A 72,089-nucleotide genomic window follows, 5' to 3' on the forward strand; every position below is an offset into this window, starting at 1 on the left:
GAATGGGAGAGGTTATATCATTAATGGCTACATATTGGTGTCTGTCACTAAGATAGGATCGGATATAGTTCAGGGCAAGGCCTCGGATTCCATAATGATGGAGTTTACGTAAAAGGTAGTTATGGTTAACAGTGTCAAAGGCTTTTCTCAGGTCAATGAAGAGTCCAATTGGAATCTCATTTTTGTCAAGGGCTGAGTAGATCATATCAAGGAGACTAATAATTGCATCGTTGGTACTTTTTTGGGAGCGGAAGCCAAACTGACAGGGGCTGAGTATGTCGAATTTTACGAGGTAGGAGTAGAGCTGTTTGTAAATAATTTTTTCAAATATGTTTGATAATATGGGTAGATTTTATATGGGTCTGTAATTGGTTATGTCTGCCGTATTGCCTCCTTTATGAACTGGCGTTATTCGTACTTTTTTTAAGGATATCAGGGAAGGTATGACACTCTAGAGATTTGTTGAACAGCAGAGCTATGGGTGGCGCAAGAGCATGGGAGGCGCTCTTGTATACCATAGATGATATTTCACTAATGTTCCCAGCTTTGGTTTTTAGTGAGTGAATGATGGACACATCTGTCGCGCTGACTGGTAAAAGGAGAAGAGAACTTGGGTAGCTGTCTGAAAGATATGTAGTAACATGTGTCTGAGTCTGTGGGATTTTTCTGGCAAGGTTAGCACCAACCGATGAAAAGAAGCTATTAAATTCAGCTGATGTTTCTAAGTCAGTTGCAGGTGTATAACCATCCTTGGAGAGTTTTATCTGGTTATGTGAGTGTTGTTTAGTTCCTAGGATGTTAGAGAAAGCTTTCCATGTTGCCTTTAGCTTCTTTGACTCTACTCTCATAATAGGAAAGTTTTGCTTTTCTTATTATACTGGTAAGTATTGATGAGTACTTCTTAACTACTTCCTTTGTAACCAGACCAATCCTAAGTATTTTCATATTCATGTTTCTTGGTGCTTGCTTTGAATATGCCATTTGTGAGCAAGGATTGCTCAAGGATTTGACAATCGAGGATTGTTTATTCTTTTGTCAATTACTTGCTTGGAGACGAGGGGACAATGAGTGTTGTAGAGGCTTAGAGTTTGGGAAAGGAAGAGATTAACTAGCTAATGAATTTATATCCTGTGCATTATTAAATTTAGATTCCCAGTTGATATTGTGAAGTGTATTTGTGAGGTTGCCTATTGCTGCTTCACTGTGTAGCCTGGAAGTAAGTTTCTTGTTTACTGGAGACGTTATGTCCCTGTTTGCTGTAAGGAAGGTAGGATAGTGGTCAGTTGTTCTCTCAGTAATTATACCAGATGCAAGGAGGGAGCTGTCATGTTAGTCCATTAGTGATCCAAGGTGGTTGCAGATGTTTGAGTGATTCGAGTGGGCTTGGTGATTGTGGGGATTAGCATACAGGAGTTCATGCTGTTTAGGAAATAGTCGACTTGGGGGCTATTTTGCTGACCCAGGTCAATATTGAAGTCTCCTTCTAGAATGATGTGATTTTTTGTTGAGATTGTTGTTTATGATACGATTCTTTAGGTTATCTGAGAATGATGCTATATTAGTATTGGGAAATCTATTGATAGCTCCAATATCCAAGGAGAATTTAAGGGATTTAATCGAGAACTGAACAAAGGTATATTCACAGTAGTCGTCTCAATCACTAATGACACTATTGCAGATGAAAGTATCTTGGTAGTATATAGCTGTGCCACCTCTTTTTTTATTAGGCATACAGTTGTGAAGGGCTTTATAAGCAGCTAAGTTGTAGAGCTGGGTATAGTCTTTACTTAGCCAGGTTTCATTTAAAATAATGAACTATAGTTTAATACCAAGTGCTGTGAGTAGTGCATTTATATCATCAAAATGTTTACCAAGTGATCTGACATTTTGGTTAAAAACTGAATAAGTATAAAAACTGAATAAACTGACAGTATGGTATGATAAGCAAGTGTTATTTTGGAGTTTGTTTTGCAAGGTTTGCTGAGTAATACCTGCAATAGTGGTGATCAATATGCTGGTAATTGTAGATTTGTGACAGCAGATTTAGTTCAATAGATTTCGTTCTGATCTGAGCTGTAGCTGAACCTGTACCTGTGCGTTACCTGATCCGTACCTGAACTGTACTCGAGACCCTTAGCCTTTACATCTTCTCTCTCAATGCGCCCAGCTTCCTTTCCCTCTCCTCTCCTCTCCTCTCCTTCACTCACCTCATACCAGCCCAGAGAGGAAATATCTGAAGGAGTCCATGTCGTATAGGTGACGGAATCCTCTTGCGCTACACTACTTCTGCCATATAATGCAAAATGTGTTTGTGGGAGAGAATGAGGCATTGAGAACTGTGGTCTGTGCTACCCATCCTACAATAAATGAAAAGCAATCGAGTTGTGAATGGACAAAAGTTAAACTGTTGCGCGAATATGACAGTTTATCTTTCATCCAAATAAAAAACAAAGAAAACGGAGAGATCAGAAAAAAAAGAAAACGTTGAGACAACCTAAACTATTCTGGATCAAACACACAGAGCTCACACCTATTTTATTATAAATAATAAATAAATAAATAAATAAATAAATAAATAAATAAATGTTTATTCAGGTAAGGTACATACATACAAGAGATCTTTACAAAAATTGCTAGGTTTATAGATAGAGCTAGTACATACAATGCCTAAAGCCACTATTACGCAAAGCGTTTCGGGCAGAAAAACATTAAAGACTAAAACTTAATACTAATTGAGTTTAAAGTATAAAATGTGTTGAGAACAAATAAAAATAAAAATAAGAAAGGGGGGAACATGGCTGAAAAAGCAGCACAAATATAATTAGGTCGACAAACAGCGGTGTTTAAAAAAAACAGACATGGGTTGACAATACAGGGGTAAGGTAGGTTACAGGGAATTTATTAGGTAATGCTTCGTTTTTATCTTAAATAAAATAAATGAATAAAAATTAGGGTTATAGTTACTGGTATTAGTCCTTGAAAAAGATAGGTTAGACATGAAAAATGTTCAGAACTTCTGGTTCTGATACTTTAAAGCTCGTCGTGAGTGTGTCGGTAATATGAATGTGTGGGGAGGCCAGAGACGTGAGTTAGTTATATATATATTTATTTATTTACAAGAAGATACAATGGGTTTGTGAGATTACATAATATTGGTATTTTTACATTCTTGCAAAGTCACTAACACGCATAGCGTTTAGGGAAGTTAGTGCCAGTGTATTACTTCAACATTTTCTTGAAAAATCTAGTTTTCATGCACATTTTCAATATGGCATAATGGAACATTCGAAATTTCTTGCTGGGATTTTTTTTTGTTTCTGTCGGCAGTGTGATCCAGAGGACGAAGATGAGTAGGGAGAGAACCTTTTACTGCTCTATCCTGACCTACTCTGGTCAGATGGGGTCCGTAGCAGTACAAGTAGGAGCAATTTGTACACCCAGCAAGATAACTTCGGTATAGAACAATAGAATCTCTTCATATCTCTTTATTACGAACTCGCATTAACCTACATCATACATCACCGTCGCTTTATCCTCGGCCTACAACCCTGGCAAACGCACAAGCTCACTACAACATTGTGGTTATGTTGTTCCGTTGTTACAACGTGAAAATAATTTTGTGATAAAATATTTGGAGCCGGACGGCGGGATCGAACAAGCGTCCCGAGACACCCCAGACGCGTGCCAATATGTTTGACACAGTACCCCATAAGAAACTGTTGCACAAGTTGGAGAAACAACCTGATGTAAGTGGTAGGGTGCTCCAGTGGATAAGGGAGTACCTAAACAACAGGAAGCAGAGAGTTACTGTGAGGGGTGAGACCTCAGACTGGCGTGATGTTACCAGCAGAGTCCCGCAGGATTCTGTACTCAGACCTACCCTGTTTCTGAGATACATGAATGATCTTCCAGAAGGTATAGACTCATTCCTCTAAATGTTTGTTGATGATGCTAAAATTATGAGAAGGATTAAGGTAGAGGAGGACAGCAAGAGGCTACAGGATGAGTAAATTCACAAGGGCCGCAATGAGGGGTTCGAACCTGCGTCCGAGAGGATCCCAGTCGCACCTTATTCGACTGTGCCACAACACGGTAAAAAAAATTGCAACCGGGAGTTCATCTGCCCTCACACGGATCCTGCAGTCTCTCCGAGACACAAACCAGGGTTTTACACCCCCAGATCTTTCTCTCGTCCTGACTCGTGAAGGATTTCATCTTCCAGCTGGTACCTTGTGTTTGGCCTCCTGCTCCCTATGCCTATCTTCATCACTTTGCACTTGCTTGAGTTAAATTCTAGTAGCCAGAGTAGGTTTGTCTCTCGGAGAGACTGCAGGATCCGTGTGGGGGCAGATGAACTCCCGGTTGCAATTTTTTTTACCGTGTTGTGGCACAGTCGATTAAGGCGCATCTGGGATCCTCTCGGACGTACGTTCGAACCCTCATCACGGCCCTTGTGAATTTATACATTAGATGCATCACGCTATTGTGATTTCAGTGTGTAAGGCTACAGGATGACCTGAACAGACTGAAAAAATGGTCCAACAAATAGCTACTAGAGTTTAACTCGAGCAAGTGCAAAGTGATGAAGATAGATATAGGAAGCAGGAGGTCAAATACAAGGTACCAACTAGAAGAGAAAATCCTTCAAGAGTCAGGACGAGAGAAAGATCTGGGGGTTGATATTACACCATACTTGTTCCCTGAAGCTCACATCAAAAGGATGACATCAGCGGCGTATGCAGGACTGGCGAACATAAGAACTGCCTTCAGAAACTTGTGTAAGGAATCATTCAGAAACTTGTAGTCCTCATATGTTGGACCAATTCTGGAATATGCGGCTCCAGCGTGGAGTCCACATCTAGTCAAACCGAAGCTGGAAAAAGTTCAAAAGCATGCCACTAGACTAGTCCCAGAACTAAGAGGCATGAGTTACGAGGAAAGGCTGCGGGAAATGCACCTTATGACACAGGAAGACAGAAGAGTAAGGGGAGACATGATCACAACCTACAAAATCCTCAGGGGAATCGACCGGGTAAACAAGGATAAACTGTTCAACACTGGTGGTACGCGAGCAAGGGGACACAGGATCAAACTGAGTACCCACATGAGCCACAGGGACGTTAGAAGGAACTTTTTCAGTGTCAGAATAGTTAACGGATGGAATGCATTAGGCAGTGATGTGGTGGAGGCTGACTCCATACACAGTTTCAAATATAGGTATGATAGAGCCCAGTAGGCTCAGGAATCTGTACACCAGTTAATTGACAGTTGAGAGGCGAGACCAAAGAGCCAGAGCTCAACCCCCGCAAACACAACTAGGTGAGTACAACTAGGAGAGTACACACACACACACACACACACACACACACACACACACACACACACACACACACACACACACACACACACACACACACACACACACACACACACACACACACAGGCCTCCCGGGTGAGTGGATAGCGCTTGGGGGTCATAGTCCCAATGGCCCAGGTTCGATCCCCGGCGGAGGCGGAAACAAATGGTCAGAGTTTATTTCACCCTGATGCTCCTATTCACCTAGCAGTAAATAGGTACCTGGAAGTTAGACAGCTGCTACGGGATGCTTCCTGTGTGTGTCTGTGTGTGTGTGTATGTGTGTGTTAGAGAGAAATATATGTAGTAGATATAATTGAGGCAAAATAGATTGGCTAGAAAGGTGGGTCCAAGAGCTAATAGCTTGATTTTGGACACACACACACACACACACACACACACACACACACACACACACACACACACACACACACACACACACACACACACACACACACACACACACATACACACACACACACACACACACACACACACACACACACACACACACACACACACACACACACACACACACTCACACACACACACACACACACACACACACACACACACACACACTCACACACACACACACACACACACACACACACACACACACATACACACACACACACACACACACACACACACACACACACACACACACACACACACACACACACACACACACACACACACACACACACACATTGGGAGCTGCTCAGGCTGTTCATAACCAAGCCTGAGCAGCTTACAATAATAGAAGAGGAGATAACACAAGATGAGAGACTCTTATAGTCCACCACATGGCTACTAAATAAATGGTGACACCTCAGGTAAATTCAGGATACCTTTTAGTCTTATCCAATCATCCCCAGATCAACGACTGACTTTTCCAAGATGCAACCCACAAAAGTCACCTAACTCCAGGGTGCGTACATATCTAACGCTAGGTGATCAGCGGTATTAGGGGCAAGGAAACGCGTAACCGAACGTCTTGTCCTGCGCTGGGCATCGAACCCACAATTTTTCGGTTGTGAGGCGATTGTGATGACAATTGTGGTATTGTGTGGTACACTGAGGACCTGGGGTGAGGCGCGCTGGACCTGTCAGGGCGAGCAGCTTCTCACTTGTACTGAATCTTTGACAAATAAAGTTTCTAAATCTAAAACTTAATCTAGGTTATAGAATGCGTCATTATAATTGCGAAATGTTGCCTGAAGGACACTTATTTATCTAGTGGCTCGGATGGGGACAGGAAGCCGGCGGCATGTCAAATGTCCCTTACTGTTTTGAGGACTTTTTCGCCTTCTCTTATCTAAATATTGTAATGGATTTTGTTGCAAACTTACTCACTTGTTGGTATATAACCATTTATGATTTCTTTTTCGACTGACTTTTATTATTTTTTCGTCACGGCGAGGTCAACCCTGTCTATGGTAATCCCTATTGTAATCCTTATGGTAACCCCTATGGTAATCCTTTTGGTAATCCCTATGGTAACCCCTATGGTAACCTCTATGGTAACGGTGTCGTGTGCTGTGCGCACTTAGGTTCTTGGCCTTTCCTCATATGAACATTAACAGTTCTGGATTTTTCGTCTCTTATCGTTGATATTTTTTCTGTTTAATAATGTTTCCTTGAAGGTGTTGTGTCAATACTTGTCAGTCGCCCAGGCCGGGGCGCAGTAGGGATCCGTACACCTGGATGGCCACTTTCTGCTCCTGGAAGTAAAGGCTTACGGAGGCACAATTTGTGATAATTATAAAGTTTAAAGATATGTAAAGATGAGGCCCAATACCAGCTGAGAGGACAGCCTCATCTACTGCTTCTTACTGGGCCACAAATTTGAGGGGAACCTTTGACAAGCCGCCGGCTTCCTGGCCCTGTCGAGGCTCCTAGAAAGATATTGGCCCTCAGGCAGCCAATGAAATTAAGTTTGTTGTAATTTTTACAGTCCATCGTTCAACTCGTCACGAAAAGAGCTTTCATTTGAGGCTAATATGAAGACACTCCCACGATTTCGAAAAATTGCATGTTCCTAACTAAAAAAAAAATCGGCTGCTATTTTTGAGTTAAACGTCAAAATTTACTGAAATAATCAAATTGGCATCACAAATTAATTCCTACCCCCCCCCCCCCCTCTTCCCAAACTTGTACTGTGCAACATTATAGACCAAACCAATTAATATATAATTTCCAAAATGGGGGTCATTTTGAATTTGTGGCTGTGATGGAGTGACCCAACACTTTCGCGAGGGGCATAGGCAAAAATTATTATTTGCCCATCATACAACACAAATCTACTGAGAACCTTCGCGGTCAACACTCGCGGAAGGACTGAAAATGACCCAGCTAATTAGATAAGGTACTTTAAAAGAATAGCGATGACGTAAAGCGGTTCCAAAAGTTCAGGTTTTAGAGGCTACTCGCATCGTGACTGTGTGGGGTGTTTGAATGACTTCAGTTAATATCATAAGAACAGACTTACTGAACGAATGTGTTGCTCGTCTGTTGTTAGATCTTGTGTGTGTGTGACGTAGACTGTTTCTCAGGTCTGAGACGCTTGGGCATGCTTTCTTTCACCTCATGAATCTGTTCCCTTACCAGTAAATAGGTATCTGTGAGTTAGGAAACTGTTGTGGGTCGCATCCTGAGGACAATCAGTAGTTAGCCTGGGAGAATTTCATAAGCCTAACAATTGGAAACCATGAGGTTAACTGAATACCGTTTGGAATTCAAATTCCTTTGTTTATACTTCCTACATAAATATAACTTTAAACGTCATTGGATAGGCAAATACCTCTACAATAACACCATTTTATTGAACATAGAAAATATTCATAAATAATAAAATATGGTATAATATATTGCATCAGTTATTACAAAACTGTGTGTAGCCTGTTCACTCTACACTTAAATTAGCCAACTATCGCCAGTTTTCAAGAAAAACTGCCAAGTCATGTGATATCTCTAGGCTAAACTCTTAAGACTGTTGGAAGGCAGTTTATGAATACTGGAGATACAAACACGTAACGTTGATAACTGTAACCAATATTCTCATGTATAAACACACCAAATGGAAAAGTTGCCATTATTTTAGCCAATTTTTTCACTTTTGTTGAATAATTATGCACAATAATTTTATAAATAAATTTGCGCATCACTATATTTAAAAATTTTATGTAAAAGGCGTTCAGAACATAATAAAAAATTATCCTTTATAAGCAACAGTTCTTTAGGAAATGTATATACAGGTCACTAAGTTGGCAATGATAAGTGTCGTCATTGAAACATATATTCTGCCAAGCAAACAAATGAAGATAGGGTGTATACACTGAGAGGTGTACCTAACTTCTCTGTGTATATGCAGCTTATATTTTAGTGCTGCCTTATGTTCAGGGTTCAAGTATACTTGCTGGTGGTCAGTAAGCTATTATATGGCCTTACTAACTCTAAAGGTTGGTAGGCCTTAATCCCAACACCGAGCAAGCAAGATGTATACCGAAGCCACATTAGTGGAGGTGGTGGTGTGAAGATGGTGGGCCTGGAAGTGATGGGCCTTTAGGTGGGGGGCCTAGAGATGGTGGCGTGAAGGTGGTGGGTCTGGAGGTGGTGAGCATGAAGGGTGTGGGACTGAAGGTGTTGGGCGTGGGCGTTGCCGTGGGGGGTGGAGGTGAAGATGGCTTGTATAGGCGTGGACGTTTATGGCGGGAGCTGACGAGGTGGTGAAGATGGGAGTGGTCTAGTCGGCTCCTCCGGCGTTGGGGTGCGGCTCCTGGCAGCAGACGCCGCCAGTGATGGAGCCATCTGGCACGAAACAGTCCTGGGGAACACACCTTTGTGTTAATTCACGGCGGCCATAATAACATACGAATAAAGGAACTAGAAAAGGCCTATTGGCTCATGTGAGGCAGCTATTTATATCCAACCAGCTCATATCCAACTGAATATTATATTCACCAAATAACTTATTTCTTCTAATGCATATAGCCTTTATTTTATGTTATACAAAGAAAATGAAGTACGAACGACCCAGTAGATCAAAGGTAGAGTTTTACACTTATTGATCCCACACATTTTTGGTAACTGTAAGCATATAACTACATTGTCTGCACACAATGGCTTATGAGTTAACCTATACTAGGCCTATATATGCATAACTGTTCTAAAATTATATAATTTTTTTGAACATTAGGTTATTATGCAATGATATACAAAACAGAAGGGTAGAAATAGCCTAAGTTACTCTAGCCCTTTGAGATGTATTTTATTGTCTCAACAAACATACTTTAACCTGATGTATAAAACTGTAGTACAGTATAATGAAGTAGTTATAAAGTACAGAATCATTCCTAATGAGGCTACGACTACCTATGTCTACCTAGTCAACATCCGGGATAACTGCTTTGATAACTAACAGGAGCACTTGCATGTGTAGCTGCTCGAGAACTGAAAAAGTTGTTAGAGTTGTTATGGTACAGTGAACTTGTCTTGAAAAGCTAACTGTTTTGCTACAGCCTAGTGAAAATGTCCTGTGGAGCGAACCGTTATGATAGAGAATAGAGTGAGAGTAAAGTTCTGAAGCAAACTTACCAGTAAAGGCACGGTGGGCGAGTCTGGCCACACTGCCAGTACCGGGGTGTTATCCCTCAGAATGAAGCCTGTGTACGGGTTACACTGTGCGGCCGGCACGCAGTACGTCCCAGCGCTGCACGACCCAGACCGCATCGGCATCACCATACCCGGCATCATACCAGGCATCATACCCGGCATGGATGTAGATTGCGGGCTGGAAGGACCCACAGGGTTGATGGGGTTGCTAAAGGGACGTCCCTGTGATCCTGGATGTCCTGCTGAAGGGAAATGGGAAGGTGCGACAGCGCCGGCCTGGCTGATGCTGGAAGGCTGAGGGCTGAGCCCCGAGGGCTGGCCACCAGCCAGGGTGGTCTGAGGTACTGTGGATGAGAACTGGGAAAATGGTACATTCTGAGCCGGTGATCCAGAACTGCTCGGTGGATTTACTCCCAACTGACTGTGGGGGAATGGTTTGAGGGGTTTAGAAATAGTGGGCAAAGAGAAGGAAGAAGGTGGGGGGCTAGGGAGCCGAGCAGCACTTTGGGAGCCGGCAGATGGTGCTGGAGAGTCTGCAGAGGGAACAAGGTACTCGGTTGAGGGTACTGGAGGTCCGGCAGAAGGCACAGAAGAGCCAGAGGAAGGAACTGGCGAGCCGAAAGACGGCACTGATGACCCGAACGACGTCACTGGGGAACCGACGGAGGAGACCGGAGAGCCATCAGAGGGCACGGAGGAGCTGAAGGAGGGCACTATGGAGCTGCCGGAGGATACTTGGGAGCCTCCAGCGAGAGCCGAGGAGCTGCCGGAGTGAACTGAGGTGCCACCAAAGGGCGCTAGGGAACCTCCGGAAGTCACCGAGGATCCACTAGAGTGCACTGAGGAGCCGCTGAACGGCAGTAAAGAGCCTTTTGCAGGCACTGAGGAGCTGCCGGAGTGCACTGAGGAGCTACTGGTGTGCACCGAAGAGCCGCCGAAGGGCACTAGGGCGCCTTTTGAAGGCACTGAGGAGCTGCCGGAATGCACTGAGGAGCCGCCGGAATGCACTGAGGAGCCGCTGAAAGGCAATAAGGAGCCTTTTACAGGAGCTGAGGAGCTGCCGGAGTGCACCGAGGAACTGCCGGAGTGCACTGAGGAGCTACTTGTGTGCACAGAGGAGCCACCGAAGGGCACTAGGGAGCCTCCAGAGGGAACTGGGAAACCGCCTGAGAGCACTTGCGAGCCGCTAGAGGGCACTTGGGAGCCGCTAGAAGGCACTTGGGAGCCGCTAGAAGGCACTTGGAAGCCGCCAGATGGCACTTGGGAGCTGCCTGAGGACACTTGAGAGCCGCCAGAGGGCACTTGGAAGCCGCCTGAGGGCACTTGGAAGCCGCCAGATGGCACTTGGGAGCTGCCTGAGGGCACTTGGGAGCCGCCTGAGGGCACGCCGCAGCATACCATGTCTCCGCCGCAACTGGTGTACTTGAACTTCACCTGTAAGACAACAAAAGGAATATAAAGAATGGGAATCATCAACAAAAAGAGAGTCTTAAGAGGAACGCCAAGAGACGCGTTCACGGATCAGTTGTTACACGAGTAATACATCACAGATATGTGAACACCGGTAATTGCTTTTTGGAAGAATAACTTACAATTATTAGTCTTGCAAGAATATTGCATCAAGATTATACATTCCCCACATGTCTCCACCTGACAGACATTGGGCTCCTGCACCTACCATGGACATGCTATCATTGCCATTATTTATATTTTGTGCTCATTTCCTAAATACTAACACCTATACGTCATTCTACATATCCACGCAACTATCAATAGTGCAAATTATAGCGTTTACCTGTCTGTCAGGTATGCATTCGTACACTGTTGACCGTAATTTAACATAATTTGGCATGACGGCAGAAGGCCTCAAAGGGAAGATTTATAGGGAATAAGCTAACAGCACTGAGGATCCCATGGGTCACGATGGGGTCCTGAAGTCCCACGAAATTCTGGTGCTGGGGAGGTTATTCCGGCTTGCCAGAACCCTATTTGGTGCGTCCACCCAGACATTGCTCTCTGTGTAGTGTTTACTTAAAGTGATGCTGTACAAAAATGTACTGACAGTAAAATTTAGGCTCATCTACTACAGACTCACTCATATAATTATCCCGTTCACATATTCATTACACGTGTAAACTGTACAAGACCATAGCACAAGAGTTATACAGACATGTCCTTCACACTGTGCCTGTAGCTGCTCTCACCTGGAACGGGATCTCCTTGAGCTGCTTGTTGATTTCACCAGTGCCGTCGCTGATAACATAGCCGTCCCGACACAGCTGCCAGTGCACACAGACGAATGTGGGATCACAGATGCCCATGGGTGGGATCACCAGGTTGTGGAGCGTGGGTGACAGTGGTGATGGTTTGGATTTCGCGGGCTGCTGGAATGGGCTAGTCGGCGTGCGGGAGTCTTGCGCCCCTGGAGGAAGCTTAAAGGGAGAGTTGTCTCCCAGCCACCAGTATGGAGCAGAGTCGCCTGCTGGACACCCGGCACCAGAGCAGCCACTACTCCCACTGCTGCCACTGCTGCCACTGCTACCACTGACACCGCCACTACCGCTGACGCAGCCGCTTCCGCTGCAGGTTATCTGTGTGTTACCTGCTTGAGGGCAGCCACTAGTACCACACCCGCCACTGCTGCCAGAACTGCTTGAGCTGCCGCAGTTCCCACTACTGCAGCCGTTGTCATTGGAATGAGGTTTGGGGGGCCCGTATGCCGACACCACCGCCACTGTCACGACCGCAAGCACTAATGCACGCATCTGTATAGGAATAAACACACTTGTTAATCATGTTGCACTTAACATGTTTTGACGGGTGTTTGGACACAAAGTTCCCCGTGTGTCATGCTAGCATCTTGACCACTCGCTGGTATACCAATATCAGTGAATCACCCACTCACACAGCCTCATACGACGTCCAGCCATTAACGAGAGCAGGAGCCATTTGAAAGCATATCGATTAATTGTGAACCAGTGGAATATCACGTTGGGATGTGGGTGTACTACTTGTTCTTGTTATAGATTCAGCTACTGGGAACAAAAGTTCCAAGTAGCACGGGTTATGGTGAGCCCGTAGTGGACATAGGTGTACTACTGCTGCTTGTTTAAAGTACATAACAATTCAAACGCTCTTACCACTGGGAGATCAAAAGCTGAACCACACTGTATGGCTGAGATGTTCTACTACAGACACTGGGGAGAGGTACAGGTAAAGGAAAGGTTTAGAAATGTGTGATATAAGGTGATGTATGTGTAAAATCCTAAACTCAATTTTTCACGAGGAGGCTGATGAGTTATAAAAATATTGAAAACCCTTAATATTTCACAATTTGTGTGTGTGCATGCTGTGCTGTGCCGCTCTATAAGGGCGGTAATTTTTGGGTACAAAGGGTTTTGTGGACGTGGGTTTTCTGTTTTAGTTTTTTTTAATTGAAGCATTTGGATGGTTTCGAGTAGATCCAAGGTCTTGGACCATCTGTCTCTTCGTGGTGTAATCTTTTTAGCATCGTCTGATGTTCAGTGATTGTGATTTATGGAGCTTCTGGATAGTTTGTACATGTAGTGGGCGGTGTTTTGCAGATGCTCTTGGTGCCTTGCTTTGCAGTGGATGGCACTCATTGCATCACGCGGGACCATCGCCCACTGCGTCACGCAAGGTCAATCACCTGCGTCACACAAGGTCAGTCTCCTACACAGCATAATCACGCAAAGTCACTGATATCCATGTACAAATCAGATTGGGTCCGTCCATTTACAATCAGTGACATTGTAAATGACCTACATCGTAGGTTAAAAGAAAGACTTAAACCACTGAAAACACTTATTGGTATCAATGTTAAATGCTAGATTTTTCTACAAGATGTTTGTAAGATCTCTAGTTGATTATCATGCCTTGCACCTAATGAACTTCCCCGCCTCTGATTTGAACAAATTGGAAAACTGAATGAGACCATCAGGGTAATGATGCCCTGATGTTCTCTTGCAACTTGGTGCCCCAAGTTGCAAGAGAACCATCGACATAAATGAAGAACTGAATCTTCCAACTGAAGCTAGAGAGAATCATGCAAGTCAACACGACCTTTTCGTCTTTGTCATGAGAGACCCGCCATCTCCTGCATTGCTCAGAGACAAATTATTCTGTGCTGTTAACATCCTATTGACTGGTGTCAACGTACCGACTCACTCCTTGTATGATAAATGGCTGAGTAAAATGACCACAATCTCATCAAACTGAACATTCCTTTTAAATGTAATCTACCTGTCTCCGATATTCCTCTATCAGTACCCCACTATTCAAGTACCATACACACCCGTCACCAACAAAGGTAATGAGTATTGCTCTTCTCAAAGTTGTTTCTCTTTAAACAATTGCCTCCTCCTCCAATAATTTTAGACCCCACAACCACTGTGTCTACAACGACGGCTCAGTCCAATCGTCAATAGGACGGAGTGTAGCATGTAGGTTTTACAGAAACAATACTTGCACACTATCAGTGTCAGGTTAAACAACTGGCTGACCTCTACACAAACAGAACTAGCGGCACTGCAACTAGTTACCAATACACTAAAAACCACGGGAGGAGAAATAATATTTTGTGATTCAAAGTCTGCTCTTCAAGCACTTGACAACTTCTCCTGTAAGATCTACAGCAAGAACCTCGTACTAGCAGTTATAAATGAACTGATCGCTGCCCAGAATAAAGGGTTTCGAATCTCCTTTGTATGGATACCATCACACATAAATATAACCCATCATAATTACACATACATTGCAGTCAAATTAGCGTATAACAAAGACGAATTAGGCCTAGGCATTCCCAACTCTTATCAACACTATATTGTTACAAACACTCGGCTCTAATAGGAGAAATTACTGACCCCCAAGGGGCCTGATAGCACCAGTATAAAGATTTATGAAATGTTTAGATCTGAAACCTATGTTTATGAGCACCACAAAATGTCCACCAGACTGTGCGACACAGTGGTTGCCAGGATCAGGTTGGGTTACCGTTACCTGTGGCAGGTGGCTACAGGTGACAGATCTCCCAATCCTGAACACTCCAGGTGGAAGCTGTAGGCAGGAACTGGGTTTTGACCTCGCACACATTTATGAATGCCCAATTATCAATCCCTTCAGACCTGCCGGCTTCAGGTACCTGGAGCTTTGCAATTATTTCCTTAGCTCTCGTGTTCTTGAAGATATCCTCATAATGCACCTATGATTTGTCAGAGCAGACTACTAATTACATAGTCTGTATGACTAGCCTTCCTGTGTGATGGCGACTCGCAGCAGTCTTAACACACTGTACTTCCTCATAATATAATCCAGGGCAGTTAAATAAATGCACATGTACTTAAATCCGTTACTAAAAAATATAGTCCAAGACTTGAAAGGGACCAAGCGACCCCATCAGGACGACCGCGTAGCCTGTTTCTCCACTCCCACCCCTTCTACCCTCACCCTGCATTAGTTCCCCGCTACCATCACCCCTTCCTTGTGGTCCTTTCCCTCACCTCTTCCCTACTTCTACCCTCTCACCCATCACTACAACCAGCACACCTACCACCACCTACACATCGAACTTTAATCGAGCCACCATTAAGTATTGTCTTACAACAAGGAGGGTAGAAATAGCCTAAGCTACCAATCCTTTTAAGATTTATTTTATTGTCTCAATAAACGTACTTGAACTTGTCCTACAACACCCCACCCACCCGGACGTACCCCACCACCAGGATGTGTTACAAGGGTTGTGGGCTGGAGTGATGTCTCGGGTTGCAGAGAGGTAATTACGTTAAATTGTTGACCAGACCACACACTAGAAGTTGAAGGGACGACGACGTTTCGGTCCGTCCTGGACCATTCTCAAGTCGATTGTGATGAGGACAGGTAGGGACAGGCAATAAATAGGCAAGAGAGAGCTGAGGAGGAAAGAAAGGTGTAGGGGATAGTAGTAATAATGAGAACTGCAGCAGGCCTATTGGCCCATACGAGGCAGCTCCTATTATAACTACCGAAGGAGATGGTAATAGGAAAAAGAAGAGGATAGCAAGGGAGCGTAGGAGAAGACAATGCACAGAAAAAGGGAGAAGAGAGAAAGAAAAGGAAAGAGAAAAAGAAAGATAAATGGAAGGGGTAAGCTTATGTTAAGTCACGTTTGTTAGAAAGATTAGAGCATTTGAGTATATACTGTGAAAGGGAAGAGTCCACAGCAACAAAGCCAGGACTCAAGTTCATGTTGGGTACATTGTGTATAAGAGCCGATTCTACAAGACGGCGTCTGTGTAGAGTAGAGGCAGGATTTAATTACGTTAAAGGTGCAAATTGAATGTATTTTTATTGCTTTAAGGAAAGACTGATATAATATTCAGGCTGTGACCTGGCAGTCAGGATTTTTATTGTTTGGCAAGTTTATTGCGCACCCCATACTCATCCTGTGAGCGGTAGCGCAAAAAGCATTCAGGTGGTGACGGGTGCCCAGGTGTCCAGAGTGTCCTGTCCACGGGTATAGCTATGGCCTCTTCTTCTGTCTGTCCCAAGTGGTAGGCCTGTGCCTCTTCGTGAGATCCGATCTACACTTTCCTTCAATCTCATGTTCTTTGTATAAGCTACTCTTCCTCCCAGCATCATTATTTTACCCTTTACTCTACCTCTCCTTCCTCCCCCCCCCCCCCCACCACCACGTCCTCCATCCTCCGCTGGACCACCACCCTACACCCTACCTCCAGACCCTCACCTTAACCCAAGCACCCACCCAATCCCCAGATCCCCCACCCAAAGACAAGACCTCCGATCCCCCACCCAAAGACAAGACCCCCACCCTACCACCAGACCCCCATCCAACTCACTAATCCCTACCCAACCCCCAGACACCATCTTTCCCCTGGAGACCACCCTAAACCCAGAGAACCCCCTACACCCAGACACCACCCAACACCACTCCTACACCCAGAAACTGTTAAAACTAATTTTTTTTATCTGGGATGAAGCTGGACAAGATACTGTAGCCTAAGATAAAAATACCCAATTGATGGGCATCTCATGAAAGCACCAAATATATCGGCCGTTTATAACACTAGATAAGAAGTCACTGATATACATTCCATCAGTTACCACGTCAGGAGGGGAAATTGATAAAAATCTTTCTTTTAGAAGACATGTAAAAAACGTTACAGGATGTGCTAGGACACTATAGCCTGTCTGCGGATGTCAGCGCATCACCTAGATGCTAAGGGACCTATAACACACCAACTCCCAAATCAGCTCTATAATGGAGTACTCGCCACTAACTTAGGATGTGGTCTTGTCTAAAGTCTTGTCCAATCTTGTCTAAAGATGTTGGACAAAATTGAAGGCAAGGCCACACATCTAGTGAGAAGCAAATGTAATGTGTCTGACCCAATGTCGTACAGCCAGAATTTCCAACATGCCGTGAAAGCGGCTCTTGATCTTTATCTTGGGTGACTCCAGGTCTGACACTCATGCCGAGAAGGTAGGGTCCTGACTTGGTAACTCTGCGGGAAAGGTAGGTATAGAGCCCTGGTGTGGTAACAGTGTATGGAATGCAGATACCTCTCCTTATCATATCATGTTTACCTGTCTCAACTGCTCAAGACGCCAGCACCTGGAGGTGTGATTGAGAGCTGGAGCGGGTGGGTGCTGGGCTGACGTAGGCTGGGCTGGGATGACGCAATCTTGCGTATAATGCCTTTGGCGACATGTTCATGCGAGCGTGGGTATGATGGGCGTATGTGGGTAGATGTGTGTGTGTGGGTGGTGGTGAGCGTGGGGTATGATGGGCATATGTGGGTAGGTGTGTGTGTGTGTGTGTGTGTGGGTGGGTGGTGGTGAGCGTGGGGTATGATGGGCGTATATGGGTAGATGTATGTGTGTGTGTGTGTGTGTGTGTGGGTGGTGGTGAGCGTGGGGTATGATGGGCGTATGTGGGTAGATGTATGTGTGTGTGTGTGTGTGTGGGTGGGTGGTGGTGGTGAGCGGGAAGTGTTGGTGAACGTGAGTGGGTGGCGTCCGTGGGAGTTGCCTTTGTTGACTGTGTAGTGACATCATTCTCGAGCCTCTTTCCTTAGTCATTGTTGCCGCTCCCAGACCATGAGCTGTCGCGTCTTCATGGCCCCCTCCCACATGGAAGGCTTATACCGGAATCCTCTTGGTTGAAGCCTCGTGTCGGAAACCTCTCGGTTGATGCCTCCTATTGGAAACGTCTACTGTTTCAGTGAATGCTGGAGGCTTCATGCAAGGCGCCTCCTAGCCTGAAGCCTTTTGTTTGAAAACTCGGAATCTTCTGTTGGCAGTCTGCCGCATTAAATCCTCTGCTGGAAGACTTGCAGTTTATACTTCAAACTGGAATCCTCTCACTTAAATCTCTTATTTTGAATTTACATGAAGCTTGGCCCCGAACTTCCCGCCAACTTGGGTTAGCGCCGCCCGTGTTGTTGTGATTTAGCCTCATAGCAATTCCTGAGGGTTCAAGGATTATATAATCATCAGCTCTCCCTTCCCTTCCTCTCATATTTAATCGTGTCTCTCTTTCTCCCTCTCTCCTTCCCTCATTCGCCGCAAATGATGATGATAAATGGAATTCTGAATGAGAAAAAAATTTTACGCTGAGAGTAAAATATTTTTAGGTAATTAAAATATATTAGGAGAGCGTTCGAATACAGGTAAAGAGCAAAAACTAATGTCAGCGACCGTCAAGGAAAAATGAAGTGGAAAAAGGAGTGAGCATTGTAACGGAAGATGGTGGTTGGCCTTGGTAATGACCTCCACCCGCCCTAGACGGTCTCTCCGTGTCCGCTTCACAGCTGATGACGCAATATTCCAGGACTCTCGCCTTGCCCAAGTGATTTAAAACCTTGTACAGGAACTTGTATATAGCGGCGTCATTCTTCACTTAGTTTCTATATTTGCTTATCAGGGTTTTTATCCGTTATCAGTGGAGATGGTGGATGCTTTATATTTTGGGGTCGGGGAGGATTTATGCCTTGAGCCAAGTATTGGAGCCGGTGCGTCATTTAATGTCTTGTTTTGCACACAGGACGACCCGCCTCGCGGGGCGGACAGTAAGTGAACTGTGCTCAGTCGTCCCACCCAGTCCAGTCGTAGCAAAAGTTGTTCCCAAGGCTGCTTTATTTTATCAGTGTTGCTGACGTTCCGCAAGTCAGATTAACTGCTATTCCACGTTATAATACTTTACGAAGACGCCAGACAAATCTGTTCCTCATCTCAACCGCGACTGTCTCAGTGATATTCCGTTATAACCCCATACTGGAGCACCTTGCTCTACAACCCCACACTGGGGCACCTTGCTCTACAACCCCACACTGGGGTACCTTGCTCTACAACCCCACACTGGGGCACCTTGCTCTACAACCCCACACTGGGGCACCTTGCTCTACAACCCCACACTGGGGCACCTTGCTCTACAACCCCACACTGGGGCACCTTGCTCTACAACCCCACACTGGGGTACCTTGCTCTACAACCCCACACTGGGGCACCTTGCTCTACAACCCCACACTGGGGCACCTTGCTCTACAACCCCATACTGGGGCACCTTGCTCTACAACCCCACACTGGGGCACCTTGCTCTACAACCCCACACTGGGGTACCTTGCTCTACAACCCCACACTGGGGCACCTTGCTCTACAACCCCACACTGGGGCACCTTGCTCTACAACCCCACACTGGGGCACCTTGCTCTACAACCCCACACTGGGGCACCTTGCTCTACAACCCCACACTGGGGCACCTTGCTCTACAACCCCACACTGGGGCACCTTGCTCTACAACCCCACACTGGGGTACCTTGCTCTACAACCCCACACTGGGGCACCTTGCTCTACAACCCCACACTGGGGCACCTTGCTCTACAACCCCACACTGGGGCACCTTGCTCTACAACCCCACACTGGGGCACCTTGCTCTACAACCCCACACTGGGGCACCTTGCTCTACAACCCCACACTGGAGCACCTTGCTCTACAACCCCACACTGGGGCACCTTGCTCTACAACCCCACACTGGGGCACCTTGCTCTACAACCCCCACACTGGGGCACCTTGCTCTACAACCCCACACTGGGGCACCTTGCTCTACAACCCCACACTGGAGCACCTTGCTCTACAACCCCACACTGGGGCACCTTGCTCTACAACCCCACACTGGGGCACCTTGCTCTACAACCCCACACTGGGGCACCTTGCTCTACAACCCCCACACTGGGGCACCTTGCTCTACAACCCCACACTGGGGCACCTTGCTCTACAACCCCACACTGGGGCACCTTGCTCTACAACCCCACACTGGGGCACCTTGCTCTCTTAACACTCACTAAGTTATAATTCTTCGTATTTTGATATTTACGTTTCAGTTGTCAGGTATGGATAAATGTCAGTCCTCGTCTGAAAACCTCTCGTTAGTTATCGCTTGAATACCTTCATTTGCCAATTCTCCTCCCTCCTTGCCCTTGTATTGAACCTATGACCTTCCCCAAGACTCTACTGCACCCTCTCTCCCTTACCTCTTCCCTGAATATATCCCAACATCTTAGTTAACAGTTCTCCTCTTTGAATGTTTAAAGTCGTCCACATCCATACTTGCTGTCTATAAGATTTACATAAAAGTAGAGTGCCTTGTCACCCAAAGCCTTCACCTGCCTTAAATCACACTCCTTCCGAGGAACTCTTCCCTCACCCTCAGGCCTGGTGTTAGTCTTCTAATTCTTATATTATCTTTCACCTTCCCTCTGCCCTGGCAGTCCCAACACGGCCGTGGTCACCAGGAAGGCCGTCCTCTCCACCGTTCACAACACCACAAAATATTATGTACTAAATTTCCCAAACTTAACATGACCGAGGATCCACTAATAAAAAACGGAAAATCACGCTAATTTTGCCAGCTATGATAATTTTTAATGCATCTTATTTTGACGGTGGGGATTTTTACGTCAAGATACGATGTTATGCGAGAAGACAGGTTGTCCGGACTTAGGAGGATACAGGGATACAGAGGATACAGAGATACAGAGGATACAGGGATACAGATGATACAGGGAGACAGGGATACAGATGATACAGGGATACAGAGGATACAGAGGATACAGGGTCTACAATAAGTGTTGTTGGGCCTCCCGTAACACAAGGAACCTGTTCCTGCCAATTAATCTTTCTTAAACATATGCACTGATATCTAGCACGCTCTTTGAATTCGCCAGTGCCCAAGGAACTCTCCAATTACTGCTATGTCATTCACAAAAGTTTTCTTAATTTTAAACTTCGTGATGGGAGCTCCAGCCTCGAGGCAAATCAAACAAGCATTCCCCCATAAGGCAAAATGCAATTATTTCAATATTGCACATCAGGATATCTGTGGTGATGGTGCAGTTGTTCTGAAATGATGAGATCTTTGAAAGTCTTAGTATTTATGCATTGTCAGACTTGGGGTCACTCGACCCCCAACGATACTAACATATAGGTACGACGACATCATATATCTTTTGTTTCAAGGAACTGATAATGCATGAACAATATGACTTTTTCAAAGATCATGCCAATTCGACACACAAATAGACAAGCAATAGGTATATCTGGACCAGCATCACTAAAATATTCCGATGCAGCCGGACTACACTCAACCATCCACACGACCAGACAGAACTAAACGTCTACACTTCCTACTGCCCGAGCTGAACAAGGAGAATAGAGGCCAGGATTACACGGTCCTCTCACCAGGATGAGCCGCTCCTCATGCCTGCATGCCATACACACACTCTTGTCTGTCAGTTTACATTCACCGTCATTCTGCCTCCGAAGATGTTAAAGTGCTTTAGCAAAGCGCGTCTTTTAACGACACTGATAAGTCTCATTAAAAGTGAATAACAAATCTAGAGACGATTCGTGATTAGAATCATTAATCTAACCCTTATCGTCGTTTTCACTAATATACTGTTTACGTCGTATGTACCGCACGACATAGTACTGTGTACGTCGGGAGTCCTGGTCGGGTCTCAACGTTTCGAACCTCGTGAGGTTCGAAACGTGCAAATTGTATAAATAAGTGTAATACATTCTATAGCAATTCACTTTTTTCTTCACCTTGAAATTACGAAAATGAGTTTTGGAGAACTCCTCTTTCAGCTAAGCCTTGATGCTAAGAAAATAGTTAGAGGGATAGAAGCCCTAAATCAGAAGATAGTAAATACTGAATATGCGGTCATATTCAGTGAGACATGTTTAAAAGAAAACCTGCTGCCAGTATACACCAATAATATATATATATATATATATATATATATATATATATATATATATATATATATATATATATATATATATATATATATATATATATATATATATATATATATATATATATATATATATATATATATATATATATATATATATATATGCACAACTTGCCTAAAGACGCAAGAGAGATTATACAATCTTAGAACACTTTCCCACCAGGAGATTCGAACCCTAGCCAGCACAGAAGCCTTACAGCAACTCGCATAACTGGTAAGCCTTTAACCCACTGCACCACAGCTCAGACACTTATACTCATATATTATATACTAAACTCATACTCATATAAATACATACTCATATGTACTAAACTCATACTACTTATACTCAGACACTTATACTTATAGCTCAGACACGTCTGAGCTGTGGTGCAGTGGGTTAAAGGCGTACCAGTTATGCCAGTTGCTGTAAGGCTTCTGTGCTGGCTAGGGTTCGAATCTCCTGGTGGGAAAGTGTTCTAAGATTTTGTGTATATATATATATATATATATATATATATATATATATATATATATATATATATATATATATATATATATATATGCGGAAAATCCACAGAGCATATTTCTCTGTGGATTTTCCGCATAAAATGATCAGTGTTTTGTGATCGTCAATTGCATATATATATATATATATATATATATATATATATATATATATATATATATATATATATATATATATATAATATTCTTGTCAGTCCTGCAGCTAGCCGCCGAAGATTGCTATTTTTATCCGTTGAAATCTCCGGAAGAGGTTATCACTCCATTCGCATAGACCACCTGATTTCAGACCTTCAGGTGTTCGTATAGACTCAATTCCATTTTCAGTGTACATCAGATAGAATAATGGAACTATTTCATATGTTTGATCCTAAAAAGATATTGTCGATATCATTGTGGACAGGTAGGCACAAGGCGTGTTTTAATATTATTGAAAAGGAAAATTTTCATAGGGTTATAAAATTTCAGTGTCGTTCCACTGCCACAGGGTTTGGCTGTGCGTATGTGCGTCGTTCTATAGGTTTCGACAATTCGTACGTCCGTCATTCGGTTGTTCGGGCATGCGTATTTGCAACGTTGTACGGGGTTTGGTCATGTACATGTGCGTCGTTGTATGAGGTTCGGCCATGCGTATGTGCGTGGTTCTTCAGGGTTCTACAAGGCGTATGTACATTATTCAACGAGGTTCGGCTAAGCGTACTTACATAGTTCATCAGAGTTCAGCCACGCGCATTCATTCAACCTTGTCAAGCATGAGACGCGTGTCGTCCTCTATACTACAGAAATAAGCCAGTAGAGGCTAGTTATCTTGAAATTCGAATTAATGAATTTTTAGGCATTTATATATGTCTTAAATGCATAAATGAATATGTGATGGCTCACAGGGTCTAATAGCAGATTTGTGTTTAAAAAGTAATGCAATAGGTGTTAATATATGCTCAGATCAAAGTCAGGTGCCACTGTGATTAAAATCTCACACCCTGTATATTGTTTAACTATTTTTAACTTTTCGAATTCACTAGTTACCCCCAGGCTCGTGTCAATCTGTCAAGACAACAAATCCGACAAGAAAATCGTGTGCATAACAAATATTATGAGTGTGTGTCAATACTCACTGTGTCTGAGGAGCCGACGTTACCGCCCGCCAGCACACACTGCACAACAACTGCTCCGGCCACGCCCGGCGCCGCCTTATATCACCTCCTCCTCCCCCTCATCCTCCTGTTACTACCTACCTCATATATGACCGTTTTTTACACCGTTGACTATTATCTGTGGAATCTTCGTTCAGTCAGGCTTTTTCATATATCGTAAATCATAATAGAGTTTCCTTATAGTATTTTCTTTAATATTTGAGGTGAAACTGAGGATTTGGAGGTAGTACAATGAATCAGTGGATAGGGGCCTCACAACTGAGTGGACAGCGCTGGGGATTCGTAGTTCTGAGGTTCCGGGTTCGATCCCCAATGGAGGCGGAAACGAATGGGCAGAGTTTCTTTCACCCTGATGCACATGTTCACCTAGCAGTAAATAGGTACCTGGGGGTTAGACAGCTGCTACGGGCTGCTTCCTGGGGGATGTGTAACAAAAAGGAGGCCTGGTCGAGGACCGGGCCGCGGGGACGCTAAGCCCCGAAATCATCTCAAGATAACTTCAAGATAGGAGAGAAAATAAGTTTAATTTCATGACAGTTTTCTGTAATTTACTGTTGGGAAAAGTGTTGGTGCGTCGCCAGACTTGGATTGTTGACAAAAGTATCAACGACGGCCTGGCCGGTCTGACAGGGTGGCCGGTCTGACAGGGTGGCCGGTTTGACAGGGTGGCCGGTCTGACAGGGTGGCCGGTTTGACAGGGTGGCCGGTCAGACAGGGTGGCCGGTCCTGCTGACGTGCGTACCTGTCTCAATCATGATTGAATAATTAATGTCATAAGAAATTAAAATAGCTAAAAATGCAAGTATTGACAGTTATCAGTGGCATGATGCACAAGTCTTAGGGTTAACGTTTCAGCGCCGACTCTGAATCACTAATATCAAAACAAATGTAAATCATGAAATATATATAACAATTCATTAAATACCGAAGAAGATTTATACTTTTTTGCAACTATTTCTTAGTCTGTGCAAAGAAATTCGTCGTATATGTTAGTAAGATTAAAGAAAACGGTTGATGCCGGATGCGGGTTTTCCCCCGCGAAGCACCGCGCCGCCTGCAGTCTCTTATGATGCTTGTCGCGGTGTGGTGCAGGACGCCGCCCGCTCCTCCTCCTCCCTCACCATCCCAGATCCAGGTTGAATTCTGATATTCCCTGTATGTATTGGAAGCTACTGACACACATCCGTTTAGATTGTAAAGTTTAATTAAAGTAATTTTATTCATTTCTGAGAAGTCAGTTTCATTATATCTTGATTTCTCTCCACAAATTCTAGTGTGTTGTTAGACGCTGTGATGAGTGAACACAGAGAGCTGGACCTCACTGAACACAGAGTCGCAGACAGGACAGCACTGAGAGGCCAGTGTAGCAGACACAACGTTGGGTTCGTATCCGGACACAACGTTGCGTTCGTATCCGGACACAACGTTGCGTTCGTACCCGGGCTGGATTAAAACATTACCCAAGTAACAATAACATGATCAGCTAACCAACCTGCAACATACACTACCCTGGCCTAGAGAAAGCTAAGCTATTTTGTAATCTGATATAAGCCGTAATGAAGTTAAATGGGAAAATAATTTTCAGCGTTAACAAAACTTTGTTGTTGGATAAGACTTAATTGGCAAAGTTTAGACTTTGCCAATTAACTCTTAATTGGCAGACTTAATTAAGTCTTAATTGGCAAAGACTTAATTAAGTCTTAATTGGCAAAAGACTTAATTTAGCAACGTCAACCCTCCAGGCAGGAAGTTCCTCACGTGTGACACTGATCCCCTTGGGCTGGACGGTAGAGCGACTGTCTCGTTTTTTGTAGGTCGGAGTTCAATCCCCGACCGTCTAAGTGGTTGGGCACCATTTCTTTCCTTCGTCTTATCCTAAATTATTATCCTCAATATCCCTTTCAAGTGCTATAAGTCTTAATGGCTTAGAGCTCTCTGCTGATAATTACCTTCCCTTACTCTTTGTAACAAATTTTTATTTATTTTTTGTTCTTCCTGTTGTTATTGTTCCTGTTCCTGATTTAGCTACTCAGAACGAAATGTCCATGTAGCACGGGCTATGGTGAGCCCGTAATTGAGTTCGGTTATTCGTGTTAACCTTGTTACTCTGATATTTGGGTCAAAGTTTTAAATGGAGGTGGGGTTTCCTCCTTTTTCCCCGTTTCTTTTTCGCTTCTGTTTTAGTCGTGTTTTAATAACATTATCTTGGTGGCGGATGTAGATGCAGAATGTTCACTAGTGAGTTCTATTCTTTAACGGATTTTATAATCATTGTAGTGGCTGTGAAATGTGCATCTAGTGAAGCTGCTGTCGTTGGATTGAAGTTGAGTGTGATACGCAGGGGTTCAGTAGCTTCACATTCCAGTAAGTAGTGCAATAGTGGCGCCTCTGCTTCTGTTCCACAGATATGACACTCATTAACTATTGGGTTTATTACCTCCCAGCAGCACTTGTAACCAAGTCTGAGTCTGTGTATGGATACTGCAATGTCTCTGGATATCTTTTTGCCAGGTTTGAAAGAGTAGTACCCAGTGGCTTGTTTGTACCACATCGCAGTAGATCTTCCTTCCGCTACTTTGGCTCTGTTGTTGTTGTTCCTGGTTGTTGGAACAAATTAACAAATTGTTGTTAAGTGTTATTTCTTAATTATTTATGCCTCCAAAGTATAGAAAATTGCTATTATTCCCTTCAAACTTTGCTCTTGTGACCAGGACAGTTATATTTTATAAATTACCTTTCTTCCTGAACATTCCAGATTCAGTACTTAGTACAACGGTGTAACTTCTAAAACTTTCTCAAGTTTTCGGTAATCCTCAAAGACCTGCTGGAGGCCTTGAGGTATGATAAGCCCGCCTGGGAGGCCATCGGAGACTTCAAAATGGTGACATACCTCATGGGTCTCCAAGGTGGTTTTACCCAGTTACCTTGCTGCCTTTGTCTTAGGGAGAGCCGGGACACAGAGGCGCACTACCACTGGTGGGACTGGTCACAGTGGACCCAGTTCTCTGTGGGGAGGAGGAAGGTGACGGGGGAGGGCTGGCGGGTGTGTCAGTGTTAGCCTGGTGCTGGCTGGGGCGGCAGATAGGTAGAAATTGAAATTGAAATTGAAATTAAAATAAGTTTATTGAGGTAAAATACACACAAAGGGATGAGGTAGCTCAAGCTATTCTCACCCCGTTCAGTACAACGTGTTAATACATACATAGACACACATCACAAGCAATAAACGTATTACCGAACATTCTGAGAGATAAACATATACATTTCCTCCTTTACACAAGCAGTATGGTAGATGGTGTCGTCAGGTTGATAGAGAAAACGTGGGTAGTTTACACATACAAATTGTGTTAATGTGTTTAATAATAACAGGTTAATATATTTTAACAATGATAAGACGAATGATATAGACATTAATATATTTAATATATAATATTAATATATAAATATTTTTAATATTTAAAATATTAAAGTAAGGAACAATACGGAGGTACCCGGAAACGCAGGCTCTGCCCCCCTTCCCCCCTCCCAGGTTGACCTCTGACCCCATATTCGTGAGCCTCTGGTGATCAACCCCCAACAAGAGATAAGTAATTCCACTCAAGAGCTTTGATATAGTGGTAATAACGCAGAGATAAGACAAAGTGTTCTTTGTTAACACTGATATATTGTTAGCGGTTAAAATGTTAACAAAAATGATATATTGAAAAAATAATAATGACATTATCAAATTCGTTTTAGTCTAAAGAGGAAAAAACTCAAATGTTCATTCGTCTTCAGACATGCTCAAACATCTTTAAGGAACCCTCAAACATCTTTAACACTCTTCAAGCAGTTTCAAATATCAGTCTGTGACATCGTCAGTAATTAGCTCACCACACCTTCCAGGACGTGGCGCCCTGGACACTCCAGCAGGTCCTGGACACTCCAGCAGGTCCTGGACACTCCAGCAGGTCCTGGACACTCCAGCAGGTCCTGGACACTCCAGCAGGTCCTGGACACTCCAGCAGGTCCTGGACACTCCAGCAGGTCCTGGACACTCCAGCAGGTCCTGGACACTCCAACAGGTCCTGGACACTCCAGCAGGTCCTGGACACTCCAGCAGGTCCTGGACACTCCAGCAGGTCCTGGACACTCCAGCAGGTCCTGGACACTCCAGCAGGTCCTGGACACTCCAGCAGGTCCTGGACACTCCAGCAGGTCCTGGACACTCCAGCAGGTCCTGGACACTCCAGCAGGTCCTGGACACTCCAGCAGGTCCTGGACACTCCAGCAGGTCCTGGACACTCCAGCAGGTCCTGGACACTCCAGCAGGTCCTGGACACTCCAGCAGGTCCTAGACACTCCAACAGGTCCTGGACACTCCAGCAGGTCCTGGACACTACAGCAGGTCCTTAAGACAGCAGGATGTCTGCTCTACGACTCCCTCTTCACTGTTAAAAACATTACAATCACCTTGTGTGGTTGATTGTTCAATAATTCCCTGGACTATATGTTGGACAGATCTCTCACCCTGTCCACGGAGGACAGTAGAAAATGCATATATGCTCGTTACCATTGTAAATGTGTGGCCACGTCTGAGGTAGGGAAAAAACATTTCCCCATAGATACCCCGCCTACTTCAACACTTCTCTCAACATCCTGCATAAGAACTAAACATAGAGCGATGCTAAGAGCCTCCAAAAGGTTGGTAAAATGATGTTAGGAATCGCCTTGAGACGTTATGTTAAGATTCTGGCGCCAGATTATACGAGTGGGCAAAATATGTACCTGTAACGTTAATCGTACAGTTCGCCCCCATCTGTGTGTAATACATGAAGGCTTTTGTATTCACCTAGTTGAGCTTGCGGGTTTTTGAGCTCTGCTCTTTCGGCCCGCCTCTCAACTGTCAATCAACTGTTTCTACTACTACTACAACTATTTTTTTCCACACCACACACCACGGGAAGCAGCCCGTGACAGCTGACTAACTCCCAGGTACTTATTTACTACTAGGTAACAAGGGACATAGGGTGATAGAAACTCTGCACATGGTTTCTCGCCTTCGCCCGGGATCAAACCCGGGACCACAGAATCACGTGCCCAGCGTTTTGTCTGCTCGGCCGCCGGCTCCCATATGTTGTGGTTGTGGAGTGAAGGCTAACAAGTCTTACATAGAGATTTCGTTAATTTAGATAAGCTAAATTCATCCATTGTTAAGGCAAAGTTTGGTGCATCTCTAATGAGTTAAAATGGTAGTTCAGAGCTATCTTGAGGTTATCTTGAGATGATTTCGGGGCTTTTTAGTGTCCCCGCGGCCCGGTCCTCGACCAGGCCTCCACCCCCAGGAAGCAGCCCGTGACAGCTGACTAACTCCCAGGTACCTATTTACTGCAAGGTAACAGGGGCATTCAGGGTGAAAGAAACTTTGCCCATTTGTTTCTGCCTCGTGCGGGAATCGAACCCGCGCCACAGAATTACGAATCCTGCGCGCTATCCACCAGGCTACGAGGCCCCTAGCTGGAGTGAAGTGGGAGTTGTTGCGAAAGGTAGCAGTTAAAATTAATACTCTCAGATCTAATACCGAGTGCAGTAGTGTGAGTAAATCAGAGCCTCCACATAGTTTATTATCTGCAAAAAGTATCATTGTTGCCAATATATTGCCAACTCTATTTGTACCAGAACCTCACTCTAACCTGAATGACCTGTTCTTTCATCCTGGTATATTTTATTCTCTCAGAGTGTACTTTAGTCCTGGACTATAATCAGGACTAAATTATTTATGCTGGTTGGTCAGTAAGCAATTGTGGCGGCCTTAATAACCCTCCAGAGGTTGACGAGCCTGTAGCCCGACACCACACCCAAACCCTTATGCTGGGGACTCGCCGTTCCTGTTCTCTTGTCTCTAGATCTGTTGCGTGTCGGGTTGGTCTTCCATACTGGCTCCGAGGCTTATACCTGTTGAACCGTTGGCTGTTTATATTCTCTCTGGATCCTTACGAGGGAATATTAATACTTCCTAAATAGCAATAGTAAAAAAAGAAGTCAGTGATTTATCAGCAGATGCTTAGAGACAAAAAAAGTTAAAGAAGGCGTGGACAAAATAGGGAACAACAGAGTAGTACCACAACGACTCCAAGACAGACAGCAATGTATTGGAAGACAAGAGGTACAGCACCAGAATGAACATTATATAACATCCAAGGTAAAGGAGTAACGTGTGTGTGTGTGTGTGTGTGTGTGTGTGTGTGTGTGTGTGTGTGTGTGTGTGTGTGTGTACTCACCTATTTGTACTCACCTATTTGTGCTTGCAGGATCGAGCATTGACTCTTGGGTCCCGCCTTTCCAGCTATCGGTTGTTTACAGCAATGACTCCTGTCCCATTTCCCTATCATACCTAGTTTTAAAAGTATGAATAGTATTTGCTTCCACAACCTGTTCCCCAAGTGCATTCCATTTTTCCACTACTCTCACGCTAAAAGAAAACTTCCTAACATCTCTGTGACTCATCTGAGTTTCCAGTTTCCACCCATGTCCCCTCGTTCTGTTATTATTACGTGTGAACATTTCATCTATTTCCACTTTGTCAATTCCCCTGAGTATTTTATATGTCCCTATCATATCTCCTCTCTCCCTTCTTTTCTCTAGTGTCGTAAGGTTCAGTTCCTTCAGCCGCTCTTCATATCCCATCCCTCGTAACTCTGGGACAAGCCTCGTCGCAAACCTCTGAACCTTCTCCAGTTTCTTTATGTGTTTCTTCAGGTGTGTGTGTGTGTGTGTGTGTGTGTGTGTGTGTGTGTGTGTGTGTGTGTGTGTGTGTGTGTGTGTGTGTGTGTGTGTGTGTGTGTGTGTGTGTGTTTACCATGTGCTTGTAGAATCGAGCTTTTAGCGCTTGGACCCCGCCTTTCCAACCGATCTGTTTTGTCCTCTATATCTATTATATATATTTATCTCTAACACACACACACACACACACACACACACACACACACACACACACACACACACACACACACACATATGCATGAAGCAGTCAGAAGAATAGGTTTCTTAGCCTATTCAGCCCTATCAAATCTACTCCACCACATCACTGCCTAATACACTCCATTTGGTAACTGTTCGGACACTGAAAAATTATTTCTAATGTCTCTGTGGCTCATATGAGCACTGAGTTTTCACCTGTGTCCCCTTGCTCGTGTACTCACCTAATTGTGCTTACGGGGATTGAGCTTCGGCTCTTTGGTCCCACCTCTCATCTGTAACGCGTGTGTGTGTAGGTAAACTTGAGATGAAGATAGAGTGACAGAGCCCACCACAAGAGGCAGCAGGTACGGGTGTGGGCTAGCGGGAAGCCCCACCTCCCAGTTCTGGCAACACACTCCCCTATTGTGCCCATTATGTTGTGCAATTATTCACCCGAACCATATACAGTCATTACGCGTGGGAGAGGTGGTGAAGGACCCAACGACCTGGACGCCCATCTCCCACACGGAGAAGTCTCTCCTTCAGCAAGGACAAAGTATATGAGGGACTTGCGCTACCGTTGCATACAAATATACTCGTAATAATACCCACATATGCATACAATATACTCATACATTATACAACGGTTCATGCCTCACAGGGGTGTCGCATGTGTTCATCATTACAACAACAATGTATGGCAACAAACTAACAAAATTTGACTTCTGTCTGTAGAGCGTTGATACTGATGACTTGGAGTGGACTTTCAGTGAGGGAAAACATGGCTCCGCTTCACTTGTGTATACGATCCTAGCTATGTCGATGTCACAGTGTTGATGTCACAGTGTTGATGTCTCAGTGTTGATGTCACAGTGTTGATGTCTCAGTGTTGATGTCTCAGTGTTGATGTCACAGTGTTGATGTCTCAGTGTTGATGTCACAGTGATGATGTCAGTGTTGATGTCTCAGTGTTGATGTCACAGTGATGATGTCACAGTGTTGATGTCACAGTGTTAATGTCTCAGTGTTGATGTCACAGTGTTGATGTCACAGTGTTGATGTCTCAGTGTTGATGTCACAGTGTTGATGTCACAGTGTTGATGTCACAGTGTTGATGTCACAGTGTTGATGTCTCAGTGTTGATGTCACAGTGATGATGTCACAGTGTTGATGTCTCAGTGTTGATGTCACAGTGATGATGTCACAGTGTTGATGTCACAGTGTTGATGTCTCAGTGTTGATGTCACAGTGATGATGTCACAGTGTTGATGTCACAGTGTTGATGTCTCAGTGTTGATGTCACAGTGTTGATGTCACAGTGTTGATGTCACAGTGTTGATGTTACAGTGTTGATGTCACAGTGTTGATGTCACAGTGTTGATGTTACAGTGTTGATGTCACAGTGTTGATGTCACAGTGTTGATGTCGCAGTGTTGATGTCACAGTGTTGATGTCACAGTGTTGATGTTACAGTGTTGATGTCACAGTGTTGATGTCACAGTGTTGATGTCACAGTGTTGATGTCACAGTGTTGATGTTACAGTGTTGATGTCACAGTGTTGATGTCACAGTGTTGATGTTACAGTGTTGATGTCACAGTGTTGATGTCACAGTGTTGATGTCGCAGTGTTGATGTTACAGTGTTGATGTCACAGTGTTGATGTCACAGTGTTGATGTTACAGTGTTGATGTCACAGTGTTGATGTCACAGTGTTGATGTTACAGTGTTGATGTCACAGTGTTGATGTCACAGTGTTGATGTTACAGTGTTGATGTCACAGTGTTGATGTTACAGTGTTGATGTTACAGTGTTGATGTTACAGTGTTGATGTCACAGTGTTGATGTTACAGTGTTAATTGATGTCACAGTGTTGATGTCACAGTGTTGATGTCACAGTGTTGATGTCCCAGTGTTGATATCGCAGTGTTGATGTCACAGTGTTGATGTCACAGTGTTGATGTTACAGTGTTAATTGATGTCACAGTGTTGATGTCGCAGTGTTGATGTCACAGTGTTGATGTCACAGTGTTGATGTCACAGTGTTGATGTCGCAGTGTTGATGTCGCAGTGTTGATGTCGCAGTGTTGATGTCACAGTGTTGAGTGTTGCGCTGTGCTTGTTTCACAGCGCCTCGTCAAGAAATTAAAATCGTTTGTTCTTATGCAATGTTCTTGTGAATGTGGCACTGTTCTTGTGGCTGTGGCACTGTTCTTGTGGCTGTGGCACTGTTCTTGTGGCTGTGGCACTTTTCTCATGGTTGTGGCACTGGGGTACTTATTTACCGGTTGGTGGACAGGGGCATTAGGCGGTAGGAAACGCGCTCACTCATTTTTGTTCCGATCGGAATTCGAACCCGGAATTATAGATTTGTGGGTCGAGAAATAACCCGATTGTACTACCGGGATCTTTAAAGTTTCGTGTTCAAATATTCATTGTCGGGTGAGTCCCCAGCGGCTGAGTCTTCCGTGGTGGGTATCCGGGCGAATTCTCGGAATGAATTCATCTTGTTAACGCCTTCGTGAATCATTGGCTCAGGTGAACAGCCATCAGAGTCAAGGTTCCATGTCCTCATTCAGGTGAGAAACGGGTTCCCGTGCCCACTCTTACAACACTATACACATTTATATACACAGGGAGTAACTATGACTTTCGCCCACGGTATCTGCATTCTGACGCTCCTCGCTTCCGACTGTATATACTTCAGAAAGTACGTAGTGCACAGCTATCGTTCGTTTGCGGTAGCTGTGTGAAGTCCCTGGCTGGCCTTCACGAGGCGCTCCTGTTTCCACAAACAGCCAGGGCATCCCCCCCTGCTGCTGCTCTAAGGGGACCTTCCGTCTACCTGCAGTAGGGGCCATTTGTCAGTGACACTTGGTTTGAGCAATCCTGAAGGACGTCTGCCCCTGTCAAGGGTTTTCGCGCCTTGTCACCCATAAACTTTTGTGAGAACCATTACGGAGACGTACTGACCCCTGTCAGTACGATGGGTGACCTACATGACGATCCGGCTATGAACGACCGGTCGCCAGACTGTCCTAATTGTGGCAGATCCTTTCGTGACTATAGAGCTGCGTGACTACAATATGCCCACAAGTCCCGCCCATAACCACACCCATACCCACACCATACCCATACCGACACCATACCCATTCCCACACCCACACAGTCACGGTGACGCTGACACGCACAGCAGCATACACACAACCCAAACACCAACCCTATTGTTCACTCCCATTCCCTCCCACTCCCACACCTATGCCTACACCCACTCCTCCCCCGGCGCCTACACCTGGCCCTACAGTTACACCCACATGAACGCCCACAACCACACCCACAGCCAGGCCCACACACAGAGTGGTGCCGGATAGCCTTCATAACGGTACCAAACTCCGCTTCAATGTGTTGGCCTTATTTTTTTCCCCTGAAGTATCGTCATACCTTGTGAGTGAGCAGGTTTATTGGTCCCTCTCTTACAGAGTGGCAAGGTTGTGGTGCTGGAGAGGGGCAGTGAAGGTCGTACCTTCTGTCACTCAAGCTTCTTTAACACTAATTATGTACTAGTCTCATTTAGGGCACTGTGTCGAAGACCTTCTGGTAGTAAAGAAATATGCAGTTTTTTTCATAGAATTCTTTAAAGTTTGTGAGACATGATTTGCTTCTTTGGTGTTTCATTTAAAGGCTCATCTCTCTTCGTATTCTTTCAGTCTTTTCAGTCACCTTACATGTTTTTTTTTTAGTTTAGTTCATTTATTATGCACCCCATACCCATCTTGTGGGCGGTAGTGGAAAGGGTTACAGAGGCACATGATGGGCTCAGGAACTGAACCTCACAATTCATTTAGCTAAGCAAGTTACAATCTTAATGAGCTAGTTACAAAATTCAGTATAAGTCGTCACATCATCAATGGGTTCGAGATCGACCTCAAGTACAGGTTCTAAATTAAGCAACTGACATATGTGGAGAGCTAGTGTCACAATAGATATGTTTGTCCTGCACACCGCGGCTAAAATTTCTGGTAGCATATCATTTTGAATGAAATATTTGTACATTGTTGGAACATTGGTTATAGAGTTCTCTGAATTCACGTATGTTTTCGCACTCCATCACTTAGTGACGGAGGGTGTGCGAATAATTCACGGTGTGTGTAAAATGTTCATATTGGCTGTCTCTGTGTGGTACTTTCATGTTTCCAGTGGCGTTGTGTATAGTTGTAAGATGCTAGCACTGTAAGATGCATTGTAAGATGTCCTCTTCCTCTAAATATCAAGGACGAAATTTTGCTGATTCCCACAGCCAATGTCGTATTTTTTTTTTATTTTTTTTTTTTTTTTTTTGAGATATATACAAGAGTTGTTACATTCTTGTACAGCCACTAGTACGCGTAGCGTTTCGGGCAAGTCCTTAATCCTATGGTCCCTGGAATACGATCCCCTGCCGCGAAGAATCGTTTTTTCATCCAAGTACACATTTTACTGTTGCGTTAAACAGAGGCTACAGTTAAGGAATTGCGCCCAGTAAATCCTCCCCGGCCAGGATACGAACCCATGACATAGCGCTCGCGGAACGCCAGGCGAGCTATTTAATTCCAGCCAGAATTTTCTTACATTATCTGTGATAATCTCAGAGTCCTCCAGTGTCACATGTTTCACACCCAGTTCACGCAGCTTTCCCTGTTGTGTCCTCAACACCTTTTGGAACCGTCTGATAATTCCCTGACATACATCTTTGTCAGTCATTGTGAATGTGTCTTCAGATTCATTATATATTTAGATATTGTTTTGACCTCTTGGTGTCGCTTGGGGGGGGGAGCCGTACGAGTTGAGTCCCTTCTTTGTCTGTCGCTCACATATTGCTTCTGCTTCTCTTCTCACTGTGATGTATTTATTCCTGTACTTCGCCCATGTCTTCATGCTCCCTTCAGTTTTACAACAGAAACAAACTTAACGGCTGCTTCGAAACACTTGTGGTGGTGTACGTGTGTACTTGCCTGTAAGTATTCATCTGCATATGCTTGCAGAAAGAGCATCAGCTCCTTGTCCCCGCCTTTCCGTCGCTGGTTGTCTAATAATGTTTCTTTATACACTTGAATGAATAAAGTGTGTGTGTGTGGTCTCACATCCAATTACTATAGCAGAACAGTAATGTCTGTCAGCACAATATTCTCGCCTTTCTGTCAGTGTTGCACAGCAAAATTCTTACCGACGATCAGGTCAACTTTAGAGTGGGTCGTTAGGTAATTTCTACAACCTCAAAGTAAGATCGGCCGGTCAAAGTTTCTAAACTAGGGCCGGCCTTGCGTACAAGATTTCAAATAGCCAGAGGATCAATATTGGCAGAGCACATGACGTGTCTCGGTCCCAGCACAAGGAGAAACGCTGACACATGACGTCATAGATCTCCTCCCATTGTCCTTACTGGATCACGTGGACTCCTGTATGGCAACAATGGTCCAGCGTGCCTTGCGCTGATTTTTTTTTTTTCAACTCGCCTTCTCATGGTTTTTTCTTTACAGATTCAGACATCATCAGGTAATTCATTTAAGTGTGTGGTAGTCTGTTATTTATACTCTGTTTTTACAAATAGTGGACGCTGGTTCTCATTGGAATATAATGTTTGATGCTCTCAATGTCCATCTCGATCTATGTGACAAGTAAGCTTAACTTTGCTGGCTGATCTTTCATGCCTTCTCCATGTTGTCTCATTGACACGTTATGTCACAGTTCCTTTATGACATTTCTACTAGCTATTCTCTCCCTATCTCTTCTTCCACACTTGGATACAATGCTTTTCAATCATTCATGATATAACAGAAATCTCCCATTACTTCCAGATTTGCTCCCGGTCTGTGAGTTGTATCTGCCACGCCTAATAGGATATTAATGCAGGACCTGTTTCTGTTTTGTGCATTTTTGCCTCGGTTTTGTGTGTTGTTGGAATGTAGATCATAGCTACCAGCACTTTCTTGCTTGCCATTAAAATTATTCCAATGATGGAGTCAAATTAGTTTTATTTTTGTTCAATGATATTTCGTCAAAAGTTCTTCTTTTAACCAGCTACCTGGTAATCTCTGGAGAACATGCAGTAGTTATCATGCCAATTATTTTAGTCTTCAGTATTGCTATTGCTATACATCGTGGTTTGTGTCCTTAATTCTTATTAGAGAGTTCATATAATATTTTATTTTCACACTCCATCGACACTAGTGTTCCAGATTCTTAAATTTTGAGTTATTCTCACTTCTGTTTTGTCAACTCTTAATTTGGAGTTGAGATGTGAGTTGAGATCACGTGTAGGAAAATATAATTTTCCTAATGAAGGGAAGAACATGGATAGTGATGTAGATGGATGACTGATCGGCGTGAGAAGTGGTATGGATTTTGATGATGATAGGCTGTTTGGCAGTGTTGGCAAACAGCCTAGCATCATCATCCAAGGTCCGCCTTCAGATCCTGGGGGTAGGATCTGAAGGCGGATCAGTGGTTTAATGTTGTCAGTCATGGATGTTGGTTGTCGCTGTGTCTCTGGTCGCTCTTGACGTGTTCTGGCTGCCTCGTACTCGACTACTGCAAAGTGTATTTGTGACCGTTGCTTCTGTGGCCGATGAAGGAAGGAGGGCATGACGAGTTCTTGCCCCATGCATACGTGCATAAAGGCGATGGCTGGGAATGTAAGTACACATTTACCTGTGTGGTTGCAGATGTTGCATACCGGAGCCCGGGAGGAGGGTGTGTGTCCTGGCTGCCAAGGTCACCAGTGGTCACCTTCCCAGTGTTGGTGCAGGTGAACTTTCTCTATTTATTCTCCTGCTTCTAATTCTTCGCCTTTATTCATTCTGCTGTTTCTTCTTCGAATCCTTATAGCTAGTTAGTTTATGATTAATCTTATTTGCTTCAATTGTTTCCTCTAGTTCTTCTATTATTTGTTTTCCCTCTAAATATACTCTTTATTTATTTATTCTAAAAAAAATCTTAATATTTTTCTTCTAAATTAAAATTTAAAAAAAAATCGTTTACATTTTCGTATACATTCTCGTAATTGTTTACCAACGGGTTTATATAATTATTCTTCTTCAGACTTTTATTCAATTTACATGTAATTCATACGTCTTTAGATTTTTCTCTTTCGTCTTCCTACATTTCTTCCACTCCTCCTCCTCCTCCTCCTCCGCCTGGCCCGAGCATCAGCAAGACCCGCCGTCCGTCTTCCTTACGTTGGTTACTTTACATCCTGCTGGGGCTGATCTCTAGTTTATGTGTCTGTTTTTCCAAACATTTATTACCTTACTGCATGTGTAGGCCCGAGCTCCTGTTCCTGCTGTAAGTCCCGACCCGTTTTCTTTTGTCATATATGTTTTTCATAGAATGGCTGAAGGTAGCCTATTATATACCTTACAACATCAAGTTACGTATCGTATGCATATCATAGCTTATAGTACTACTGTGGGACTCTACTGTTGACATTCCCCCGTTATGCTTACATGGAACAGTGTTAAATGCTTTCTGAGAGGCCAATTGTATGCAGTCCTAACTTGTCTGAGTGTGTGTCATTCTATCGTTCATTTTAATAGGTTTATCATGTATGACTTCTCTGAACACTTGTAAGTACTTTGTTACAAAGTTAATCTTGTCTGGGTGCTAGATTATTCTCATTAGTATTCTCTCTCTAGCACTAAGCATGATATGCTCGTTAAGAACAGTGGTCTGCAACTCGGTGATTTGTCTCTTCTTGTATATTGGTGAGGTTTGCGCCTCCTTTCAGCTATTTGACATCATTCCTGTCTGCAGTAAGGTACTGGAAATCTTTGTAACTTGCACATGACTTCAGCAGAATTTTCTTTTAAATCCACGGTGAGATCCTGCCAGGTCTTACAGGTTTTGTTTCGTCAGTTCTCTGGATCAGAGCCCCGTCGCTGCCTGTCACTACTCATTTACTCAGACATTCCCTGCCTTGTTAGGTAGTTATTCCTTCTCTACTTTGAAGATCTCTTGGAACATTTATTTTATGTCTTCATATATTTCCATATCATTTGATGTAACTGTCCACTTCTTTTGGTAACCCTCATCACCTGATCGTTTATTTAAGTGTTCTGCCTGAAGTGGTCATGTTGTTGTTGTAGTTATATGGGTTGGTCTTTTCCTTTGGAGGCTATGTATTTCTCTATTTGTATTACGTGAACATGCTCGTTTCCTTTTTACACGTATTAATGTGTGTGTACTCACCAAACTGTGCTTGCGGGGGGTTAAGGTTCGGCTCTTTGGTCCCGCCTCTCAACCATCAATCAACTGGTGTACAGATTCCTGAGCCTATTGGGATGTATCATATCTACATTTGAAACTGTATGAAATTTGCCTCCATCACATCACTGCATAATGCATTCCATTTGTTAACTATTCTCACACTGAACAAATTATTTCTAATATCTCTGAGGCTCATTTGAGTACTCAGTTTTCACCTGTGTTCCGTTGTGTGAGTACCACCCGTGTTAAGTGGTATGTCTTACGACTAAAAGAGATGTCCCCGATAATGTCTTCTTTGATGAGGTGTTAGTCCTGCAGCCTTCAGCGCATCCTGGTGTTCAAGGTGACTTACTTCAGGGATGGTTTCAGTTAACTTGCGCTGATTTATTTATTTGTTTGAAGTAGCGTAGTGTACGGAAACCACGTACAAAACTCAGGCAAATCATAACATAGAACGAAAAGGCAATGTAAAGGATCTGGGTGTACTCATGTCGGAAGACCTTACCTTTAAAGAACACAATAAAGTAGCCGTCACAACTGCAAGAAAAATGACAGGTTGGATAACAAGAACTTTTCACACTAGAGATGCTAAACCGATGATGATACTTTTCAAAACGCTTGTGCTCTCTAGAGTGGAGTACTGCTGCACAATGACAGCACCTTTCAAAGCTGGAGAAATTACTGACCTGGAGAGCGTGCAGAGATCCTTTACAGCTAGAATCCACTCAGTAAAACATCTAAACTATTGGGACCGACTAAAGAGCCTAAAACTGTACTCCCTTGAGCGCAGGCGGGAGAGGTACATAATAATTTACACGTGGAAAATATTAGAGGGGCTGGTCCCAAACCTGCACACAGAAATAACATCACATGAGACCAGAAGACATGGCAGGATGTGCAGAATACCCCCGTTGAAAAACAGAGGTGCAACTGGTACTCTGAGAGAGAACTCTATCAACATCAGAGGTCCGAGACTGTTCAACACGCTTCCACTACACATAAGGGGCATAACTGGCCGACCCCTCACAGTGTTCAAGAGAGAACTGGATAAGCACCTCCAAAGGATACCTGATCAACCAGGCTGTGACTCGTACGTCAGGCTGCGAGCAGCCGCGTCCAACAGCCTGGTTAATCAGTCCGGCAACCAGGAGGCCTGGTCGACGACCGGGCCGCGGGGACGCTAAGCCCCGGAAGCACCTCAAGGTAACCTCAAGGTAGCGTCCTCCTGCAGAAGGTGACGGCATGTCTGACGTATGTTCCCACCTTCTTTGGGAACTACAGCGCATATTTACCCCAGGCGCCCAGTGCTCTTATTGGTACGAAACCTGTAAAAGGTCCCTATATTTATTGGTTTTCTGGGTCTCCCTGAAAGTGGGTGCTTCGACTCCTTCAGCTCTACTTTTTATTTGGTATTTTATGTCACTTCCAGATGGAGGGAAAGTAGGATACAGAAGCGGAGGAGAAGAGGAGGGGAAGGAGAGAGGAGGAGGAGGAAGAGAAGCATCAGGTGGAGGGGGTAATAGACTGTCATTATCATAATTATGAGAAGATATTATGGTAATAGGATGGACTGTACTTGAGCCTCTCTACTCCCCAGACACTCTTACGGTCCACAAGGGAGTCCAGGGATGGCAATATATTTTACAATAGGTGTTCGTTATTTCACTGAATCATTATCATCATTCACCTTCAAAATTATCATTATTATTATCAATCACTATCACCATCCTCCAGCCACTGGTAATATTCTCAGTGATAGGAGCACAAAGTGCCAAAGATTATCATTACCAAGCAGAAGGTCGCCCGAGGCGCTCAGGTGCTCTTCAGAGAGTCCTTCACCGTCCTTGTGGGAGACCAGCTTCTTGTTCACTGTTCACTGTAGGGGTAAATTACCATCCTGTGTGAGGGGAACGGAAAGGAACTATCAGGAACTATTCTTTCTAACGTTCCTGTGGCTCATTTGGGTACTTAGTTTCCACCTGTGTCCCCTTGTTCGCGTACCACCAGTGTTAAACAATTTATCTTTATCTACCCGGTCAATTCCTCTGAGAATTTTATAGGTAGTGATCATGACTCCCCTTACTCTTCTGTCTTCCAGTGTCGTGAGGTGCATTTCCCTCAGTCTTTCCTCGTAACTCATGCCTCTTAGTTCGGGGACTAGCCTAGTGGCATACCTCTGAACTTTTTTTAGCTTCGCCTTGTGCTTAACAAGGTACGGGCCCCATGCTGGGGCTGCATACTCCAGGATTGGTCTTACATATGTGGTATACAAGGTTCTGAATGATTCCTTACACAGGTTCCAGAAGGCAGTTCTGATGGTTAGCCAGCCTCGCATACGCCGCAGATGTTATTCTTTTGATGTGGGCTTCAGAAGACAGGTTTGGTGTGATATCAACTCCCAGATCTTTCTGTCCGTTTCATGAAGGACTTCCTCCCCCATTCCATTTCCTGTGTCTGGCCTCCTATTTCCACCGCGTAGTTTCATTACATTACATTTACTCGGGTTGAACCTTAATAGCCATTTGTTGGACAATGAACCTTAATAGCCATTAGTAGGTTACATAAGGTTATAGTAGGCATCCATCAGTCTCAAGAGACTATGGTGTTACGCTCTGGTTGTCGGTCTGGAGTGACCTCTCCAGGGCGTAAAGCCAGGGTAGGTTGATATGGAGGAGAAGCTGTTACCCAGGCAGCAGGTCCCCCTCTCCACGGCGCCGAAAGTCTCCAATGGAAAGGCAAACGCCAATACGATTGGTTCCAGCGCCGTCGCAGGAATTGTGAGTTCTGGGGTTGACCTCGAAGTTGCTGAAAAAGGGCACAGGGACCTCCAAACCCTGAGACCACTGTGGTCGGGGCCGGAGAAGAACCACCTCATCAAGGGCAAGAACGACCCCAGCTTCCTGAAGCAGAGCCTGGGCCGCACGACCCCCGGGGAGGTGGAGCCCCGGTCCCTCACCTACGGGTTCCTGACAGAGATAGTCACCGCCATCTTTCACCTGAGGCCGGCCTCCTTCAAGACCAAACAGAGGGAAAGGTGATAATTATTAAATACAACAATTATTATTATAATAATTATTATAATAATAATAATAATATAAATAATTAATAATTATCACTCTTCCTTCTATTCATATAAGGTTGAATATACATAAAGTATACTGAGTATTCTAAATAGTAAACAAAACAGATAATAATATAATATACAATATTAGTTTCACAATGTATAATAAGGTCTTTATGATCCTTGCGAAGAATAACATTTATGTCACAGGAAACAAGCATTTAACAGCCTAGTTGATACCAGAAAGAAAATTTGTAACCCACGAGGTCGCCAATGAGAAGCCTCGCAGGTGCATGCATAGCGTGATAAAAGCATTTGATCCCTCGTGAAGGTCCTTCAATAGCCTCTTTGCTGCGTCTTGTATTACCACGAGGCTTCAACACCATCCTTTGTGCTCCTGGTATTACCCATGAAGAGAACCTTGAATAGAACCCTCAGTTGTTGCTCCTTGTATCACCCACACAACCTGTCCTCAGACCAAGTTAATTCCATCCAGCGGTCGACCCCAAAGACGCATTCATCAATTTTAACATGCTGTTCATTCAAAACAGGAATTTTCTGAAATATAAATTAATATTATATATAAGCATATTGTGCAAATTTAATTATTGGTTAGGTTAGGTGTTTAGGTTCTGTTGGCGATTATTTGTATTTGTAGTACGTGGGTAAAGCATCTACAACGTTGTGGCTCGAAAAAAAGTCATCAGCAACGCTCACGTTCCGGAAGTGTTCGGACGTCATCAGTTGTGAGTCGTGTGTAAACCGTTTTTTTATTCATAAACAGGGGGTTTGGCGGGTACATTTAATCACTTTATGCCTGTTTGAAGGACGGGCTACACCTATGAGAGAAAAAAACAGGAACCGGTTTAATGAGACAACTTTTCATGACCCGAGTTTGGACAAAAATTTCGACTTGTAAATATTTAAAAATACGTGAAATGTAAACTGTAAACACAAGACTGCAGGCACGTGGATGCCTCTGCTTTTGTTTGATTTGTCCTTAACCAGGAACTTTGTCTGGACGTAACTGACTGCATAACTGCCTGCCTTGGCGTTACTGCCTGCGCGTGACTGACGGACTGTGCGTAACTGACTGCCTGGGTGTAACTGCCTGTGCGTGACTATCTGAGCGTTACTACCTGGGTTTAACTAACTGGCTGTGCATGACTGGGTGGGTGTAACAGAGAGCGTCCACACACATGTACTGGTAATATTCTCGTTTTACCTAAACACGAATCTTTTGACACTCGAGTGTTGAGACAAGACATGTTTAATAAATCACAGTTTCGACGCAATTTTATTCGTTAATTTAGAGTTAAATGCTGTGATCTTGTTATCAAACGTGACCTGACTTCAATATCTTCCCCTCTGTGTTCTCCTATCTCTTATCTCCCTATCTGTTTCTCTCAATTTTGTTTCTCTCCGGTTTTGTTGTTTACTTTTTTCCTTCATTTTGTTTAGTTTTCCCTTCTTTGTCGTAGGCAGTTGTTTTCATGCTTTGCCTTATTCAGTTTAACTTCACCTTTCACGTCACGGCGCCGCACCTCTCCACTTCCCATGTCTTATAAAGGGTTCCTCTCCTTGCTTCCCTTCAGAACACTGAAAAGATTTACTGAACAAAAAATTGTACCACATACGGGCTATTCATGCCCGTGCCACCTCTTGGGTGGCTTAATCCTTATCAATCAATCAATTGCTTCCCTTTGTTTCAACTTGATGAAGGTCTAGGACGAACCCAAGCGTCGTCACTTTCATTTTCATGTGTGGGCTAGGATATTGAGTTCTTATTTTACTTTTATATATGAAAAACCGGCTTGTTGGCTGGGGATTCTTAAATATTCATACGCAACCCGTTTATCGGATTGTTACACACGTCAGGAAGAATCCGGATACGGCGACGACCATGAGAGTGGCAGAGTCATGCGTAGGGAAGGAGGGGTGTTGCGAGGCTCCTGGCGGGAATCCCAAATTACACTTCTTTGGTCAGTGGGCGGTGTGTTGAGCGTGGGACGGCCTGCCTGAAGACGCCTAACTCACGAGCGTATTGGCATGTTCTCACGAGAGTGTAATATAGCTGCTGTTATTATCCGGCGTGGCCAGGGGGCGCCCCCTGCTCTTGTGTTATATTAGCATGCTCCCTGGCGACTATACTTCCAGCAGTCATGATGAGCAATGACTTATATTAGACACGTCATGTTGCCTGCTATAAATAAGTTATAACGTCAATATACATGCTGGGAGCGTTTAAGTTTAGCTTGGGTACAAACACTCGCGGAACCGAACAAGTGTATAGCTTGAAACACTTTAAATTAGAAGTCTTAACCTAAGTACTATATAGAATATCATTCGAGTGGAGACAACATAGTTGTCCGTTGTACCGGTGATCTATATCCCTGTACTTGGTTGACATGTCTCTTTCTTTGTGTCGCTGCGGCTCCTGCTTGGCCGACAGAGAGGTTGATGTATATGGCTGCCAGGGTGAATATGCAAGTATAGTCCTTCGTCAACTGGGTCCATTCTTCCAAGGGCGCAGTGTGATTCCATCTGGTCGGCTAGCAAAGCTAACAGAAATATGGTTCAATAGATTGCAAGGCTCTCTCTCTACTGGACACTGGGCAAAGGCAAGGCTCCTCTTAATGATGTCATTGACTTCGTCGTGTCGTGAGTGCCTACTGCCTGATTTTCCACAGTGCTGGCCATGCGATCTATATTCTAAATACACCTATGAACAGTGTGGATAGAGACAGCAATGTGGAGAATGACTGCAATACGGAGCTGCTGCGGATCAAGACGTGTGCCTGTCGCAGACATTGGGACTGCCAAAAGGAAGTTCCCTGTATGGGGAGCCTGCACAGCTGTGAGACGTGCACGATCACTGGGGGGTTGTTGCTGCCTTTAGCAAAGCTGTGGCTTCTTGGTCTACAATGGGGCTGTCCCAACTGGAGTGTTTCTTGGTTTTCAACATTGTTGGTCCGAGTGCTGGGTCTGCCATGGTACCCCATTTTGTGTTGCATTCCGTGTAGTGGGGGTCGTGTATCCCTGCTAAGTCACACAGGTTGTCAGGTAGAATTTCCTTGACCAGGTCATCTGATGCTGAGGAGGAAGACAGGAAAGCTGGAACAGCAATTTGGGTGGCAGTGCGGACACCAAGGCCGCTGAGCCTGATAGGAAGAGTGACTTGTTTTCACTACCAGTCTTTGAGGGAAAGGGTGAAAACTTTTTCTAGCATGGTCCTCAGTAATAAGTCATACTCAAGCTTTGGGCTGTCGTAGGATGGGGCGCACCTCAGAAAGTAGGTTAGCTTCGGAAGGGATAGGCATTTAGATAAAATAGAGAGGAGATAAAAAGCATCGTGGGCATCGGTGTCACCTATCCTGTCTTCCATCCTCTTGAGGTCTGTGATTTTCTTGTCGAGGATCTCCTCAATAGTATTAGACCCAAGAGGGGGCTCCAAGGAGGGTGCTGTTCACAGCCTTAATGATATGGGCTCCGGGCAAGACGGATCTTATTCTAGCTATGCTGTCTGGGTTGGAGGAGACTACTTCACACTTGGAAGGGTTCAGGAAGAGACCCAGGATTAATTCTTGCTCCTTTATTTTTCTGATATCTTCCAAGAGTTGGTCTAGGGGGCCAGCTATAGTGCCATCATCCAAAAACCAGATGTTGAACTCGCTGGACAACCTTTCGACAATTTCTTTTAAGACTAAACAGAAAAGAGGAGGAGCGAGAGGATCACCTTACTGAACACCTATGAAAAGTTTATATATAAACGTGGATACGAGTTTTTCTGTGTCATTTTCACTTTAAATTTCTACCCAATTGTTATTTTATAGTAGCGTCAGCATATTAAAAGACATTAAAATATATTATTTAGGTAGATATAGCCCGCGACAATATAAACTGTGATGACTTACAGGAAGTTTAGTATGCTCATAACCTAATGTTATTCGGTCACTAAATTAATTTGCCAGTTACCAACTGTGTCTTAACCCAAGTGGTGTGTTTGGTGGTAGTATCCCTGTTGTATGTTGTTACACGGTCCCCCCCCCCCGTGTGGTGTCACTCACAAGCACGGGCACTCCAACAGAGTCCCCGAGCACTGGAACTCATAGTAGATCCCCAGAGAGCGGTGGAGTAGAGCGAGGAGCTCAAAGTCGTGACCAGTTACGTTACTGGTTCTAGGGGCGACGTGGTCCACAACACTTGAGACGGAGTACTGAGCTCACTCACTCAGTGCCCACCGTATCATACTCAAAACTCGGCTTGCATTGTGCCATGCACAGTCCTCAAATAACTGGGGAGGCCCACTTCCACCCCCCCCATTCCCCCCCGCGGGGAGGGGGGGTGTGGATGGGGGATTTTGTGTGTGTGTGTATGTGTTGGAGAGAAAATATATGTAGTAGACATAATAGAGGACAAATAAATTGGTTAGAAAGGCGGGATCAAACAGTTAATAGCTCGATTCTGCAGATATAAATAGTAAATACACACACACACACACACACACACACACACACACACACACACACACACACACACACACACACACACACACACACACACACACACACACACACACATCACACATCACACAGAAGTGTTAGGAGGCAGCAGACAAGTATATCCAGATCCAAAAGGAAAAAAAGGAAATGCAGGTGAGAAACCCAAGGTTTAATCAGAGATGTAAGCTAGCAAAACAACTAAGTACAAGGGCGTTTAAAAGCTATAGAAATAACAGGATACTAGAGAGCGAAGAAAGATACCAGAGCGCCAGGAATGAATACGTCAGGGTGAGGTGAGAGGGAGAAAGAGCAATATGAAAATGACATAGCGAGCAAGGCAAAGACTCAACCTAAAGTGCTGCACAGCCACATCAGGAGAAAAACAACAGTGAAGGAACAGGCAATGAAGTTGAGGATAGGGGAAGAAGGATTTACGACAAACGACAAGTGTGCAAGGACCTCAATAAGATATTCAAGGAGGTCTTCACAGTAGAGCGAGGAAAAGTCCCAGAGAAAAGAGAGGGAATATCTAACAACCAAACACCACTAGATGAGTTTGTGATCACCAATGCGGAGGTGAGGAAGCATCTGCTAGAGTTGGATGTGACAAAAGCTATAGGCCCGGATGGAATCTCACCTTGGATACTGAAGGAAGAAGCAGCAGCTCTATGCCTGCCACTCTCCATGGTGTAAAACACTGGTAACAAGTGAACTGCCAACAATTTGGAAGACGGCTAATGTAGTCCTGATATACAAGAAGGGGGTTAGACAGGAGGCACTGAACTACAGGCCAGTGTCCCTAACTTGCATACCATGCAAGCTGATGGAGAAGATTGTGCGAAAAAAAGCTAGTGGAACATCTTTGAAAGAACTTTGTAACACAACATCAGCATGGGTTCAGGGATGGCAAATCATGCCTCACAGGATTAATTGAATTCTATGATCAGGCAAGATAGATAGGGCTGGCCAAACTGTATTTCTTTGGATTGCCAGAAAGCCTTTCACACAGTACCACATAGGAGACTAGTGCACAAGCTGGAGATGCAGGCAGGAGTGAAAGGGAAGGTACTCCACTGGATAAGGGAGTACCTAAGCAACAGAAGGCAGCGAGTCACCGTGAGGGGGTAACGTTTCGGAGTGGCAGGGAGTCACCAGTGGAGTCCCCACAGGGATCAGTCCTTGGACCAATACTGTTTCTGATATGCAAATGATCTCCCAGAGGGAATAGACTCGTTCCCTCTCAATGTTTTCTGATGATGCAAAAATTGTGAGGAGGATTAAGACAGTAGATAGTATGAGGCTACAAGATGACTTAGACAAACTGAAGGAATTGTCCAACAAATGGCTGCTAAAATTCAACCCAAGTAAATGTAAGGTAATGAAACTAGGCGGAAGAAATAGGAGACCAGACACTGGATACCGAATGTGAGATGAAGTCCTTCGCGAAACGGACAGAGAGAACAATCTAGGAGTTATCACATCAAACCTGTCTCCTGAAGCCCACATCAAAAGAATAACATCGGCGGCGTATGCGAGGCTGGCTAACATCAGAACTGCCTTCAGGAAACTGTGTAAGGAATCTTTCAGAACCTTGTATACCATATATGTAAGACGAGTCCTGGAGTATGCAGCCCCAGCATGGAGCCCGTACCTTGTCAAGCACAAGACGAAACTGGGCAAAGTTTAGAAGTATTCCACTAGGCTACTCCCAGAACTAAGAGGTATGAGTTAAGAGGAAAGGCTGAGTGAATTGCACCTCACGTCGCTTGAAGACAGAAGAGCTCGGGGAGACATGATCACCCCATACAAAATTCTCAGGAGAATTGACAGGGAAGACAAGGAGGGATTATTTAACACGGGTGGTACACGCACAAGGGGACACAGGTGGAAACTGAGTACCCAAATGAGCCACAGAGACATTAGAAATAACTTTTTCAGTGTCAGAGTAGTTAACAGATGAAATGCATTAGGAAGTAATGTGATGGAGGCTGACTCCATACACAGTTTCAAATGTAGGTATGATAGAGCCCAGTAGGCTCAGGAATCTGTACATCAGTTGATCGACGGTTGAGAGGCGGAACCAAAGAGCCAAAGCTCAACCCCCGCAAGCACAACTAGGTAAATACACACACATGTCTTACAGTGTACGGCGAATATTAGCATTCAGCTCTCGCATTTGTCATTAATAACAGAGAGAATGAGAAACAAAACACACTACATAAAATGGCATTTATTGGAATAATATAATCTGAAACTAAAATAATCCGTCCTTAGATCCGAAACATTCCCTGAGTGAAATGTGGGGTAATGAAGCCTCGAGATGACCCCCCCCCCCACCCCCACACGTTCGTCCTGCACACCCACTTCCTGTTGCCTCAACTTTACAACTTTCTTGGAAATAATTCCATATCCATCCCGTGAGTGGCAGTGGAAAATGTCAGACACATAATGAACTCAAGAACTAAACCTCAATATTCGTTTAGATAAACATGTTCTAGCGTAGATGAGCTAGTTACATAGTTTAACATATACATCAATAGTCTACTCAGTTATCTACGGGGCCCTGTCACTCGTTGTCACGTTTCAAAGAGTTATCCCAAAAAATGAGAGTCTTAGCAACTCTTTCTTTTACACTATAAATATCAGCAAAGAAGGATAACCAAGATATATATGGTAAAGTGGGAAGTCAAAATGTTACTATGCCTTACGAAAATGCCTTACAAAGAGATCTACATGAACGCCACAAAAGTTCACAAGACTTGCAAATGCTTTTTAATATCGAAAATGCAAGACCTTGCATGTTGGGCACAACAATCCACGATACAACTACCAAATTGACAAAATTAGATTGAAGCAGAATTATGAAGAAAAATGCCTTGTACTCAGAATCCACCATTCACTGAAAGTTGCACGTGTAAAAAAAAAAAAAAAATACTAGGAATAATAAAGCGTACCTTTGACTTTAATGAAAAACTTTATTAAAAAAAAGGTAGGTATTCAATTATATAAATATCTGGTGCGCCCTCACTTGGATTATAGTATACAATCAAGGAGACCTCATCTTCAGAAAGACAAAGCTGCTTAGGAGAAAGTTCGACACATGACAACCATAATCATTTCAGAACTAACTGAACTCTCATACCAGGAACAGTTGAGGGCCAGAAGGCTAACAACACTGCAAACCAGACATAACAGGGCTGATCTCATCAAAGTTTTTAAAGTACTGAACAATCTGGAGATGTTGATCCAGATAATGTCTTCAAAAGGTCTGATATAACACAAACAAGGAGCAACATTTCAAGCTCAACAAGCCACAGTGTAGGACTGAGAACAAGAGATTCTTCTTCACCCACAGGGTTTAGCCCGCGGAACTACCTACCCGCCGAAGACATAAATGCCAAAATTGAACTTTAAATCCAATTTGAAAAAAAAAATCATGAAGACAAATGCGGGTGGGGGGACGTTTGACAAGCCGCTAGCTTTCCATCCACGTCTAGGCCACTAGAGTGTTGTTGCCTTTCAGGTAAATTCAGGTAACTCCGTAAATTCAGGCAACCTTTTCCCCCTACCCCTTCACTTATCCTCTGGTGCATGTTCCAGGCATCCTGTATTGGCAGATCTCTATTCCAGATACGCATGACCTCCAGTTGTACGAGCAGGGTGTAATGGTGACGCCACCCTCCCACCACTCCCTTCCCCGCCTTCCCCAAGCTCTCCGTTGCTCTTACCTTCACCCTCCCCTACCCTACCTCTGGCCCCTCGCCCACCACTAACCCTCCCACACCCAATCCCGACCCTCTCACACTTGACTGCCAGGTTCCTGGTAGACCTGGTTAACCCCTCCTTGGCCCCGCCCTCACTATACCCGTGTCCGGGGTCGTGTCCTCTGACCTTGTAGTACGCCAAGGTCAAGTTGCCAGTAACCTTGGCTTAGTACTGCCACTCTTGCCGCTAGCTGATTATTCCAGCTCTCTTTAACTCAATCTTTCCCACTCTCTGTCTCTGTCTCTCTCTCTCTCTCTCTCTCTCTCTGTCTTTCTTCCCACACGGATAATCCTAATAAACAATAGCAGAATACACCTTCCCTATGGCAATTCTGGGAACAGGAATACCAGAACACACCTACTCCAAGACTATATCAGGGTGGAGGAGAAGAACCACCAGGCCATTGTTGTTCAATCCTGCTGCCACTTCTAAGTCATTATGGACTAAATACTTCAGATATTCTGGTCGTTCTTCACCAGTTCCAGAGACAGCACCTCGGTCATCACAAACAGCCCTCATTTCCGGTTATTACAGCGCTGCTGACAAAGACGTTCTCGTGACCTTGGATCGAGTTCCAGGTTAGGAGGTGGATCGACTTTTATCCTTCAATGTTATCCACGTTATTATTAATATTTATTAAATTATTATTATTTTTATTATTATTATTGCCGTTTTTTGTTATATATAAATAAATATAAATATAAATATATATATATATATATATATATATATATATATATATATATATATATATATATATATATATATATATAATTTTTTTTTTAACCTAGAAGGGGTACCACCTCTGGTGCAAGTGTAGGGACCCATAGCCTCGGAGAAGAAAATAAAGAGTACTCAGAGAAGACCTTGTGGATCCTCACTGAACACTTTGTTATTTTCTTCTCCTACCACCGCTATTCTTTTGGTATGTGTGTATATTTATCTAACTTTATTTGAAAATATCATTACACAAAAAAGTTACAATATTGATTACATGCAGGGTACAAGTCTGCTTGTCACAAGTTATATAGCTCCTCCAGCTCCTCAGATGGCGGGCAGGAATCATGAATGCAGTGAGCATTTCCTCTCTGGATTGCCACACTAAGGCACTGAAAAAGAAAACTGGCAGCTCTAGGGTCACTAGTTGTTTCGATTAGCTTAGACCCCAACTCCTTCAAAAAGCTAGCAGCACTTTTACCCCAGGCACCAAGTGTCTCTGAGGCAATGGGGACAAAATTGTAGTGGTGCTCAAGGTCACTGTATTTACGTAACTTGGCCGCTTCCCGGTGATTGGCAGCTCCTCCTGCTTGTGTAACACTGAAGTCAACATAGGTATTGGCTAAAGTTGAAACGCAAGTGTAGTCCCACACCAACTGTCTACCATTCTTCCATGGGTTCACCGTGATTCCGTCTGGGCGATCGACAGGCTCATCAGAGTTGCGGGACATTAGGTAACGGGGCTCTCTCTCTGCTGGACAACCGGCTGTGGTAAGGCTTCTCTTAATAATGTCACTGACCTCGCCGTGTCTTGCATGTCATCCTCCTGTCCTTTGCAGGCAACCCGTTCTCGCACTTGCTTATAGTCAATATTGGCTTATTAAATAAGTGCATATGTGACATACTAATTGATTGTAAATATTTTAATTTACCTTGAAAAGCCTCATAGAAAACATCGACCTCACCTAACCTTCTTAATATGTTAAGATAAGCATCTTATTGCTTCTTAATTACAATTATTACTTAACCCATGGCAGAGAAGGCCATGCCGTCCGTACCTGTCGGCCTCTGCCTCGCCGCAAATACACCTGTATTCGGTGTTGATTGGGGCAGCGAGGCGGAGAGCCACGGCAATTCGGAGGGCCTGCGGTGTGAGACGGGTGCCGGTTGCTGACATTGGGGTTGCTAATAGGAAGTCCCCTGCATGGGGAGCTGCTACAGCTCTAAGTCGGGCAGTATATATATACATATATATATATATATATATATATATATATATATATATATATATATATATATATATATATATATATATATATATATATATATATATATATATATACACATACATACATACATACATACATATACATCACCACCACCACCACCCCAACCACAAAAACCACCCAACCAACCAACCAACCAACCAACCCAACCACCACCAACCCACCACCACCAACCACCACGGGCCGCAGGCGAGGAGTGAGTGACCTCCAGGATCCGGGTACGCAGCTCCTAGTTGTCTGTTACCGTTGCTGGGTTTTCCTCCACAATCATTGCCAACTTTATTTTTTGTGTTACCTGGTCAATTTTCTTAAAGCAGCATTTGGTGGTGGACTATTTTGCCCTTTTTCGCATTCCTGGTGCATTTTGCGTTCGTTTTGAATCTTTATGTTCCATGAGATTCGTTTTTTTTTTTAAATACATTAGTTTATTTCTAATTATATTTGTTTATTTGTAATTGTATTCGTTTGTTTTTTAATGTATTCGTTTATTTTAGATGATATTCTTTTGTATCTTTTTTTTATTATATTTTCAGACTATGAGCAACAATAACGTGACTGGCGATATAGCGAAGTATCCAAAATGTGCTGACCGTAGATGCAGCCTGCACATGACTGTAAAGCTGCCGCCCAGTTGGGTGGGTGTGGAGCACATGACTGTAAAGCTGCCGCCCAGTTGGGTGGGTGTGGAGCACATGACTGTAAAGCTGCCGCCCAGTTGGGTGGGTGTGGAGCACAAGACTGTAAAGCTGCCGCCCAGTTGGGTGGGTGTGGAGCACATGACTGTAAAGCTGCCGCCCAGTTGGGTGGGTGTGGAGCACATGACTGTAAAGCTGCCGCCCAGTTGGGTGGGTGTGGAGCACATGACTGTAAAGCTGCCGCCCAGTTGGGTGGGTGTGGAGCACATGACTGTAAAGCTGCCGCCCAGTTGGGTGGGTGTGGAGCACATGACTGTAAAGCTGCCGCCCAGTTGGGTGGGTGTGGAGTACATGACTAAAGCTGCCACCCAGTTGGGTGGGTGTGGAGCACATGACTGTAAAGCTGTCGCCCAGTTGGGTGGGTGTGGAGCACATGACTGTAAAGCTGCCGCCCAGTTGGGTGGGTGTGGAGCACATGACTGTAAAGCTGCCGCCCAGTTGGGTGGGTGTGGAGCACATGACTGTAAAGCTGCCGCCCAGTTGGGTGGGTGTGGAGCACATGACTGTAAAGCTGTCGCCCAGTTGGGTGGGTGTGGAGCACATGACTGTAAAGCTGCCGCCCAGTTGGGTGGGTGTGGAGCACATGACTGTAAAGCTGCCGCCCAGTTGGGTGGGTGTGGAGTACATGACTAAAGCTGCCACCCAGTTGGGTGGGTGTGGAGCACATGACTGTAAAGCTGTCGCCCAGTTGGGTGGGTGTGGAGCACATGACTGTAAAGCTGCCGCCCAGTTGGGTGGGTGTGGAGCACATGACTGTAAAGCTGCCGCCCAGTTGGGTGGGTGTGGAGCACATGACTGTAAAGCTGCCGCCCAGTTGGGTGGGTGTGGAGCACATGACTGTAAAGATGTCGCCCAGTTGGGTGGGTGTGGAGCACATGACTGTAAAGCTGCCGCCCAGTTGGGTGGGTGTGGAGCACATGACTGTAAAGCTGCCGCCCAGTTGGGTGGGTGTGGAGCACATGACTGTAAAGCTGCCGCCCAGTTGGGTGGGTGTGGAGCACATGACTGTAAAGCTGCCGCCCAGTTGGGTGGGTGTGGAGCACATGACTGTAAAGCTGCCGCCCAGTTGGGTGGGTGTGGAGCACATGACTGTAAAGATGTCGCCCAGTTGGGTGGGTGTGGAGCACATGACTGTAAAACTGTCGCCCAGTTGGGTGGGTGTGGAGCACATGACTGTAAAGATGTCGCCCAGTTGGGTGGGTGTGGAGCACATGACTGTAAAGATGTCGCCCAGTTGGGTGGGTGTGCAGCACATACAATACAATACAATTTTATTTAGGTTAGGTACATACATACAATAAATATTTACAAGGAATGTTTGACTTATAGGTATAGCTAGTACATACAATGCCTAAAGCCACTATTACGCAAAGCGTTTCGGGCAGCTTTACATGACTGTAAAGCTGCCGCCCAGTTGGGTGGGTGTGGAGTACATGACTAAAGCTGCCACCCAGTTGGGTGGGTGTGGAGCACATGACTGTAAAGCTGCCGCCCAGTTGGGTGGGTGTGGAGCACATGACTGTAAAGCTGCCGCCCAGTTGGGTGGGTGTGGAGCAAGACTAGTAACTGCGTGACTCACCATAGATGTAAAGTGCCTTGTATAGTGACTGTTGTGAACCTCTTGATGAATCACTTGTGATACAAAAGATTATTGATGTGTGTATTTGTTGTGGAGATTGAATATGTAAGTGTATGTATATAAGTATATGTATATATATGTACATGTATGTATGTGTATGTGTACATGTATATATAACATTAATAATTGTGTAACTAGGGTCAAAAAGATTGCTATTTGCTTAGCTAAACTAACTAGAGTGTTCAGTTCCTGAACCGATTATGTGCCTCTGTAATCCTTTACACCACCGCCCACGGGATGGGTATGGGGTGCATAATAAAGAAAGAAATTGAATTGACGATATGATGATCAAACATCACAAGATGAAGACACAACAACGTTTTGCTTCATCATATTAAGTGTTTATTTTGTATGAGATTCATTGTTTTCGATCAAATTCATTGATTATTATGAATTGTATTCTTCATTATGAACGAGTTGCTGATTTTTATGTACTAATTCTGTAAATGCTATGAATTTAATATTTTTTATACATTTCCAGTAAAATCGGGTAAATCTACGTTATTTGTTTTAGGATATTTTTCGTTAAAAAAATATATATAGTCAAGTAAAATTACGTTTATTCACGTTCTAGGTTCATTGCTAAAAATATTGCAGGAAAATATTTTATATAATTGCTTAATTTTCGTAATTGTGAGAAGAATTATTTGAATTTTGATAAATCTATGTCTCTCTTTATCAAATTTCGTTATAAAATAATATTTACATTTTCAGTTGTGTGGTAATCATGTTCAACATGGGCTACCAATATCATGTATTCAAATATTTGTAATATCAGTTATATTTTTGGAATTGTGGTTCAATTTTTGTAAATATTAGTAAATCTACGTTTTATGTTTTCGATTATACAGTATTTATATCTTTAAAAGTATGTTCGTCTATCCAAAGTAGAAAGCTATACAGACACTTGGAGCTAGTTCGAACTAATTTCCCCACATGAAACATGGAGTGGGTGAGGTATGTGAGTGTCTTAGCCCAGTCGGGGTCGGCCCAAGTGCGATGTTTTAAGAAATATCTCCACCTGTAACCCCCCCCCCCTTCCCCTAGCCCCTGTCCCATGCGATTTTCATGAAGTCTGAAATAAAATCGGCCATGTGTTTTCTGTGGAGAGTTTGGCACTCTTATTTACGCCCTTCACTTAAAAATTTCTTGATGTATCTGTACAAATATTTTATTTTGTTGCGTTAACATTATTAAGAGTTTTTCCTGAATATGGTAACATAATTGAATAGAATACACGTGTGCTATTGTATTTTATTATATATTTTAAATATAAGATATGAATTCTTGAGAAGAAAGAAAGGTGGACATTGTGGATGTTAGAAGAGGCAAGAGAGAGGGTGGGAGAGAGGGAAAGAGAGGCGTGCGAGGGGGAACAGAGATGAGAGGAGGAGAAAGGTAGAAAGGGGAGAGAAAAGAGAGGTCGGGAGAGGAGTGGGGGATGCTGGGGAGGTCGGGAAGAGGGAAAACGGAATGTTGTGAGGGGGGGGAGAGAGAAAGCTAGGCAGAGGGAGGAGATGGAGAGAAGGTGAAATTTGGGGGAGAGGATTGAGGAGGAAGGAGAGGGTGAGAGGGAAGAGGAGAGAGATGAGAGCGGAAGAGAGGATGAGCGATTGGGAGAAGAGTGAGAGGGGAAATAAGGGATGTTGGGGGATTGGTTGTGAAGCATTGGAGAGAGGGGGGAAGAGAGAGGAGGAGGAGGAGAATTGGAGAGAGGGAGGGAGGGAGGGTTGAGCGAGGGGGGAGGGGGAAGAGATTAAGGGAAGGGAGGAGAGATCCGAAAGCAGTCAGGTACCTTATCTATAACAACTTGTACTCAGGGAGGAAGTACCCTTGAGGTTATCACCTTAAAACCACTACGTAATTAGTGCTATTATCAACTCCCTATCCATGGTTAGGTTAGGCTAGGTTAGATTCGGTTATATTAATATGATGTATTATTATCAACTCCCTATCCATGGTTAGGTTAGGCTAATGTTAGGCTAGATTAGGTTCGGTTATATTAATATGATGTATTATTCTCAAATATGTGCAAGAATGTAACAACTCTTGTATATATCTCAAAATATGAAATTCGAAAACTATTTGCGTATCCCATAAACTTTAATTTACAGAAAACCAAATTCTTCAGAAAGTTTTAAAGAAAGCGAGTTAAGCATAGACGTTATATTTAATACCAATGATTTACAATACTTTAAGTATATAACTTGTGAATATTCTCTGTTTAAGACAAAGGTTCATTTGCCAGTTTACAAGTAGACTGCCATTGGAGCCGTAATATGCTTACTGACCATCACAAATATCTCGATAATTATCCAAGCGTTTAACCAGGGTAGGTGGCCGGTTATTAAAAGCAATTTATCTTGAAAACGATCTGCATTTTCAGTATCGTCAGAAAATGTGTATTTAACCAAGTAAAATTACATTTATTCAAGCTCTACGCGTTCATTGAAAGAAATATTTTGTATAAATATTTAATTTCCGCAATTATTATTAGAACTATTTACATTTTTGGTAAATGTACTATTCAGTTTTGGCAACTTTCATTATAAATCATTACATTGTAAATTTCAATTGTGTTTAATCACATTCAACATGCACTATCAGTATGTGAGAGTATGAAATTCTTTTTCATATCAGTTCTATTTTCGGAACTGTAGGTAAATTTGGACAAATTACTGTAAATCTACGTCTTTTTATTTTCGGTTGTATGTCGTTACGAGGTTAGTAGTTATCCAAGTAAAATTATGTTCTTCACCTTTTACATTAATTGCCAATAATATTGTAAGGAAATACTTTGTTATATTCTCGCAATTGTAATAGGAATTGTTCAAATTTGGTAAATATGCAATTCTGTTTTCGATAAAATTTTGTAATTAGTGATAGTATTACGAAGGCAAGTGAGTCGTCGCCTCGCTCTCCACAAATACTTAGGTTGGAGGTACGGAGACGATGCATTCATCCAGCTCGTCCTCATCTACAATAACGTTAGTGAAGCTCGTTAATCCAGCCACCAAACCCCCGCTTTATAAGGGAAATTTCTTTTACACACGATTCCTGCCCGAAACGCTTTGCGTAATAGTGGCTTTAGGCATTGTATGTACTAGCTCTATCTATAAATTCATTAATATCTGTATCACCCCTTGTATGTATGTGCTTTACCTAAATAAACATTTGAATTTTTGAATTTTGAATTTTGACTTCAACCTGTCCACAGACCACGCTCGTAAAAGCGGCAGTCCTCCCTCAAGATGCATTTATCAATTGTAATTAATGTACAGTGTATTAAAAATAAGCTTGTTCTAATATATAAATTAATGTTAATCAATTCAATTTCTTTCTTTATTATGCACCCCATACCCATCCCGTGGGCGGTGGTGTAAAGGATTACAGAGGCACATAATCGGTTCAGGAACTGAACCCTCTAGTTCGTTTAACTAGATGAGTTCCACTGGGGCTGTCGAGCGGTGTGGACGTGTCGTTTGCCCGCTCAGGCAGTTTTGGGGTGGTTGCCGTTTTCGCCGGCAGGGGGTGTGGATGTCTCTACCCTCCCTGCTGTTCCTGGTGGTGGTGTTTACGATGGGCTGCCCTATTCCGGCTGTCGTGAGGATAAACTCCATAGGACTGGAGTTTACTGGCCATGCTGGTTACTCGTTGGTGGACTTGGTCTTGAGTGACATGCTCCGAGTCCCGGTCCAGGATGTGTATGGTGTCGAGCTGGTCACTGCTCGCCGTGTCATCATCAAGTTTGTGGGTGAGGCAGTGTACCGTGATTTTCTCCGGAAGTACGAGGGACGTACTTTGCAGCTGCAGGACGGCGCAGGGTCTGTGACCATTTCGGACCGTAGTGGAGCTGTGACTTATGTAAGTGTCAATGGCGCCCCCATGGAGTTTCCTGAGACTCTCCTGCGGCGATTCTTCCAGAGGTACGGCTCCGTCGTCAGTGTGCGGATGAACTCGCTATCGTCTGGCACGTATTCCGGTGTGAAGACCAACATTCGGACCCTCGGGATGCGACTGAGGTTGGTCGTTCCGTCTTCTGTCCGGCTGTTAGGGTACAACGTGCGGGTGTTTTATACACGTCAACCCCGTACTTGTTTCCGGTGTGGCTTGTTGGGGCATCAGGCTGCCGGTTGTACTGCTGATCCGGTCGCTCCAGTGAATTTGTTCCGTGAGAAGGATTTCCCGCCGCTCCCTCTGGAGGAGGACTCCGGGGGTGAGGAGGTGAGCGTCCCGTTCGCTGCTGAGGCTCCCCCAGCGTCGTCCGATGTTCCCCCGGTTGTCGCAGACCCTCCTCCGGGTGTTGCAGTGCCGTCGGATGTTTCTCCTGATCGTGTCTCTGGCCCTGCCGCTCCCGTGGACCTTCCTGGTAATCCCTGTGAGGCGTCGCCGTCTGCTTCCTCGTCTGATGGACGGATGTGGACGGTGTGGGTTCGAATGCGCCGTTGGCTCCACAGTTAGTGGAGGTGGAGGTCCATGTGCCTGCTGGTGACGGTGGCTGTCTCTCGCGTGCGCCTTCTGCTCCCCCACCGGAGGGCTCTCCGTGGTGGGGGGGGGGGGGTGGCTTCCGCTGCCAGGGATGGTGGGGATGCTGGTGTTGGGCGTGGCCTGGTGGTGACTTTGCGGAAGGATCCGCACCGATTGGATTCCTGGCTGTCGTCCGACGGTGTGCCCGTGGCTGCTGGTGCCCCTGTGGTGGTGCCCTCTGTACGGGTCCGTGCTCGGAGGATGTTCATTGGGGACGTGGGGGACGTGATGCCGGCGTCTGAGATGCCACAGGGTCACTGGAAGAGGATTGCTATGTTGCCGTTATACGAGGAGCCGCGGTACTTTCGTGATGAGTCTACCATCGTGTGGGAGCGTGTGCCGATCACTCGCCTCCGGTGTAATACCATTTGGATCCCCTGTTTGCAGGTATTTGTTGCCAGGGTTCCGGATGAGATGGCGTCCCCGGTGAATGGTCTCGACCCTTGGCAGTGGTTGCAATGGGAGGCGTACAATGTACGGTTCCCTAAGAGCTTATTTCGGGACAAGTATGTCTGCTGATTTCCTAAATTGTGTTTCCTCTTGTCCTGTGTGCCCTTATGGCTGCTTGTTTGCCCTCGTGTAGTTTGTGCCCGTGCCTTCCCCTTTGTTTGGGGCGTAGCAGGTAGTTTGGTGTGAGTTTTTCTTCGTGTATTAGTTTTTTGTTATTTCTTTGCCCTGTGTGTTATATTCATTCTTTAAGTGTTGTGTTTGTTTGTTGTATGTTGTGATTTTTGTTGTATTTACCTGTTGTTCATGATGTTGTGCGTTGTTGTCGGTCCTTCCGGCCGGTGAGATTTTTTTGTTCTTTCCTGCTTAATGTTACTATGTTTTATTGTTTTCTTTGCCGTGCTTGCCTGTTTGTAAATTATTTTCCGTTTTGTCTTGCTGTGTGTATCTCATGCTTACATTGTTACCTTATCCAGTTTTGTCTTGCTGTGTGTATCTCATGCTTACATTGTTACCTTATCCAGTGTTGTCTTGCTGTGTGTATCTCATGCTTACATTGTTACCTTATCCAGTGTTGTCTTGCTGTGTGTATCTCATGCTTACATTGTTACCTTATCCAGTGTTGTCTTGCTGTGTGTATCTCATGCTTACATTGTTACCTTATCCAGTGTTGTCTTGCTGTGTGTATCTCATGCTTACATTGTTACCTTATCCAGTGTTGATAATTGTTGTGCTGGGCTGTCGGTCCTTCTGGCCGGCGGTTTCTTGTGTACTGTTTCATTTATTGTTTTATTGTGTTTATTGTTTTTCCCTTGCATGCTTGCATGTAAAACTAAAAATAAAAAAAAATAAAGTTCGTTTAGCTAAGCAAATAACAATCTTTTGACGCTAGTTACAAAACTATTGTTATATATACATATACATATACTCATGCATACATGTACATATACATACGTATACATATATATACATACACATACATATTTAATCACCCACACAAATACACACACCAATAATCTTTTGTCACAAGTGATTCAACAAGAGGCTGACAAGTCACTATACAAGGCACTTTACATCTATGGTGAGTCACAGTTACTAGTCTTGCTCCACACCCACCCAACTGGGCGGCAGCTTTACAGTCGTGTGCTCCACACCCACCCAACTGGGCGGCAGCTTTACAGTCGTGTGCATGCATTACTTACAGTAAGCAAATTTTGGATACTTCGCTAAGATTTCTCTCAAATATAAATTAATATAATATATTAGCATATTGTGCATATATTGGCATAGGTTAGGTTAGGCGTTTAGGTTCTGTTGGCGATTATTTGTATTTGTACTACGGAGGTGAGGCATTTACAGAGTTGTGGTTCGAACAAAATTCGTCAGTAAAACACTTGTTTGGGAAGTGTTCGAACGAAATCAGTTATGAGTCGATCGTGTGTAAACCGTTTTTCATTCATAAACAGGGGGTATGGTGACTGGAATAACGAGCATTTGACCTACCTAGTTGTACTTTACCTAGTTGTGCGTGCGGAGGTTGAGCTCTGGCTCTTTGGTCCCGCCTTTCAACTGTCAATCAACTGGTGTACAGATTCCTGAGCCTATTGGGCTCTATCATATCTACACTTGAAATGGTGTATGGAGTCAGCCTCCACCACATCGCTGCCTAATGCATTCCATTTGTCTACTACTCTAAAAATAATTTTTTTAGTGTTAATGTCTATATGGCTCATTTGGGCACTCAATTTCCACCTGTGTCCCCTAGTGCGAGTGCCCCTGGTGTTAAATAGTCTGTCTTTATCTACCCTATCAATTCCTTTGAGAATATTGTATGTGGTGATCATGTCCCCTTAACTCTTCTGTATTAAGGTGCAAACGCTGCTCATTTGGGTTTGAACCGAAACAGGGGACTTAATAGCACAGCCCGTCCTCAGAATAAAGACCCAAAAGTGATTCCATGTACCCACCAAACCCGTTGTTTAATGAATGAAAAACGGTTTACACACGCACGACTCGCAACTGATTTCGTTCCAACACTTCCGGAACAAGTGCTTCACTGACGAATTCTGTTCGAACCGCAATGCTATAAATGCTTCACCAACATACTACAAATATAAATAATCGCCAACAGAACCTAAACACCTAAACACATCAAATATCTTCCATCGACTGCACATAGTACTCTTCTAAACTACTACAACCTATGCTGGACTCACGGAAATATTCCCTCACAATGGCAGACCAGTATTATTATACTTTTCCTTAAACCTGGAAAAGACCCATCCCAACCTGCGTCATACAGACCTATTTCCTTACTATCATGCCTCAGTAAAATCATGGAAAGGCTAGTACATACTCGCCTCCAATGGTACCTTGAGTATAATATTATTATACCGTCTCTCCAAGCTGGGTTTCGACCGCAATGCTCCACACTTGATCAAAAAACTCTGCCTTGAACATGAAATCCACACTTCCTTCACAAGCAGTAAATTTTGTATTGTTCTCTACCTAGACCTCGTAGGAGCTTTTGATAGCATTCCTCATACTTGCCTCCTGGCAAAGCTTGCACATTTAGGTATACGGGGAAGATTACTTTTATGGTTACAGTCCTATATTACGAACAGGACCTCTAAAGTCTATATATAAAGCGAGTTTTCCGATGGCATCCAATACAAACGGGTGTCCCGGAAGGCGCTATACGAAGCCCAACCCTTTTCGCTGCATTCTTAGCAGATTTGCCTAACACCCATCCTGTTCACCTCTCGGCGTACGCCGACGACTTAACACTGTATTATTCAGACACTGCCCTACCTAATACAGTCTCAACAGTGCAAACAGCACTGCACCACCTCATAGATTGGACACAACAATGGGGCCTTCAAGTTAGTACTACCAAAACCTATTATCAGATTTTCACTAAAAAAAAAAAAAAAAAAGACTTGCTCATCTACCCACCCTCACAATACACAACACTCCCATCCAACACGTACGAGAACATAAATACCTTGGTATGCACTTAGACTCGCCCTCACTTACCTGGAAAACACACATTCAACACCTTAAACAGACGACACAACCCCGACTCGCCATACTTAAAGCCCTCACTGGCACCACCTGGGGAGCACACCATAAAATCTTGCTCCGTTTCTATACAACCAACATTCGCAGCCAACTAGACTATTGTTGCCAAGCATATGTGTCGGCTGCGCCTACTAACCTACAGAGCCTAGAGGTCATCCAAAACAATGCCATGCGACTTATATGTGGCGCAATGCGTTCCACTCCTATCCTCGGACTTTACGGGGAAACGGGCCTCACAAGCCTAGCCACCAGACGAGACATAATGTGTGCCAACTACCTGTCACTCTGGTCCACTGCTCACCAGACACACCCATACAGATCAAAAATTAACCTAACAGTTAACCCATATAACCCCCGCTCCCCAACCAATCACTCGTAACCTCAGTAGAAAGGTTAAGTAACCTCAATATAGACCTCTCTCTACTCCAAAACTCGGAAACCCAATTTACTGTTTCCCCCTATTCCATCTTGGCTTTATACAACTCCTAATACATCAATACAACTCGAAGACAACATTCCAAAGTCTGCACCAAACTCAGCCATAGTCTCAGTCTTTGTCTCAACAATGAAAAATTACTACCCAAATACCACAGCGAATTATACAGATGGATCTCGCATCATCATGAACAACGTACTTTCTGTCACTAGCGCTGTATGGATACCGGAATACCATCTCAAGCAGGGATGGCGGTTACCAAACCAACTATCTATTTTCACAGCTGAATTATATGCCATATATCAAGTCCTCCGAATAATCACAACATTACCAGTCGGGACATATACAATCTGCAGTGACTCCAAGAGTGCGATTCAAGCAATTACGTACTCTTCAACAATGTGCAAGGAGTTTGTTTACCCATGTCTTCAGCTTCTTCATGAACATTGATTGAACGGTTATGATACCTCTATCCAATGGGTCCCAGCGCATTCTGGTATTCTCCATAATGAACTAGTAGATCAACTAGCCAAAGCAATGCACAACAAGACTCACATTACTCATCATCCAATTCCCCATGTTGCACGTAAAGGAGCCTTCAAAAATACCATCACCCAAGATTTTGCGACGGAATGGAAAACGTTATGCTCACCTTTGTACTATGGGTCCATTAAAAAGAAATGGGAAACTTGGAAACATGTCAGATATAAAAGCAGAGAAATTGATATACGATGACCAGATTAAGGCTGGGACACACCAAACTAGCAGCACACAGCTCTAAGTACAGAACAGACATCAACGAACTCTGCATCCACTACCAGGTGCCTGAAACAATTGAACACTATCTCCTTCACTGCTTTCGACATTATAGTGCCAGAGTAAATCTCAAACAAGTACTTATTGCACTTAAAATACCCTTTACCATCGAGCATATATTAGGAGGCGGTGACCACTCGTTACAGGAAAAATACCAAATAGTCAAAGCACTGGCTAAATATCTCCAGTCGACCAACAAATTGGGTCACATCTGACCCGTGCCACATTTATACCTGGCACCACCAACAGCTAAACACAGAAAACAACTGCCTCGTGGCAACAAAATAATGTTGTTAATAATGAACTAAAAAAAAAAGTCCACTTATGGATGTCAACCAACAAACTAACACTTAACATAGAAAAGACCTACTACATCTTATTTGGAAGCAAATCTACAAATGCAATTCAGCTTCAGATAGTCAATGTAAACATTAGTAATAAAAATGATGGAAAGTTTCTCGGCCTATTCCTAGACAAGAGAGACAACTTCAGCACCCACATACAACACATAACTAAGAAAGTCTCTAAAACAGTTGGTATACTCTCCAAAATCAGATATTATGTACCTAACTCTGCTCTCATCTCATTATATTATGCACTAATCTATCCCTATCTTAATTATGGTATCTGTGCATGGGGATCAACCACTGTAAACCACCTCAAGTCCATTATCACTCAGCAAAAATCTGCTATCAGAATTATAACAAATTCTGCTTTCAGACAACACTCAGCCCCCTTATTTTACTCCCTAAACATGCTAAACATAATCTCACTCCACAAATTCTCTTGTGTCAACTACATTTACAAAACTCTGTTCCTAAATGCAAATCCTGCTCTGAAACTCTCCCTGGACAGATGTAATAGGACCCATTATCACCACACCAGAAATAAATATCTCTTTGAAATCACCAGAGTCAAACTTAATCTCTGTAAAAACTCTATGCAAATAAAGAGACCCAGTCCATGGAACTCACTCCCTAATGAATTGAAAAGCTGTCCAACTTTTGCGTCATTCAAAAACAAAACTAAAAAGTACCTAATTTCATTTTCATAGTTTTTTACCTTGTTGCTTTAAAATTGCACTGTATCTATTGCTACTCAATCTCCCAATCTTTATTTACCCAATCCGAACATCTTTACCATTGTGATCATTGCTGTCTTATATGTGCTATCAATCTGCTGTATGGTGCCTATTAATCTTGTTTAAATTACCAATCAAGCTGTCAATGTAATCAATCAGAGCATTAATTTACCAACGTGCTTTAATATACTTACTAATCTCTCTCATCTCATTTTTTTCTTGCAATGTATCTGTTATCATTTTATTAATTCTGCTAGAATTTACCTACTTAAAATTATCTGTTAGATTAAGGACCTACCCGAAACGCTGCGCATACTAGTGGCTTTACAAGATTGTAAATACTATGCTATGTATTCTCACAAGTAAGTAAGTAATTATCAAAAGAAGGCACCAAACCGGGAAGGCTATGTAGCACCATCAAATACGCAAAATAATCAGAGGGCGCTAAATATCACCAAGGATGCCAATACGAGAACAAAAACGCATAAGGCGAACGATATCAAAAGTATCCGAGTCACCAAGAATTCTATCGAGGGACAGGTGACCGCGAGGGGCGGTCGGAAAGCAAGACACACGCTCGTCCTGGAAGTCAGGACATTCAAGAAGGACATGCACGACCGTAAGAGGGACAATGCAACTAGGACAATAAGGAGCAGGGCGGCGCTCCATCAAGTGACCATGGGTTAAGCGAGTATGGCCAATACGCAACCTCGCTAGAGCTGTTTCCCACCGCCGGTTACGGTGGAAGGAGGACGGCCACGAGGAAACACAACATTTAAGAGTACGTAGCTTGTTACCAGTAACAGACAACCAAGAAGCCTGCCAACGGGTAAGGACTGAGGAATGGATAACCGGGTAAAAGCCGGAATACGGAATGCCTTTACGAGAGATGGGACAAGAGCGGACAGCTTCCTTAGCGGTAGCATCCGCACGCTCATTTAAAGACACACCAATATGGCTGGGAACCCAACAAAACTCAACCGACTTAAATTTACTGTGAACGAGAAACAGCCAACGCTGGATCTCGACAACTACTGGATGAACCGGATTAAAGGACCCGAGAGCCATGAGGGCACTACGAGAGTCAATAACAACCACAAAGGAAGACTGACAACGAGAAAGCAGGAGACGAAGAGCATAGAGAATAGCATAAAGTTCCGCTGTAAAGATGCTAGTCTCCAGAGGCAAGCGACACATATAAGTGCGATCAGGAAAAACAACAGAGTAGCCAACACCGTCCGCTGACTTAGACCCATCGGTGAAGACAGAAACGGAGCGGGAGTGAGAAGAAAAGTGCTCGAGGAAAAGGCGTTTTAGAACCGTAGGAGGGGTAAAAGCTTTAGTGATACGGGTCAAGGAAGTACAAAACCGCGGAAGAGGGACCCTCCACGGGGGCAAAGAAGGAACAACACGAGGAGAAACATCAGAAATACGAACGGAGAGAGAATCCTGTAGGCGAGATAACCGGACAGAAAGAGGGAGGTGGTGAAGAGGAACAGGAACCGCAAGAGGGGTAAAAGGTAAAGCACGACAGAGGCGAGAGGAAGGATGTTGCAAGGACCGTGCAAGATAGCGAAGACAGTAGCGATCACGGCGGTCCTGGAGAGACCGGAAGCCAGTGTCAACATACAAGCTAAGGATGGGAGTCGAACGAAAGGCACCAGAACTGAGGCGCAACCCAGTATGGTGCAAAGCATCAAGACGGCGAAGAGTAGAAGGAGAAGCAGACGAGTAAGCAGGGCAACTATAATCGAGCTTAGACAGGACGAGAGAGGAATGTAAAGCAAGGAGAGTGCGCCTATCTGCCCCCCCAAGAAGTATGGGACAAGACCCGAAGGAGGGTAAGGGCCTTAAAGCACTCAACGAGGAGGTAAGAGATATGGGGAGACCAAGACAAACGAGTGTCAAGGAATAACCCTAAAAGCTTCGCAGAATCTTTGTATTCAAGGGGATGACCATAAAGTGACAAAGAGGGACGAAGAACAACCCGTTTCCGCGTAAAAGTCATGGCACAAGTCTTAGAAGTAGAGAACTTGAAGCCATGACCTGTGGCCCAAGACGACACGGCATCAATTGCAAGTTGAAGCCGGCGTTGAAGGAGAGGCGAATCATCACCCTGTATTCTCACAAACCCAATGTACCTTCTTGTATATAAATAAATAAATACATAAATAAATAAATAAATAAATAAATAACACCATGGATCAGCTGACGCCATAAACACAACACACCGCCCTACGGTGCGGCAAGTCTCCCTCTAACACACAACTCTGTTGTAGTCGCCGCTCCTCTGTCTACAACACAACGCAACAAGCACTTTTGGAACTCTTATCATCCTCAACATAAACGCCTCTCCCAACATGTGTACTGGTGCAGTCATCGGGAGGACAAACCCTTCATGCAAACTGCACCTACTATCAAGATGATGATTCAGCTCCTCGAAACAAAAGTTCCAAGTAGCACGGGCTATGGTGATCCCGAAGAGGTTTTGGTACAGGAGCGAGGCTGTGACTGCGTGAGGCACTCTGCCACACATATAAACGCAAGCACTCACAATCCTTGTTCTTACGAGATATTCATGCCCGGAGGGGGGGTAGAAATAGCCTAAGCTACTCTATCCCTATGAGATGTATTTTTTCTTGTTTCAGTAAACATACTTGAACTTGAACATGCCTGGACCACCTCTTAGGTGACTTAATCTTCATCAATCGATTCCTTGTTCATTACAATGTTCACACCACCTTGATAAAGGATATAGTTTCACCCGAAAATGTAGTTTAATAACACACTTCCACATGCATTGGGTGTTTTTTCATCTTCAATATTTTCAACTTTAAATGTCTGTACTTATTCTCTACATTTTTTTATTAATTATACTGTAGAAATATTTATATTATCGGTTTATTTTCGTAATAGTAGGTTACTTTGCGAAGACTTTGGGTAAATCTACCTTTTTATTTGTGGTCATATTTCGTTATAAAATTATTATTTCCAAAATATATTATGTGTAATTACGTTCCTGCATTATCTTTCATATTATGGGGAAGTATTTTGTTCATCTGTATTACGTATTTATATGAAGATTTAAGTTGAGTACTTCTACGTTTTTCGTTGTAGGTCATATCACCTTATCAAACTACATAATGGTATTAAATGAAAATATAATAAATGCAAAGTGCAAATATTGCTTGTAAATTTTAAAATATATCTAACGACGCGTATTAAGAAAATTAATTACGGGTTTCGCCCTTCACATCAAATCAAATCAAAATTAAATGTTTATTCAGGTAAAGTACATACATATAAGGTGAGATACAAACATTGATGGATTTATAGATAGAGCTAGTACATACAAAGCCTTAAGCCACTATTACGCAAAGCGTTTCGGGCATTCATTACCAATGTTACACAGCTGTCTTATGTATCCTGACCACACTAGCATGAGCAGTCGCTTGCAACAGTTGCACAAGCGCTCACGACGCCCTCGGGCTCATGACAGTAACGAGTGCCACACTGATCTCAGTGTGTCGTAAGTGAGAAAGTGTTAACTTCACACTGCTCTCGTGGTGTCAAGCGACCAAAACTCCACGGTTATCTAAACCCAAATTTAAGAATGACACTGCACGTTAAATACTGTACTGCAAAGTAGAAGTTCCAGTTCATACGCTGCTAGCTAGAGTGAGCACTACCAACTGCTTTACTAACAATTAGTAACTAACGAACCAAGGTCAAAATCACGGGTCTGGTCAACGAGGGGACCGGTCATAAAAAAACGTTCATTACCCTCCGTCACTATGTGATGGAGTGCGAAAACATACGTGAATTCAGAGACAATTCTATAACCAATGTTCCAACAATGTGTAAATATTACATTCAAAATTATCTGCTACCAGTAATATTAGCCAAGTATCCTTAGTTTGCTAACTGTAGGTAGTAACTGAGTGATTGTAACCTATTCACCGCTGCCCACTGGATGGGGGGCGGTGTGCAGGACAAGCATATCAATTGTGACACTAGCTCTCCACAAATGTCAGTTGCTTAATTTAGAAACTGTACTTGTGGTCGGTCTCGAGCCCATTGTTGATGAGACGATGTGCGTTGAATTTTGTAACTAGCTCATCAAGATTGTAACTTGCTTAGCTAAATGAACTGTAGGGTTCGGTCCTTGAGCCCATTATGTGCCTCTGTAACCCTTTCCACTACAGTCCACAAGATGGGTATTAGTGCAATATAAATGAACTAAAGTAAACTAACTTAACAGACAGTGGACCAACTTAAGCCTCCATTGGTATCTGTATACAAGAGCAACTCTGGCTACTACACATACTCCCTTGGCTGCCTCGCTTTTGTATATTGTACCATCGTGTACTACTTGCTATTCTATACTCCTTTCCTCGATTGCCTTGCCACTGTACTGTTGCAGAAATATGTTTAAGTTAGGAAACTATTATGTAATCGAGACCCAACCGGTCGAGGCCCAACCGAGGCCCACTGGTTCACAATATCTATGTATATAGACATTGTCAATGCAAAATTCCCCCCCCCCAACTTCTTGGAGAAATGGAGAAATGCTTCTCCATTTCCCCATCCGCTCGTCCCCTAGTCCCCCATCCTCGATCCCCACCATTACCCCCCTCCCCTGTCCCCTCGTCCTCTCCACCATTCACCACTCCCTCGTCCGATGCATTCCCAAATGATCTGATGTTCCCATCAGAAAATTGCAAACATCAAATGATCTGATGTTCCCATCACTGAAAAATAAGAAGAATAGTTTAAAAAACGAAATGAAAAAAATGAAAAAATAAAATAATAAACTATACTCACAAAATGAACGGTATGGTAAACAACACAGCTCAATTCCACTGCAATGTCACACAAAATAATTAAATCAAAATGGAAATAAATCAAAATCTATGAAAATTCAATTTACCAATGCAATCAGAAACATTGAAATGGAATCGTAACATATTTGGTATAGCATGTGTTGCTCCTATGTGCAACAGATGGTGCTGTTTTTTTTTTTTTTAAACATGGTTTTACCTGTCACAGGTTTGGCCTCTATACTTATACTCATGAAATCAACGGTATGGTAAAAACACAGTTCAATTCCATTGCAGTGTCACACATAATAAATAAATCAAAATGAAAATAAATCGAAATCTATGAAAATTCAATTTAACAATGCAATCAGAACATTGAAATGAAATCGTAACATATTTAGTATAGCATGTGTTGCTCTTACGTGCAACAGATGGCGCTGTTTTAAAAAAGCATGTTTTTAGCTGTCACAGGGGTGACATCTATATAGTAGGTATATAAAAACATGCGCGTATTCAAACGGAACATTGTGTCAAAATTTCAAAGCGAAGGTGAAGAACTTTCGGAGATTACAGCGTGGGTTTGTTTTTACGTCCAACAGATGGCATAACCTTGAGGTTACCTTGAGGTGCTTCCGGGGCTTAGCGTCCCCGCGGCCCGGTCGTCGACCAGGCCTCCTGGTTGCTGGACTGATCAACCAGGCTGTTGGACGCGGCTGCTTGCAGCCTAACGTATGAGTCACAGCCTGGTTGATCAGGTATCCTTTGGAGGTGCTTATCCAGTTCTCTCTTGAACACTATGAGGGGTCTGCCAGTTATGCCCCTTATGAACAAATCCACAAGGGCCGTGACGAGGATTCGAACCTACGTCCGGGAGCATCCCAGACATGTGTGTGATGATGTAAGGGCGAAGAGGGAGAACGGCCTATTGACATAGCTCGGGTGCAGGGGGGGGGGTTGTGTAAAAGCCTGGTTTGTGCCTCGGAGAGGCTACGGGATCCAGTAAGTTCAGTAGAACTTCGGTTTCAACCTTTTTTAACCCTGTCGTAGCTCAGTCGATTAAGGCAGTGTCTGGGATGCTCCCGGGCGCAGGTTCGAATCCTCGTCACGGCCCTTGTGGATTTGTTCATTTGATGCATCACGTTAGTGTGATCTCTGTGTGTGATGCCCCTAATGTGTAGTGGAAGCGTGTTGAACAGTCTCGGGCCTCTGATGTTGATAGAGTTCTCTCTCAGAGTACCTGTTGCACCTCTGCTTTTCAACGGGGGTATTCTGCACATCCTGCCATGTCTTCTGGTCTCATGTGATGTTATTTCTGTGTGCAGGTTTGGGACAGTTTGGGACCAGCCCCCTCAATTATTTTCCACGTGTAAATTATTATGTATCTCTCCCGCCGTTGCTTTAAAAAAAAAACATTTTTTTCCCTGTCACAGGTGAGGCATGTATATAGTAGGAATATAAAAACACGCACCTATTCGAATGCAACGTTGTGTCAAAATTTCAAAGCAATTGGTAAAGAGGTTTAGAAGATTTCCTTCACATGAAAAACACATGAAAAAAATAAAAAAAAAACATGTTTTTTCCCGTCACAGACGTGACATCTATATAGTATGTATATAAAAACCCTCTCTGATGCGAATGGAATGTTGTGTGAAAATTTCAAAGCAATCGGTGAAGAACTTTCCGAGATTAGCTATTTTGAACAAATGAACATTTCCATTTTTATTTATATAGATTAGAGAGGGCCGCTTCATCATGCCCCTGCTCCTCCACAATCACCTCATTATCCACTCCCCCTCGTCCTCCATAGGCTCCAAAGTGTCCGTACCACCAAGAGACCGCAACCTGGTAGTGCTCTTCGAGTGTTTCTGCCGAGGAAACAGCTCAGTACTCGAACGCAACGTGTCCTGTAGGCGGCGAGAGGGATGCACACCCTTCATCGGAGAGGCAGCTGGAAACGCCTCCCAATACGAGGGGGGGGGGAACACCCCTTCCCCCCACGTTCAGAGCAAGTGCACCAGAACTGTTCTCCAAGGCAGACTGGGACGTCTCCTGGGGAACCGGTACCACCACCACCA

At 43.9% G+C, this 72,089-nt stretch overlaps 1 protein-coding gene across 1 annotated transcript; it reads right to left on the bottom strand.

Annotated features, from left to right (window-relative positions):
* Positions 1-8,165: 8,165 nt before the first annotated feature.
* LOC138355754 (uncharacterized) lies at positions 8,166-24,018 on the bottom strand. The gene is made up of 4 exons (XM_069311189.1): positions 23,925-24,018; positions 12,178-12,738; positions 9,956-11,407; positions 8,166-9,185 (listed from the first exon to the last, which is right to left on the bottom strand). Exons 2-4 carry the CDS (start codon positions 12,736-12,738, stop codon positions 9,105-9,107), a joined length of 2,094 nt encoding a protein of 697 aa, XP_069167290.1. The 5' UTR covers positions 23,925-24,018; the 3' UTR covers positions 8,166-9,104.
* Between the last annotated feature and the right edge of the window lie 48,071 nt (positions 24,019-72,089).

Source organism: Procambarus clarkii, chromosome 1 (assembly GCF_040958095.1).
Source record: "Procambarus clarkii isolate CNS0578487 chromosome 1, FALCON_Pclarkii_2.0, whole genome shotgun sequence".
Classification (NCBI taxonomy): Eukaryota; Metazoa; Arthropoda; class Malacostraca; order Decapoda; family Cambaridae; genus Procambarus; species Procambarus clarkii.

Excerpts from the sequence above, each read along its gene's own strand:
- LOC138355754 (XM_069311189.1), bottom strand. The coding sequence starts at position 12,738 with ATGCGTGCATTAGTGCTTGCGGTCGTGACAGTGGCGGTGGTGTCGGCA. Across the intron at positions 11,408-12,177 it reads TCAAGGAGATCCCGTTCCAG|GTGAAGTTCAAGTACACCAG; the intron begins GTGAGAGCAGCT and ends GTTGTCTTACAG. Across the intron at positions 9,186-9,955 it reads CGCCCACCGTGCCTTTACTG|GACTGTTTCGTGCCAGATGG; the intron begins GTAAGTTTGCTT and ends TGTGTTCCCCAG.